Source organism: Zea mays, chromosome 6 (assembly GCF_902167145.1).
Source record: "Zea mays cultivar B73 chromosome 6, Zm-B73-REFERENCE-NAM-5.0, whole genome shotgun sequence".
NCBI lineage: Eukaryota > Viridiplantae > Streptophyta > Magnoliopsida > Poales > Poaceae > Zea > Zea mays.
This window is the reverse complement of record NC_050101.1, coordinates 82,177,608-82,248,690: the sequence shown is the minus strand read 5'-3', so window position 1 is coordinate 82,248,690 and position 71,083 is coordinate 82,177,608. Positions and strand designations below refer to the sequence as shown.

Here is a 71,083-nt window from a genome sequence, read left to right as displayed (position 1 = left end):
CCTGAGCAGTTATAGAGTTATTAAATCTAGGTCCTGAAATATATAGATCAGACCCTGCAATTTATCAAGTCTTAACCACAGTCCATATTTCATTTGGAACATATAAATAAATCTGAAAATTGAGTTTTTAATATAAAAATACTTCCAAAAAGCTTATTTAATTGATAACTTCTCTATTTAAACTCCGATTTGATCCGTTCAAGTTGCGTTAGATTCGTAATAATGTACCATATCACATACTTTTACCTACGCAGTGACAACATTAATTGTACCATATCATATACTTTTATAATTGGATAATTACTTAATCTATGCTTAGTAGATTAATCTCTATAATCAACCTATAACATAGTTTTACTTTTTAATCACATAGATCTTTCGAAACATATATCTTTTTAATCGTACCTTCGATTTTAGTGGCTCTTGAACCTACGATCTCGTAACAACGCGTATATCATTATTACGAAGTTTGTTCTCATGTTTGGTGTGATGTTAATTTTTGCCTATACCATGTCGTGAAAATCACTCAAGTCTTTATAGTGGGTTGTTACCCCATATATGTGTCGTGAGAAACCATCTAAGCCTAACACAACAAACAGAAAGCCGCATGCAGCGCTCTCACGTATCACCCCGCTAGCTAAAGAGTGACGAATGACCAGGCTCCTTTTCAACCCATATATTTTTAAGCATTTTGGCTAAGATACAGTGTAATACTCTCTCATTCTAAATTAATATTCACTCTAGCACTTGGTTTTTATGTCTCTATTTGAATATATGACGCTATATCTAAATATATATACAAAACACGTACATTGATTATTGATGATGAATCTATTTGTTTTTATATGTCATCGGTAAGCCAATTTTTACATAACCAAGAGATTATTTTACAATAGAAAAAAGTACGGTATGTGTAAACTTAGGGTGTGTTTGGTTTGGCTTTTGGGTTTGGTTTTTGCCCTAAAAGCCAAAAGACAATTCAAAGGGTTGGAACTAGAAAGTACTTCCTCCGTTCATAAATGTATGACACTGTTGACTTTTTAAAATTTGACCACTCGTTTTATTAAAAAAATAATGAGTTATCATTTATTTGTGATTTATTTTATTACTTAGGTAGTTTGTGCTTGAATTAAAATTTTACATTTATGAATAAATATTTTGAATAAGACAAGTGATTAAAGTTTTCGAAAAAATTTAATGGTGTCATATATTTGTGAACGTAGGTAGTAGCTTGTTTAAAAATCGATTTTCTTACAGTGTAAAACTGAAATCACTTTTGAGCCTGCTTTTAGTGATTTTCGGATGGAACTGTGAAAATATAAATGGAAGAACTTTTAGCGGCTTTTAGTGGTTTCCACCAAATAATTTTTAGCACTTTAACAACTCAAAGACCACAACAGTTCTTTTTATAGCCACAGTCTAACTAAAGATACTCTTAGTTGCTAGAATTGAAAAACTAGTACTAAACATAAAAGTTAGATACATTGTGACATCATAAACAGCAAATCAAATAGTTCTCTTATACTTCTCTACTACCTATTAAGACTCTAAGGGGTAGGCTGCCCCATTCCTGGTTCTGCCATTCCCATTCCGATATCCTGGTCGTGGCATTTCTCATTCCCACCCACACACTGTTATCTGACAGGTGTTATTCCCATCCACACACTATTTTCTGATAGGTGGTCGTCCAACACCCATAACATTTCCCATTCCCACCTTCTCCATTCCCATTCCCACACCTGTGCACCAACGCCAAAAAAGCTAGCTGTGTGGGGTGACAGCCATGACCAACTAAGACTACACAAGTTGTTCCACACTGGAACTTATAAACAGGTGTGTGCACAATTTAGTGGTCGATGTGGTACTAAGTTTAGCTTCTAAATACGAAGTACACGCGTGCTGGGAGTCCCATCTGCTTTTTGTGGCCCAGACCTAGGCCCACTATCGGAGCAACTGCTCTCCCCACGAAATCCTCCCCCGAGTCAGCGGACTCCCCCTCCTCCACCCCCGCGCTCCACTTACGTGACTCACGCGCGACACGCGAGCAGGAGGTTGAGACGAAGACCCGCCGCCACCAGGGATGGCCCAAGCGCCGCCGTGACCTAGGGAGCGAGGACGCCACCGGGGATGGCCCAAGCGCCGCCGCGACCTAGGGAGCGAGGATGAGGAGCTCGAGGAGGTGCGCCGCATGCGGAGGATTCCTGCAAGGAGGAGAACATGGAGGTGGTGCCCGTAGTAGTAGGGGAACCGGTCAAGAGCACTGGCGAGGGGAAGAAATAGAAGAAGCATTATGCTTCCTTGGAGTACCACGTCAATAGCTTGGAGCTGGTAAGCATCCTTCTCCGTTCCCTCCCCTCCCTGCTCTGTTTATCTAACTTCTCTCGTTAAGAGATCCACACTTTGCTTTCTTGGGATTTTTTGGGGTTTCGGGAGGCACAGGTGAGCCCATGGCTTGTTCCTCTGGCCCTTCCCTCCCCTCCCCTCCCTGCTCCCCCGACTCTGCGCGGATCTGGTACTATCTAGCCCATAGAGCCGTGCTGGACAACACAGCCACGACCACAAGGCATCGCTGTGGAGCAGTCGGAGCCATTTGTGATGCTCCCTCCCGGTAAGAGATCCACACTTTTGCTCATCCAGTGATGAGATAAGCAAGTACAAGTACTGAGTTACCTACTGTTCTCTCCAAAATGAGGGCCCCAAAATGATGAGGAAAAATGTCTCCAATTCACAGAAACTACCAATCCAGATAAGCCCTCTACTCCATAGTGCTCCAAACAATCGGCCTCTGATAATGGAGTTTAGCGTGCTTGAGTTTGACGACTTAGGTGTAAGGATGCATTTTCAGCTATATTGTGTATGCAATAACTTAAGACTACATTGTATTATTATAAGTGCAGTTCTGTTTATCTAACTTCTCGGTCTTATAGTGTCATAAAGTGTTGATTAACTGAGGATAAATTATTCTCTTAGGCTCAGAGTGAAAATAAGGTTTCTGAATTAGTTGTTTTCAATATCAAAAGCTAAGATAACTCAAAACATACCTGATGATTATAGAAATGAAGAACCCGTACAGCAAACCAACTAGCATCTATATTATAAAAATATTTCCTGATTTAGTTGTTGATATTTATTATGCCTCATAAATATTAAATTTATTTTTATAGATATTTGATAAGTTTGATGTCATCATAATATCCTATTCTCCGAAGTGTGTGCCACTCAAATTGAGTATTGTTGTTTGAGACCTTTGGTACATATTTATTTTATAAAAATGAGAGCAAAATTGTGTACCTGATGTTATATGCAGCTATGTTTAATATAGTCCTAATATCTTCAGCTCGGCAACATGGCTATGATCAAGGTCTGGCACATTGTCAGCTCCTTCAAGGTCCTATACAATATAGTCCTGACAACATTGAAATATTAAATGTCAAGTAGCCTATTTAATGCAGGTTTTATGGGCTAAGTGAGATAAAGAAAAATGATGAAGGTAAGTTCTCTCTGTAACGAGTTCAATCCGTGCATTCACAATTGAGCCAAGTATGTCCAGTTAGCCTTCTTATCTGCTTGTTGTGCACTACAATCTGTTATGTTCTGTGAACTCGATGTTATCTGGTCATCTGATGCTACCTATCCTGGTTATTTTGGAAGTGCATAGGAGTTTTTCTCTCGAGTTTGGTATGGAGCCATGGATAGAGAATTCTCAAATAATTTTGAGCTATTGCTTGACCGTTTTTCAGCACTATGCAACTGATTTGAGAATTTTTGGTCTGTTTGCTCAAAATATTTAGCTTATGTATGATGTGTTGCCTCTTTCTTTTCCTACAAAACATCTACGAGGAATTTGTTGAATGTTCTTGATTTCCTCAAGAAGTCCAACGCAAGTGAGCTTATCTCCGGGATTGAGGATAGAGTGAATCTGTACAACAAGTTCCATGGTGCCATCGAGGCAGCTCACCCTGGCATGATCAAGCAGCTTGAGCTTGAGGCAGAAAGTGTTGTTCCGGGATTTTGTTATCGATGCCAAGAGTGGAGAAATCAAATTCTCAATCTGAGTTTCACAACAGCTAGGTCTGTAATTTTCATGTTTGGTTGGATCCAGTTTTCTTGATAGTTAGGCAGTGTTGTATGTTCATTTTTCCTTGAGCAGTCAGCAGTCGTAGTGGACAATGATGATGAGCACAGACTATTTAATGCAGATTTGGCATCTTATTGTCTGAACCAATCCAAAATGAAATGATATATCAGATTTAAAACGAATCCACAACAAAAAATTGCACAAACATTACAGTTAGATAACCACAATCCTCAATCAACAAATAGACGTAGCATTCAGAAACAACACTGGAAAGACATTATTCAGCAAGAAGGGCTTCTCGTGAGCTGTACTCTTTTCTCTCAAATTATATATACTCCATGCATCCCAGTCCAGCACGTATGTTTATTTAGAACATTGGCTGTTATTTTCAGTCTCATTATTATTTGTTAAGCTATTCCTATTTCCTGGGATCTGAGAAATTGATTCATGATGCAAATAGGATCCTTTTCAAATAGTTAATGTTTGTTGCTATTTTGTTTTGGATAGTCTAGAATTATTTCTTGAAGCTGTTCTCCATTTGCGGTTACTCCTCCAATATGTTTGTTTGTTTTTTCATTCACATGGCTAATAATTACAGTTACTTGTTTGTCTATAATAACTATATTCATAATTCCTTACAAGATTTCCCCTGTATCAAATTTAAGCATGTTTGATTACAATGACTACCACAGGTACTGGACTAGAGTCTACCCATATTGGGCTTTCTTGTTTTATGTGAATGAGCTTTTCGTGCTCTATTCCTTGCAAGAACCATAGATTGTATACTTCAGATTGCCGTCAAGAAGCTCAACCCGGAGAGCGTCCAGGGCCTATAGGAGTGGCAGGTGCGTGGCAGGATCGCTTCTTCCTTTCGTTTTGTTTTGATGAAATCGCGTCTTAATAATTAAACCCAGTAGCAGACCACTGAATCTCCTTTTTTCTTGCTTGTTAGTTTGACTTGAGATTAGAAAAGGGCCTAATGTTTCCAGCACCAAACAAAATTAGCAATGAACATACAACATTTTGGTGGATAAGTTCTTAGGTAAGGAGAAAGCAGATGCTGATGGTCCGAGAGATGCTAAACTGGCCTTCTGCCAATAGCTATTCAGCAGGCATCGATCTAATAATTCTATTGCATGTTTGCATAGGATATCGAAAGGACAAGTATCTTGAAAACTATGACATAAACCGTTGTGTTAGCTACTCATAGGAGTACATTTTTGGCTTCTAGGTTGTTTGAACTATTTTGTTTTTTGAACAGGATAACATGGAGAACTTCAACCCTTTCAGTGAGAATGGAGAGCAGGGTACAGGGTAAGTACAACTTCATTTAAGTATTTGCAGTTCTCTCCCCTCGACTTCTCGCTTTGTCGTCGTCTCTATGAGTGCTTTCGCGAGGGGAGGCGGCGATATATATCACTGAGTACGAGGGGAGGGGTGGGACGTCATGGTGTGTGGGTTTGGCCGTGAATGTTCTAGGAGTTGATGAAGATGTTAGTTCTCACCACTGAATTGTTTGGCCAAGGTTGTTTATTCTTTTGTCTCACGTGTTTGGCCCGTGCTCGCAGGTCACCATAGAATGTTCTGGGCTCTTCAGTACTCCTGTACTAACAGAGGTAATCCAATTGCACCGGTTATTAAATTAGTTGGTAAGCGATTAGGTTATAATAAATAACTAGCCAACATGTTCACAATATCATCATTTGACATAGATGGTTCTAATTATAGAAGCACGAGTCATATAAGTCCGGATTATATACAAAATACAAGAAATATTGCCCTAATACATTTTGGACTATATTTTAATCGATTGACATGAGTTAAATCAGTGGTGGTGGTAGAAATAATAGTGTCTGGACCTTGAATTTCTGAACCGGTTCATTCTGAAAAAGATATAGTTGTCCCCTCATGAAAAGATATGGTTTTCCTGTTTTTATATGCACAAGTTGTTTGTATTTGGATAACCTTTGATCCTAGCTGATACACGTCCTAATCTGGTGGGTGTTTCAGTTGTTTGAAATGATAAAGAAAGTTAAAGTACATTCAACGTGAATCCTTCCATGCGATGTTAACTTAGATGACATAATTTCAGGTACGCATTGGTGCCAGCTTCACTATACCTTGGTTTTATTGCATTGATCATTTGGGTTGGGCAGGTATTGTTGTTGATTGGATTCTCTAGGGAATGTTCTATTAACTGTTTCTTTACACCTCAGGCACATATACTCATTGCAAGGTACATACCTAACAGCTGCCCTGCCCTTAGTGACGCAAGAGAAAATGATTGCTTGAGGGTCCAACTTTAGGGAGCTTCAATGTGAGTTTTGTGGAATGTTCACTAGCACACAGGTATAATTTTCCCGAGAGCTTCTCTTAATTGAAAATGTTGAGAGTGAAATTTAGGTCTATTTAATTTCATACAATAGATCGTTTTGAGAGAAAAACAAGTACAATTATCCTTAGAATATCAAATCGGTGACTTATTTTTTATATGCAGGGTTCTGAGATAGTATGTTATTTGCTTCAAAGTTTTGTTGCTGATTAGACATATGGAGCTTCTTCTTTGGACGTGATAGAGTGTATTTTGTAGTCACTCTATGCTTACAACTGTCTTCGGTCCATCACATTGAATTGCCGTTCAAGATTCTGCCAGGATAAACTGTGGCCCTGCATTTTTTAACTATAATAATAATGTTGGTAGGGATACCAATGGTGCTCCTCTGTTAATGGTGTTTTTGCCATATTGTCATATTGGAGGAAGGGCTTATTGTCATATTGAAGGAAGGGCTTGAAGCTCAATAGAAGTGATAATAGATTCTGCAAATGCTCCTCAATAGGTTCCAGTTAGTCATCTGGTATTCATAGTTCATGGCATTAGACAGAGGCTGGAGAAATCTAATCTTGTTGATGTTGTCAATTTTCCATCGTGTAACCGTGTTAAAGGGCATATTATCAGGCGGGGTCGAGATCAGCATTGTCTCCACTGTCATATCGTCGAGCAAAGACTGGTCCAGGAGCGCAGAAACATGCTTCAAGAAAAAGGTTTATGGCTAGCAACATCTTGTTCGATTACTTCCTGTGATGTTTTAATCCATAAAATACAAATAGGGGTTACACTGTTCAGTTTGGTTACTTCGATTTTGGGACTGCTTGCGGACTTCTGTAGTGTTTATTCTTGTTCGATTACTTCGATTCTAGGGCTGTGATTTTAGTTCGATTACTTTGATTCTGGGACTACCAAAATACAGATAGGGGTTACACTGTTTACTTCGATTCTAGGACTGCCAAATGTCTCTACTGTTTGAAGGCGGTGTTTATTCTTGTTTATTATTTACTAGATGTCTCTGTATGCTTGATTATGCAAGTAGATTATTCAAGTAGTACATACATTTTTTTAGTTGTATTTATTCTTGTTTCTATTCGGTGCTTCATTCAAGTCTGCAACTTTCTAATGTCTCTGTGTGCTTGATAGCAGATTATTCTATATTCTTGCGCAAGAATCTTTTTGGACGCACAAGTAGTTCTATAGAGTTTACTACATCCTTTGATGTTTTAATCCATGAAATACAGACATGTATCTATTTGTTTTGGACTGCGTTCCGGAGAAAGAAATGTAGTTTGGTTATGTGGTTTTACAGACCTGTATCTATTTGTGTAATGCATTTGCCTGTATATCTGCAGCTTATGTCCATAATTCTTCAAGTCTGCATATGACTGCATCATTCTTCAGCCTTCTAGACTCCTTCCACTTTTGCCCCCTCGGATTCAAGTCTGCATACCCATCCATCTTTTTCTCTTTCTTCAACCATATAGGTACAACGATAATTCATCTGCCTGCTACTAAGACATATCTGCTCTTTTCATTGTTCTGAGTTGGGTAACCATTTCTGCTCGATTAACAAGTATTCAGTACACACCAGTTTTTTAATCTTTATAAGATAAGAAGCAAAGTCAACAAACCATGGAGCATGTAGTATTTAATATGTTTTAAGTGTTCCTGGGATTAGAATCATTTCTTATGTGAGTGATCTACTTCTGCAGGACTCCCAGACTTAGGTAACACAACCTCTTCTCTTCTTTCAACATGTTGTCATGTGGTGCTCGAGTTATGGTACAACTGGAGTTGGGTGAAAGCGACATGGAGCCTTGAAGTGGTAGGTACCAGCTTTCACATGTCCTCCGGGTCTGAAGTTTCTTGTGTTTGTCTAAACTTACGCTGTGCTTAGGAGAGTTGAGCTCATGAAGCAGGACAAGAGAGCCAAGGTGTTGCGCCTTCATGGCTTCTGCACGAGCGAGAGTTTTTTGAAGAGTAGATCAACAACTGGCACTCTTCCACTCGTTATGGATATGTGTATTGCGATGAGGCCTCATGAGCTATTTGAAAACATTTATGTATAGTTGTATACTAATTTATGTTTTATAGTTGAGGCTATCTAATATATTGAAATGGCTGAATGCTTTGGAATCTGGATTAAGTTCTGCACTTTCCTAATGTTTTTAGCCTTTTCCTTGTGATTGTTGCAAGGGTTCTGGAGCCTTTTCAAGTTTCACTAAACGTTTTTTGTACTGAATGTAGAAAAATTGCAGGAAAGAGAAATAATCCACAATATTTTTTTTAAAATGAAATGGTGGACATTTCACTGTGCTATTTTCATCCACAGTATCATGCCAACTATTGTATGTGCATAGATGAATAAGGAATGTTTCTAATTCTAAACCTGTAACACTTAACAGGGTTAAACCAACAGATATCTAAATGGATTTTGAGTGTTTCAGCCATCGTATTTTATTCATGCCTAAGACTTGAGAAGATTTCAGAGTTATTATGTGTAAGCAATAAAATTAGCATAATGCCTATAGGGGGTCAACCAAAAAGATACTGTAGACTGATTTTTTTGCTTATTTTTATTTGGATCCTAATTGTTATTGTGTGTTAAGAGTGCTTCTTGGGCAAAGATATTTTTTAAGGCTGAACAGTTCAAATGGTCCAGTTCTTATTGTATCTTCTCGTTGACAGGTATGAGAATCCAATCTTATGATGACCAGTTACTTCATTTAGCTGCTGACTTAGCTCAGAGGTTGTTGCCCGCATTTGACACTCCTACAGGTTCATCACCTTTTCTATTATTATAATCTTCCTGGAATGACTTGGTTATATCTTGCATCAGAAATTTGATTCCATTTTTTCATTTTTTTTTGTTGTAAATGGACCATTTCCATTGGTCAGGAATTGTCACTTGGCGATACACATGGAATTACAAACACACAACTGCATTTGATGCTTTACTATAATAAAAACATAAATATAACAAACACATTGTTTAGTGACGGAAAAAACTTCATGAATCATGAATCCTGATAGTCATATTAACTTGCCTCTCCAAGTTTGCAGACTGAAACTGGATGTCATATAGATGTAGTTATATGTGGTTGTTTCATATTTTCAGTAGTTAATCTTATTTTTACTACACTATTTCAATGAATGTAATTGTTGGAGACAAGATTTATCTAAGAAATGTGGTTTGCAAAATGCAAACTGTGGAAATCATCATTTCAATTGAAACCTGTTTGCACCTGAACCATTTTGGTACTCTTTACTAACACAATCTGGGACATAAATCTGTTCTGAATGTTGTTCAATATCATGCATGAAGTAATTTGCTAAATTAGACCACTGTTCCAACCAACTACATATGGAAATTCTTCATGATACAGACATTTTGCAGGTCAGGCCAGGCCAGGCCGAAAAAAGCCTGATAGTTTGTGACCCTAAAATTCGTGCCCAACTGTCCATTAATGTCTCTGGGCAGAGTTAGCGTGGTGTTTTTGTGCTAGGTCTGGATGGCCCGACTGCCATATAAAAGTGCTAGCTTGTTTATTAACTTTGAAGCGTCACCTCGCCTTATGTTTTATCCCCTAAAATATAAACAGGGGGTCCGCCGCCTTACCGCCTTAATAACTATGTTCTGCACACACTGAAATATACTACACTTGTCCTACAGTGTTGGTTATGTCTTTGACAATAATTTGCCATCCCTCAAACACCATTTATTCTGCTTACAAGTTAACAGTACTATTCCTGGTCTAGTTCAGGAGGTCTCTGACAATAATTGTGTCTATCGGAACGAGGTGCACCACACTGCTGGGGAGCGAACCCAGGTCTTGCAGGATGTAGCTTCTGATCCAACTCTTCCCAGAACCAAGACTGTCCGCTGCAATCTCTGTGGGCATGGAGAGGCTGTTTTCTTCCAGGTATTTTTCTTGTTTTGCCTTATCGCATTTTCATGTGATATTGTTATGCAATCTAAATAACTTGTTAAAAATAAATATGCCAAAATTCTGCACCTTGTTAATGTTAACGTTGGATCTTGCTTCCCTTTTTATTTTTGGCGTTGTCTATCCTAAATGTTGAGGCCGTCATGTATATCACTGACATGGGCATGTCCTCATTCACAAGTCAGGAGTCAGATCCCAAGAAAACGTGGCTTTGTATTATTGTTTGGTGCCAGAATATGGGTTCTCTTTTGTGCAGTAAATACTACTACCAAATGCCATTTGGAGATGCAGAGCGTATCGCTCATGTCTCTTTCTGTATTGTTCAAAATTACCGTGTTTACCGTTTCTACATCAAAGTGATATTTGTATTTCAGTAGTTGCAATTGATGGTACTGAACCTGCTTAAATGTTTTGAGACAAACTTAAGCCCAGCGCTTCTTTTTATCATTTGCAGGCCGCAGCAAGAGGGGAGGAGGGGATGACCCTGTGTCTTTGTGTGCTGTAGCCCTGATTGTGGTCATCGGTGGAGTGAATGATGCGATGAAATCTTTGCTCTAATAGTTGTTTCATCAGAGCATGAAACTTAACTTGTTTTGTAGTTTTCTTGGAACTATGTATTTCGAATCTGTCCTAAGATTAATGAGAGAATGTCTTTCCAATATTTTATTTAATTCTACGTATATAATTATAGAAATTGTTTCGGGCTGGCCCGGTTTTTGCACAGACCTGGTTTCCTCTGCCCATGCCTGGCCAACTTGAACAAAATACCATTTTACCTTTTTAACATCATGTTATGTTCTTAATTTATGCATAAGTTATTTTCCTCTCACCGCACTCACAAATCCAAACCAATTTTCTATTGGTCCATGACTGATTAAATTAATAGTAATTAATGGAAGGGACTTTGACCAGGCTTAGGTCATTTGCTTTGCTTGTCGGTGGAGATCAAGAAAGCAGAACCAAATAAATCCTCCAATCCACCAGACCACCCCCACCACCAGTGTATGGTAGAAATGCTAGGTCAACATATGATAGTGGCTCTAAGGACCACCCTTTAGCTGACAACTATGGTGCATTGGTATAATAGCTGGATATGAACATATGAGCTACATCGCTCATCAATGAAAGATGCAAAGCACTATATAGGTAAGATGGATTAGCAAATAATATTGTTTGACATTTAGGCTTTTATATTTTATATAATACACTATTAGGTGAGTGCCTGTGCGTTGCAGGCCTGTGTTTCTCTTTGATATCATTACGAACGCCTCGCGAATGTTGTCATCCATCTCATAATCGTATAACACATATGTATATATAAGTTATCGAGATATTATATGTTTCAGATGCAATGCACGGGTACTGACCTATCTTATATAATACACTAGGTGAGTGTCCGTGCGTCATAGGTCCAAGTTTCTCTTCGATGTCATCCCAGACAGCTCGCATATATGTCATCCTCTATCTCATAACTATATAACACATATGTGTATATATAAGTTATCGAGATATTATATGTTCCCGTTGCAACGCACGGGCACTGATCTAGGGGGTGTTTGGTTTGCCCCTGCTAAAATTTAGCCCCTATCACATCGAATGTTTGAACCTCCGTTCGGGGTATTAAATATAGTCGGATTATAAAACTAATTTCTCAGCCGAAGATTAAAAGACGAGACGAATCTAGTCCAGTTGGTTGGGTCTATATTTCATACTCCTATTTAAAAGTCAAACGCTTGATGTGACCCGGGCTAAACTTTAGCAGGAGCAACCAAACACCCCTAGTATGAATCGAAGGATTGACGAGGCCCTTCGATCAAGACGCAATCAACCAAGCCTTTCCCTTAATCTGTCCACCTCGACAGACACCTGGCCAACATCCCCTCCTGTTCTCGGGCGGTGGGCAAAGCTACAGCCACGTGCAAGGCACGCCGCGTAGGGGTTCTTCTTCCTCGGCTCCTCGCGCCGCACTACGCCGCATCGCGTCCTCGCTTGGTAGATATAGGGAAGGGATTCGGCGGGTGGTGGTGGCGGCGGCGGCGAGTGCGAACCAGTGGAGGAGGCACAAGACCCTCACGGGTTTTCTAGTAGTAGATACTAGATAGTGATAACCGATTTTCTCCTCTAGAATCCCACTCCCACTCGCGCACAATTACGCACTCAAAGCCCGGCCTCCCCCACCACTAGTCCACCACCGGGAAACTTTCCCCCGATCTGTCTTCTCGCCGTTCCGTCGGCATGCACGACATTGGCCTCTCCGCCCGCGCGGCCGGCGCGACGTCTTGCTCCTCCGCCGCCGCCGCCGCCGGGGACGGCGGCGACGAGTCCAAGACCCGGAAGGCGCACCCTAGCTTCGTCGTCTCCGCCTACACCCGCCTGCACTCCTCCCACCGCACCGTCGCCTCCCTGCTGCTCTTTCTCACCGTCGCCGTCGCTGCCTTCCTTGCGGGCCGCGCCCGCCCTAGCGTCGACTGCGCGCCGCCGCGCCTCGATGCGCGCTTCCTCGCCCTCCCCGACGCCGCCGCCGCCTCCGACTTTGGCTCCCTCGGCGTCCCCTGGTGTAAGCACTCGCGCCGCTGTTGCTTCCTTCATTCCTTTCGGGAGGGAGGGTTGCTTCGTTTCGAGAACTCTGTTTTTTTCTCCGTGCTATGCCAACCTAATCGATCCGTTTTGGGGATTGAGGAAAGAATAATCCTCACGTGCCAAGCCAATCAGCGTTCTCCAGTCTGAGTGTTTGATTATTCTGTTTCTTAGTGCTCTGCAATCTGCATAGGTAAATTTGCTTAGCCACTTCATATATTCATCTGAAATGCTGTCTGGTACTATCGTTTTAAACCTCACTCTTCACAATGGTTGATTTGTTAGTTTTATATATAATCTGCAAGGGCGGACTGGCTACATATAACCACTGATTTCTACTACCCAGTACATGGCATAAGTTGTTCAAAATTTTCTCCCTAACGTCAGTTTGTTGGCTGTAATGAACAGTTATTTATGTTAGTAAATTGTAGGTGCTGTGAATTCTGAAGTGAGTTTTTTCCCAATGATGCCACCCATAATTTCATTGGTGTCAGTTTATTCGATGCATTAGACTTACATTATATGGGATGCAGTATCTTATCTTTTTTCTCTGTCACAAAAGGCAGATCAAAAACAGGGAAGACTGTGGAATGGACGTCTAAAGACCTACTTAATGGATTGGAAGAATTTGTACCAATATATGAGACGCGCCCCATTAAGAATAACGTATATGGAATGGGCTTTGACCACAGTTTTGGGCTTTGGTTTATGGCTCGCTGGATTAAACCGGATTTGATGATTGAGAGTGGTGCTTTCAAGGGGCACTCTACTTGGGTTTTGCGGAAGGCCATGCCAAATACTAGGATTATATCACTCTCTCCTAGGCACCCTGAGAAATATCTTAAGAAAGGACCTGCATATGTTGATGGAAACTGCACTTACCTCGCTGGGAAGGATTTTGTTGATTTTGGAAGCATTGATTGGGGAAAGCTATTGAGAAATCATGGCATTTCTGATCCTGATAAGGTGCTTGTTTTCTTTGATGACCACCAAAGCGAGTTGAAAAGGTAAAATCTATTTACAGACCTTTTGTGCTTGATTTTATCTTGATCGTGCTAAACTGTAATTTTGATTCCATGTACGATGTTTTCTATTGTTTGCTTATCACTCTTTTTGTCATCAATCCTAAGATGAAAGTGACGAGAAATCAAGCAATTTTTTTGTCTTAATACTTTTTATTTTAAACATACTATGAATAGGTTAAAGCAAGCACTAAAGGCTGGATTCAGGCATCTCATATTTGAGGACAACTATGATACTGGTACAGGTGACCATTATTCCTTGAGGCAGATCTGTGATCAATCATACATCAGAGGTTTGTGGCTTGTCACCTTAGACTCTAAATGTCCATGGTACAACTGATCCCCTGTGCAACAGATCTGTGATCAGCCATACATCAGATCTTCATCTTCTTTCAATTGATGACAAGGAATGTATTTGTCAACATTGTACATAGAGTAACATACTTGTTTCCCCTTTGCTCACCTTATCTAAGATTCACAGATTACCTGTTATGGAGCAAAGGGTTTTTATTGATCTGTAATATTTGTTTGCCTGAAGATTCCTTGTGATAAAAGTATAGTATTATACTAAAAGAACATAGTGACGGTGCACCATAATTGCAAAAAATGTAATCACCATATTCTATTGCATCCAGGTGGTGGACATAGCTGCTTTTGGGAGAGTGATGAGGCAAGACTAAGATTCGAACGGAAGAAGTTCTGGGAGAAGGCTGTGGGGATAGCTGATCTATGCGGAAAGGATGATGCATGGTGGGGTGTTAAAGGTTACATGAGGGACAATTTCAACCATAGCAATATGGCCATCTCGTACAAAGAGCATTTTCAGAACAGCAGGCTCGTGGAATCTGTGTTGGATATGTATTGGGAGCTTCCTCCTGTTGCCGGCCCATCCTTAACACACCAAACAAGGTATGACCCAGCACGTACAGTTGACCCAATCATCGAAGATGGTCGCTACGGCTTGTTCCGAAAGACCGGTCTAGCGAGGTTGGATGCCTCGGTGTTCAATGGTTACACTCAGATGGCATATGTGCAGATATCAGGTTCAATGTTGAGCACGGACGATGTTTAAAGATTTTTTGTGGGTGAGCTTGTTTCGTTTTTGGCCAACTGTTGATAGGCTTTTTGTACAACACTGATGCGCTTCTATGCTTACTTAGTTTCTTTTAACCTTCCAGAAATTAATATTTACCAGACCACCTTCCAAATATTTATGAGGGTTGTGTTTCTTGGGTAAGGTCACTTTTCTGTGAAATTTGGTTCTGAATAATCACATGTACTTCTAGGGCCTGCGCTACATGCCTACATTACATTAGCCAACCAATGGCTTGTGTGCTCTTGTACGGATGTGTGTATTATATTCAGAAGTCACTAGTACCAACCTTGTACAATATCTACATAACCACTTTGCTTTTGATAATAGCAATCTAAAAAATAAAGAGAAGATCCATGCCCACCCCACTAGACGTCCACTGATAAGTGATAAGGTCTGGTGCATTAGATACAAAAATGGGTTGGCTTGAGGCAGCCCAAGTATATTGGATTTAAGAAGAATGGATTGGACTTGAGGTTTCTAAGAGTGTATTAGAAACAAGCACGGGTTGAGCTTGAGGCTTCAAGAGAGGTTGTCTGTGGTCTCGATACAAGGATTCCAATGAATTGGTGTATCTTGCAAACGTGGCTGAGAATAAGATGATGGCATTGGATGCTGACAACAATCACAGGAGTATCCAACACTCCACGGTGGAAGTTCTACCTGTTTGGAAACAACCTAGTTTTTAAGAAACCAGTTTTTATTTTTTAGTTAAGAAAGACCAGCTTTTTGATTTTTAAGAAACTGTAAATACAATTAATATAAACTGAGATATAAATCGGTATGTTTGGAAGAATAAACAGGCCCTAAATTGACTGTACACCATGGACGTTCATATTTAGCCCTCAAGATACCACGTGGGTAATAATGCTTCAATTATTGCACGCCATTGGATGCTGACAACTACTGTCCAAACTTCAGAGGGCTTGTTTGGTTTGAAAGGAATTGAGCCTCAATGCTTCTCCAATCCCCTTCTCTAACCAAACAAGGCGTGAAGGTGGAAGTTCTACACGCTATGCTTAAGTTAGCGGTACACCTCCATGGACGTCCATGGAATACCTGAATCATTGTTCGATGAGGACAACACTCTTTAATGCACAAGGGCCAATTATTAGAGCATAAGCATCGCAATTAAATCTTCAGTTGAGCTCAGTCCTATGAACAACTTTTTTTATGAATGTGAGAATAGATCTCGTTCCTATGTATTACTTTTTTTTATTGAATATGATAACGTATTTCGTTCGTTCCTATGTACAACTTTTTTTATGAATGCTAGAATAGACCGTTCTAATAATGTTATTATTCTTAAGGATAGAACAGGTATTTCAAAAAAAAGGCACCGAGTCAGAGAAGACCATCATTAGCGTTATTTTATCTGCCTTCTATCAGGATTCGTAGCCTACCAGGCTTCAGTAATGGTTGCCCTTTATTGCATTTATAGAGCGCACTACATGAACAGGGCATAACGAGGGATGTCGGTGGATAAGATACATAATGGTACAGAAAGTCATATCCATATCCACTAAAGAAAAAATATCTTATACCCATACCCACTACCTAACAAAAATACACTATACTCGTATAGTCGTATCCACCATGGGTAGCGAATATCCATGGGGTACTCATAGCCACTAACATTACAATATATATAATCATTTTAATCACAAAAGTAAGTACTAAATACAAAATGTTGAAATCTCATACATCATCAAGATATTGAAAGATGCTAAAATATATTATCTTTGTGCTAATATGACAAATTCATCTAATCTAGCATAATTTTAATATAAGGTCTTTTAATATAAGGTCGACAACATTCAACATTAAATAGCAACATCACACGTGGCCATGTATGAGATAGAACAAGCTCTTTAATCTGGACCCACATATTATATGTTAGCGAGTTTCCCATCAGTAAGCGGGTATAGAGTAAGGGAGAACATATCCACGCCTACCATCCCCGATGGGTATAACATATAACAAAATAAAATACACATAGGTCTCAAAATTCGTCATACCTATGTCCTAATAGAGTTTTTACCCATCGGTTATTGGATACCATTGATATCCCTAGACACAACTCGAAAGTGTAAGAATGTGAAGGGCTTGTATTGCATAAGGGAGGGTTACAATATATAGAGACACAAGACCCTAACCCTAATGGGTCGATATCCCAACAGTTGTGTCGGTCCACACACAGAGAACACACACTATCTAATATCCCTCCGCAGTCGCAGTAGGGGCATCGCACACTATGAGACTGGAGTAGAAGGCGAGAAGGTAGGAGCCGATGGGTTGAAATCCTCCCGCAGTCGCAACGTCGCGAGGGTCGAATGTTCAGCTGGAGTAGAGACTGGTGTGTACTACAAGAAGAAGATAGCTCCTGGATGCCAAGGTAGCCCAAGCCGAGGTGGTCGTGGTCGGAAGACACACAACAATAGCTTGTTCTTCAGGAGGGTCAACGTTCGAGTGTCAACGGTCGACAGGGTGACACAAAAGAGACAGCAGCAGCCTCGAGGGCCTTTTGGCTTCTTTCTGTGTCTGGTCGTCGAGGAGCCTCACCAGGGAGGCCGGCAGCAGCGCACGCGTCTGTGCTAGTCATGATGGTCGTGCTCGCGATATAATAGGAGTATCGATAGATCTGGTTAGGAAAGCCACAACAGTGACGGATCAAGCCATGAAGACGTCGAAGCTAAAGGGACGACGAATCTAGCCGAGAAGGTCACGACAGCGGTGGATCCGACCGGGAAAGCTGCAGCAGCGATAGAAAGACCTGTGGCGGCGACGAAGAAGGGATGGGTGGAGGGGCGGGTCCAGTCAGGCAGGGGTCTGCTTCGGGCCTTGCAAGGAGGGTTGACACCTGAAAGGGAATTAGGCTTACACCTAGTTCCTATATAATTTTGGTGGTTGAATTGCCCAACACAAATAATTGGACTAACTAGTTTGCCCAAGTGTATAGATTATACAGGTGTAAAAGGTTCACACTCAGCCAATAAAATGACCAAGTGTTGGGTTCAACAAAAGAGCGAAGGGCCAACCGAAGGCACCTCTGGTCTGGCACACCGGACTGTCCGGTGCACCACCGGACATGTCCGGTGCACCAGGGGACTCCAACTTAAACTCGCCACCTTCGGGAAATTCAGAGGCACTCGCGCTATAATTCACCGGACTGTCCGGTGTACACCGGACAGTGTCCGGTGCGCCAAGGAGGAGCGGCCTCAGGAACTCACCGGCTTCGGGAATCTCCAACGGCTCGTCCGCTATAATTCACCGGACATGTCCGGTGTGCACCGGACTGTCCGGTGCAACTCCGGAGCAACGGCTATTCGGCGCCAACGGCTACCTGCGACGCATTTAATGCGCGCTCTACGCGCACAGAAGGCAGGCGCGCCCATACTGGCGCACCGGACAATGAACAGGAGCTGTCCGGTGCGCCACCGGACATCCAGGCGGGCCCACAAGTCAGAAGCTCCAACGGTCAGAATCCAACGGCAGTGATGACGTGGCGGGGGCACCGGACATGTCCGGTGTGCACCGGACTGTCCGGTGCGCCATCGAACAGACAGCCTCCCAACGGCCACTTTTGGTGGTTGGGGCTATAAATACCCCAACCACCCCACCATTCATTGCATCCAAGTTTTTTCCACTTCCCAACTACTACAAGAGCTCTAGCATTCAATTCTAGACACACCAAAGAGATCAAATCCTCTCCAAATTCCACACAACGCCATAGTGACTAGAGAGAGTGATTTGCTTGTGTTCTTTCGAGCTCTTGCGCTTGGATTGCTTTCTTCTTTCTTGATTCTTTCATTGCGATCAAACTCACTTGTAATTGAGGCAAGAGACACCAAACTTGTGGTGGTCCTTGTGGGAACTTTGTGTTCCAAGTGATTGAGAAGAGAAAGCTCACTCGATCCGTGGGATCGTTTGAGAGAGGGAAGGGTTGAAAGAGACCCGGCCTTTGTGGCTTCCTCAACGGGGAGTAGGTTTGCAAGAACCGAACCTCGGTAAAACAAATCTGCGTGTCACATTCTTCATTTGCTTGCGATTTGTTTTCCACCCTCTCTCGCGGACTCGTTTCTTTACTACTAACGCTAACCCGGCTTGTAGTTGTGTTTATATTTGTAAATTTCAGTTTCACCCTATTCACCCCCCTCTAGGCGACTATCAATTGGTATCAGAGGCAGGTGCTTCATTAGAGCCTAACCGCTCGAAGTGATGTCGGGAGATCACGCCAAGAAGGAGATGGAGACCGGCGAAAAGCCCACTACAAGCCACGGGAGCACTTCATCGGAAGAGTCCCGCACCAAGAGGAGGGAGAAGAAGAAGAGCTCCTCCAACAAAGGGAAGGAGAGGAAATCTTCTTCTCACCACAAAGAGAAGAAGGAAAAATCTTCTTCCCACAAGCCGCATCGGAGTGGGGACAAGCAAAAGAGGATGAGGAAAGTGGTCTACTACGAGACCGACACTTCATCAACATCGACCTCCGGCTCCGATGCGCCCTCTGTAACTTCTAAACGCCAAGAGCGTAAGAAGTTTAGTAAGATCCCCCTACACTACCCTCGCATTTCTAAACATGCACCTTTACTTTCCGTCCCATTAGGCAAACCACCAACTTTTGATGGTGAAGATTATGCTAGGTGGAGTGATTTAATGCGATTTCATCTAACCTCACTCCACAAAAGTATATGGGATGTTGTTGAGTTTGGTGCACAGGTACCGTCTGTAGGGGATAAAGATTATGATGAGGATGAGGTGGCCCAAATCGAGCACTTCAACTCTCAAGCGACAACAATACTCCTCGCCTCTTTAAGTAGAGAGGAGTATAACAAAGTTCAAGGGTTGAAGAGCGCCAAGGAGGTTTGGGATGTGCTCAAAACCGTGCACGAAGGAGATGAGCTCACCAAGATCACCAAGCGGGAAACGATCGAGGGGGAGCTCGGTCGGTTCCGACTTCGCAAAGGGGAGGAGCCACAACACATGTACAACCGGCTCAAGACTTTGGTGAACCAAGTGCGCAACCTCGGGAGCACGAAGTGGGACGACCACGAAATGGTTAAGGTTATTCTAAGATCTCTCATTTTCCTTAACCCCACTCAAGTTCAATTAATTCGTGGTAATCCTAGATATACTAAAATGACCCCCGAGGAAGTTATCGGGAATTTTGTAAGTTTTGAGTGCATGATCGAAGGCTCGAGGAAGATCAACGAGCTTGACGATCCCTCCACATCCGAGGCTCAACCCGTCGCATTCAAGGCGACGGAGGAAAAGAAGGAGGAGTCTACACCAAGTCGACAACCAATAGACGCCTCCAAGCTCGACAATGAGGAAATGGCGCTCGTCATCAAGAGCTTCCGCCAAATCCTCAAACAAAGGAGAGGGAAAGACTACAAGTCCCGCTCCAAGAAGGTTTGCTACAAGTGTGGTAAGCCCGGTCACTTTATTGCTAAATGTCCATTATCAAGTGATAGTGACAGGGGCGATGACAAGAAGGGGAGAAGAAAGGAGAAAAAGAGGTACTACAAGAAGAAGGGCGGCGATGCCCATGTTTGTCGGGAGTGGGACTCCGACGAAAGCTCAAGCGACTCCTCCGACGACGAGGACGCCGCCAACATCGCCGTCACCAAGGGACTCCTCTTCCCAAACGTCGGCCACAAGTGCTTCATGGCAAAGGACGGCAAAAAGAAGGTTAAATCTAAATCCTCCACTAGATATGAATCCTCTAGTGATGATAATGCTAGTGATGAGGAAGATAATTTGTGTAACCTTTTTGCCAACCTCAACATGCAACAAAAAGAGAAACTTAATGAATTGATTAGTGCCATCCATGAAAAGGATGATCTCTTGGACACCCAAGAGGACTTCCTTATTAAAGAAAATAAGAAGCATGTTAAGGTTAAAAATGCTTATGCTCTAGAAATTGAGAAATGTGAAAAATTATCTAGTGAGTTAAGCACTTGCCGTGAGATGATTGACAACCTTAGGAATGAAAATGCTAGTTTAAATGCTAAGGTTGATTCACATGTTTGTAATGTTTCAATTTCCAATCCTAGAGATAATAATGATGATTTGCTTGCTAGGATTGGAGAATTAAACATTTCTCTTGCTAGTCTTAGATTAGAAAATGAAAATTTGATTGCTAAGGCTAAAGATTTTGATGTTTGCAAAGTTACAATTTCCGATCTTAGAGATAAAAATGATATTCTACATGCTAAGATTGTTGAACTTAATTCATGCAAACCCTCTACATCTAGTGTTGAACATGTTTCCATTTGTACTAGATGTAGAGATGTTAACATTGATGCTATTCATGATCATATGGCTTTAATTAAACAACAAAATGATCATATAGCTAAATTAGATGCTAAAATTGCCGAGCATAACTTAGAGAATGAAAAATTTAAATTTGCTAGAAGTATGCTCTATAGTGGGAGACGCCCTGGCATCAAGGATGGCATTGGCTTCCAAAGGGGAGACAATGTCAAACTTAATGTCCCTCCTAAGAAATTGTCTATCTTTGTTAAGGGCAAGGCTCTCATGCCTCAAGATAACGAGGGTTACATTTTGTACCCTGTCGGTTATCCTGAGAGCAAAATTAGGAAAATTCATTCTAGGAAGTCTCACTCTGGCCCTGTTGGGGACTTGTTCTCAAATGCTATGAATTAAGAACAAGGCAACATAAAGTGTTAAATGTTAATGCCCTTCGTCCATGAAACATTATTCCTTTCAGGATAATGAGCCTTGGACGAAGGTAAATGAGAATATAATTACGAAGCTCAAGTCTTCGTAATAAAATTTCAATAGATATTATAAGATAACATATATAAAGAGTATAAAAAGAGTAAATAAATCATAGACGAATTATATGTATTCACTTGACGTATTAAATCATTGAATACAATAATACCTCTGCCTTGGCAAAGGTTGGTTTCCGAAAGATGCGATTGCAATTATCAGAATGCGTGAACAGTAAAGGAATACTGTTCACTATTTATAGGCACAGGACGCAGCCTGTGAGGAATTACAAGTATGCCCCTTATAAAAGCTTACAACATTGACTCAGACCTTTATGGACTAAAAGGTCATTCTATCTTTAAGTCGATTTGTAATACCGAAGCTTCACGAAGAGGAACCTTCGGCCATCTTATACAAACAGCTTCAGCCGAAGACCGCTTCTTCCTATAAGACCTTCGGCGACGAAGCATAGGCCCAACAGTAGCCCCTTTCGCGGTGCTAGATCGTTTTTCGTAACGAGCTTGATCCGTGAAAAAAGTCTCTTAAGCTTCGGGGAGCCGAAGGTCCAAAAAACACCTTCCCTGAGCTCGTTATCGAGAAACGGTTCAATTTCCCAGCGCGTAGCGGTCCCACCTTGCAGAGTTACTGTTTGGTCTCTGCGGTCCACCGCACAGCGAGTGCAAGCGGGTGTCCGCCTGGTGTAAAAATCCTGGCGCTTCGCCTTCTTACCTGCAGTACTATATAAACAGACGAGTAGGTGTGAAGTTACCACAGCATTCATTGCTATTTTGCACTGTTCTGCTGCCAAAATTTTTAACCATCGCCGAAGCTTGTCTGTCAGAATCAAACGAAGCTCCAGTTTGAAGCCTGCTTCGTCAGAAAAAACTTCGGAAGAAGAAAGTATTAAATTTCCACACATACATAATTAAATGGCCAGAGTGCGTTCTACCGCCAGGGTTGAGCGTGAGGGGGGCGAAACTGAAGCTTCGGAGACTGTTCCTATCTCCGAAGCCATGCAACGATCCGGGCTGGTGACTTTGGAAAAGATCCCTAGTGATGATGCAGAACAAGCAGAACAAGCAATTGCTGAAGCAGAAGAAGAAGATATTGAGGAAACTGATCCCGAAGATGATTATCGCATTGCCATGCCAAGCAAACCCAGCCACCTGGACTTCGGGAAATCTACTGTTTCGAAGGCTGATCTCTCCAAAATGGTAAAGTCGGGCTTTTTTACTGAAAATCAGAAGAAGCTATTACGCTTCGGGGGAGAAGAGACTACCCCAAAGCCGGAGAAGGATGAAATTGTTATTTTCAAGAGCTTCCTAAAGGCTGGATTAAGATTCTCCCTACATGGGATTATTGCAGAGGTACTGAAGAGGTTCGGTATCTATTTTCACCAGCTGACCCCTAACGCTATCGTTAGGCTTAGTGTTTATATCTGGGCACTCCGAAGCCAAGCGGTGGAGCCGTTTGCGGACAGCTTTTGCCGAGTACACGAGCTGCATTATCAGACGAAGGCTAGAAAGGATGGATTACATGACAATTTTGGTTGTTATAATTTTGCTTATCGGAAAACTACGAAGTTTCCTGTGATCAGCTACCGAAGCAAATGGGCAGCAGGCTGGAAATCGGAGTGGTTCTATGTCAAGGTTGATGATGATAAGGAAAAGCTTGTGCAAAGTCCACTTGAACTAATCTTCGGAGAAACCCGCCCCCACTGCAACATGACACCAGAGGGTCCAACTCAAAAAGCAATGTATGAATTCAGAATAATTGCAGAGCATATTAGTACAAGGGACCTGGTTCAGGAGTTTTTGGCTTTCAAGGTTTTTCCTAGTGTGAAAGAGTGGGAAATGCCGAAGCTGAAGGGGGAGAAGAAAGAAGATGAACTTGTGCGTTTACCTTACTATTTCAAGTTTAAGAAATACTTTAAAACACCTTGCCAAGAGTGGCTGGATACAATTGAAGTGATGTGCAATGAAATACTTGGCAATTATTCCAAGAAAGAAGATCAGTTGATGACCGCAGCCTTCGGCACCCGTCCGAAGCGTAGACTAAACCGAGTGCTGGACGCCCTGGGTTTTGAATACCCTGATTACGAAAATCTGAACAAAGGTACCGGAGGCCAAAAAAGGAAAAGGATAACTGAAGCCTTAAATGAAGATGAAAAAGAACTACCAAAGAAGAAAATTCCGAAGAGGAAGAAAGCGTCTTCTCTGAAGCGTAAAATATCCGACGAAGAAGAAACCCCCGCATCACCCTCTGCCGCTGACGTTGAGGAAATTCTGAAGGTAATGACTGAATCCTTACCTGCGAAGCTAAGTCCCCTGGGGCCCCAACTGACAAAGTTTTTTCAGAAGGACAAGGAGCCCGAAAAATCGAAGAAAACAATCAAAACAAAGAGACAAAGAATTATCACTGTGACAGAGGTAATTGACAAGACACCGCCAAGAGCTTCAGCTCAAAAAAACACCAGCGTCTGCTGAAGGGACAGATATTGAAATTACACCTTCGGAGGTCGCGGCTGCCGAAGCTGCCGAAGCTGAAAATTTGAACCTGGAGAGCACAATCAAAAATATTGACAGAATACTGCTAGATATGGCTGCGGAAGAAGCTACCACCGCCGCCGAAGAGGCCGTGACCGCAGCGTCGGGGAAAGGGAAGGAAATTGCTGATGAAGCTTCAGAAAACGAAGCTTTCATGTTCCAGAATTTAGTTGGAGAAAATCTGTCAAAAGCTGAAATAGAAGAGCTTAGAGAGTATGCAAAATCCTGCGGATACAAACCTGGAGCACTCCTCTTCGGAGGCATTGATGATGAAAAATTAGATTGTATTCGAGATCAAACTGGAGCCAAAGTTATCGGTACTCTGTCAAAGAGAATCGGTTTTCCGAAGCTAGAAACAGACATCAGCCGCTACCGACGACAACATATCGTTGGTAGTTTATTTTATTCCAATTTCAAGGTGAACTACTTTTCCCTTAACTTCTATTGTTTCTAATAATGAAAACATGTCTGACGAAGGTTGTTTTTACGCAGAGTATGCTGTTGAGCAAAGCCTTGACAATGCAGCAAGATTTTGAAGATAGGAAGCACAAAGTTATAATTGAAAATTTGGAAAGCAGAATAAAGGAGCAATCAGATGCTATCGAGAAAAAGAACTTTGAGCTCCAGGCAACCGAAGGTTTATTGGCGGAAGCTGAAGCAAAAATAACAGAACTGAACACGAAGCTTCTCCGCCAATCTGAGCAGTTCGAACGAGAAAAGCAAGATCTTAATGCAAAGCTTGAAGCCGAAGCTCAACAAAATTCAGATTTGAGAAAACTATTGACGAGCCTTCAAGAAAAATGTTTGGAATTTAGCAACAAATGCATTCAACGATTAAGAAAAATTTTCCACTCAGTTGGAGCCAGCAGTGAAAAATTCACCCCCTCAGCTGAAGATCTACCGAAGACCTTCGAACATATTGAGGGTGAGATTGACGAGCTCGACGAAGTTATAGCTGGGCACGGTGACTTCTGTGCCTGGGTGGCTTCTCGGGGCACTGCTGCAGCTTTCCTAAAAGCTGGCTGCGATCATGGAAAGATTGTCAATAGGCCAAATTTCACTTTATCACCATCAATCCTCGATGACATTCCTGATCTTGCCCGAAGTATCTCTAACATATTTGTAAAAATGATATGGACAAAAGGTGGGCGAGAAAAGGCTGGAGACGAAGCTCGGAGTCATCTTGAACCAGTAAGAAATTATACCTTGCGCTTACCTCTTCCTTCAAGCTCGGTTTTGACTTACAACAACCTTATTCATGTAGGATGACGAAGCCGAAGCTGATGATTAGAAAATGACGCCGAAGCTGAAGCTCCTTGGAGATTAAATAGTAGACTGTAGGCAGTACTTGAGAAACTTTTGAGATAACTTTTGTAAATGTAACTGAAACTTGTCATTCTGTTCATACCTTGTAATATATCCTTATCCTTCCATTGATGTATGAGAAGTGCTTTGATGTGGACGAAATTTTCTTTTTTGAGCCGAAGGCGAAAAAAAACACCTTCCCTTCTTTTCGTTCGCAACGAAGCATAGAAAACAACATTTCCCTTCTTCCCGAAGCTCTTCTTTTGTACACGAAGCTCTTTCTTTTTGCCAAAGCAAGCATTTATGCCATGATGATGATTATCCTACAAATGCTTGGATGAATGTTTTATGAATGCAAATGCTATGATGTAATGTGATGTGCAAATGAATGTTCAAGCGCGTATCTGAAGCCATACTCATAGCCATTATTTCCTTAAAAACAATCACACCTCAGCTCTGCATTCCCTTAGGAACGACTTTGGAGCTTCCTCGCCTTTACTTTTGGCGGAATCAGCGTTGACTTTTCGCTGTAAGCTCTGCATTCCCTTAGGAACGACTTTGGAGCTTCTTCGCCTTTACTTTTGGCGGAATCAGCGTTGACTTTTCGCTGTAAGCTCTGCATTCCCTTAGGAACGACTTTGGAGCTTCTTCGCCTTTACTTTTCGGCACTCGATGGTGCGTTCTCAGCTTTTACATTTACATTCCTTGGGGGATTCTACTCTTATAGAACTAAAAAAGGAAATTACATGTGATGGCCCCATTAAAAACCTTTCTCCCCCTTCAGAAAGGAAAAGGGTGCCATGAAAGAAAAATAAAAAATGTGAAAAATTACATCGAGTTATACATAATATCGTCGAAGCTCATCCGCATTCCAAGATCTAGGAATATCATTGCCGTCCATATCCTTCAATCTGTATGAACCGGGTCTTGACGAAGATGCTACTAAGAAAGGTCCATCCCATTTCAACTGCAACTTGCCCACTGTGTCTGGGTTGGCCACTCTCCGAAGCACCAAGTGTCCTGGCTCAATATTCTTTAGCCGAACCTTTCTATCTCGCCATTTGATTGTTTCGGCTTGATATTTATTGATGTTCTCCACGGCTTGCAGCCTGATCCCTTCTAAGGCATCTTTTTCCACAGAATAAGCAGCTTCGGAACCTGTTTCTGCCGAAGCTACTATTCTTATTGATCCGGTTTTAGCTTCCTCTGGAGTTATTGTTTCGTCACCGAATAATAACTTGAATGGAGTGAAGCCTGTAGACCTTGATGTCGTTGTATTGTGGCTCCACACCACTTTGGTTAACTGATCTGGCCACTTTCCCCTGGGTTGATTGAAGATTAACTTCATTATTCCTGTCATTATAATGCCATTGGCTCTTTCAACGAGTCCATTTGATTCCGGATGTCTGACTGATGCAAAATGGATCTTCGTACCAATTTGATCACAGAAATCCCTAAAAGCTTCGGAGTCAAACTGTGTTCCATTATCCACAGTAATAGCCTTTGGTACCCCGAAACGACAAACAATATTCTGCCAGAAAAACTTTTGGACGGTGGCCGAAGTTATTGTGGCTAAAGGCTTTGCCTCAATCCATTTTGAAAAATATTCCACCGCCACTACAACATATCTCAGGTTCCCTTGGGCCGGTGGTAACGGACCTAACAAGTCAAGGCCCCACCTTTGCAATGGCCAAATGGGTTGTATGAGCTGTGTTAAGGACGAAGGTTGTTTTTGATCTCTTGCACATTTCTGACAACCTTCGCACTTTTGGACTAATTCCGCCGCATCCGAAGCTGCCTTCGGCCAATAAAATCCTTGGCGGAAAAATTTTCCAAGTAACGGCCTAGATCCAATGTGAGATCCACACAGGCCTGCATGTATTTCTTTCATCAACTCTATACCTTCGGTTCTGGATAAACACTTGAGTAGCGGAGCACAAACTCCATGCTTATACAACTCCCCTTCTATCATGACATATGGACGAGCTCTTGCCTCTATCCTCCTGTTATAAGCTTCGTCATCTGAAAGGAATTTACCCTGAAGGTAAGATATGATCTCAGTTCTCCAATCTTCGCTATAAACAGGAGATATACTGAGGACTGCTCTTTCAAGAAGTTCCACCGAAGGTGCTTTTATTGTTTCGAAGAACACATCCGAAGGTAAGGGCAGCCCCTGTGCTGCTGACTTAGCTAGCAAATCAGCATGCTCATTTTGTCCTCGAGGGATATTTTTGACAGAAAATCCTTCGAAGGAAACTTCAACTCGTCGAACCATATCCAGATATTTTTCAAGCTTCGGATCTTTAGCCTTGCAACTCTTGTCAATATGACCCAAAACAACTTGGGAATCAGTTTTAAGAATGGCCCTTCTGATCCCCATTGCTTTTAGCTTCCGAAGACCCAGAAGCAGGGCTTCGTACTCGGCAATGTTGTTTGTGCAACTAAAATCAAGTTTTGCCGCATAGCAAGTTTTTACTTTGGAAGGTGAAACCAACACAGCAGCCGCTCCTGCTCCGAAGGTTTCCCAAGACCCATCGCAAAACACTGTCCATGCTTCGGCATCTTTATTTGTTTCTTCCTCCTGAGCCCCTGGCGTCCAGTCAGCAATGAAGTCTGCTAACGCCTGGGACTGAATCGAAGATCTATGAACATATTCAATACAAAATTCATTGAGCTCTGCAGCCCATTTTCCAATCCTTCCAGTAGCTTCTCGGTTCCTCATAATATCCTTCAGAGGTTGTGAAGAAGGAACAATTATGTTGTAAGCTTGAAAATAGTGCCGAAGCTTCCTGGAGGCCATCAAGACAGCATACAGTACCTTCTCCAACTCTGTATAATTTTTCTTTGATAAACTAAGGACCTCGGATACAAAATATATTGGGGCCTGCCTCTTGACTTGACCATCAAGCTTCTCCTGGACAAGCGCTGCACTTACCGCTGAGTGCGAAGCTGCCACATATAATAACAAAGGAGCCTCTAGCGTCGGTGGAGTTAATGTTGTTAGATCTATCAAATATTGTTTCAGCTCTTCAAAGGCCTTCTGCTGGATTGGTCCCCATTGAAAGACTTCGGCTGACTTCAGCACTTCGAAGAATGGTAAGTTTCTCTCTGCTGATCTGGATATGAATCTATTAAGAGATGCCAACCTTCCTGTCAATCTTTGAGCCCCCTTCTTTGTAGTTGGTGGCTCCATCCGAAGTATAGCTTCAATTTTACTTGGATTAGCTTCAATTCCCTTTGTTGAAACCAAGCATCCAAGAAATTTACCCTTCTTTACTCCGAAGATGCATTTTTCTGGATTCAACTTTAAACCAGCTTGCCTGAAACTGGCAAAGGTCTCCTGCAGATCAGCAATATGATTCTCCTGTTTCGTGCTTTTTACAATGATGTCATCAACATAAGTTAGCACATTTCTGCCTATCTGAGACTGGAGAACCTTCGCAGTCATTCTGCTGAAACTTCCTCCAGCGTTTTTTAGCCCCTCAGGCATCCGAAGATAGCAATATGTGCCACTTGGGGTTATGAAGCTAGTCTTCGGCTCATCTTCCTTCTTCATCCAGATTTGATGGTAACCTGAATAACAGTCTAACAGACTCATGAGCTCTGAAGAAGCTGCTGCATCAACTAAAGAGTCTATCCTTGGCAATGGGAATTCATCCTTCGGACAAGCCTTGTTAAGATCTGTAAAATCGATACACATTCGCCACTTGCCATTGGCCTTTTTTACCATAACAGTGTTAGCTAGCCATTCTGGGTACTTTACTTCTCTGATAACTCCTGCACTGAGGAGTCTTTTGACTTCGTTACGAGCACCTTCGGCCTTATCATCTGACATTTTCCGAAGCCTCTGCTTTCTGGGTCTGAAGGATGGATCGACATTGAGCGAGTGTTCAATAACATCCCTGTTAACTCCACAGAGATCATTGGCTGACCATGCAAAAACATCTTTGTTGTTGAATAAAAACCTTATCAAGGTTTTCTCCTGCTCTTCGGATAATTGAGAGCCTAACAGCACCTTCTGCTCTGCTATGTCTTCACATAAGAGCATAGGCTTCGGCTGATCTGCTGAAGCTGCTTTCTCCCTTCTGAATTTGTACTGTTCACAAGCTTCAGCTCCATCTATGTTATGGATTGCTTTTGAGTCAGTCCAATTGCCTTCGGCCCTTCTGGCAGCTTCCTGACTTCCATGAATAGCGATGGGTCCTTGATCCGAAGGTATCTTCATGCAAAGATAGGCAGGATGAAGAATTGCTTCGAAAGCATTGAGTGTGCCACGACCAATAATTGCATTGTAAGGGTATTCCATGTCAACAATGTCAAACACAACTTGCTCAGTTCTAGTGTTGTTGATGAACCCGAAGGTTACTGACATGGTGATCTTGCCCAGTGCCACAATCTGTCTTCCTCCGAAGCCACAAAGAGGATGTGTAGCATCATGAATCTTATCTTCTGGCTCTTGCATTTGTCTGAAGGCCTTAGCAAATATGATATCAGCTGCACTGCCTGTGTCAACCAAGACATTGTGGACCAGAAATCCTTTGATAACACAAGAGATAACCATGACATCGTTGTGTGGGTAATCCTTGAGCTGAAGGTCCTCTTGGGAGAAGGTAATAGGAATGTGAGACCATCTTGACTTGATGAAGGGTCCTTGCACCCCAACATGCTGTACCCTTCTCTGTGCTTCCTTCTTCTGTTTCTTGTTGGCTGGCTCTGAGGACGAACCACCTGTGATCGGGAGCACCAGCTTCGGGTCCGAAGCAGCTCCAGCTTGATTGTTGAACGAAGCCATCAGCTCAAAAAGTGGAAGTGAGTTTACCGGAGGTGGGCGCCAATGTTGGGGACTTGTTCTCAAATGCTATGAATTAAGAACAAGGCAACATAAAGTGTTAAATGTTAATGCCCTTCGTCCATGAAACATTATTCCTTTCAGGATAATGAGCCTTGGACGAAGGTAAATGAGAATATAATTACGAAGCTCAAGTCTTCGTAATAAAATTTCAATAGATATTATAAGATAACATATATAAAGAGTATAAAAAGAGTAAATAAATCATAGACGAATTATATGTATTCACTTGACGTATTAAATCATTGAATACAATAATACCTCTGCCTTGGCAAAGGTTGGTTTCCGAAAGATGCGATTGCAATTATCAGAATGCGTGAACAGTAAATGAATATTGTTCACTATTTATAGGCACAGGACGCAGCCTGTGAGGAATTACAAGTATGCCCCTTATAAAAGCTTACAACATTGACTTAGACCTTTATGGACTAAAAGGTCATTCTATCTTTAAGTCGGTTTGTAATACCGAAGCTTCACGAAGAGGAACCTTCGGCCATCTTATACAAACAGCTTCAGCCGAAGACCGCTTCTTCCTATAAGACCTTCAGCGACGAAGCATAGGCCCAACAGGCCCCAATCATGCTTTTATGTATAAGGGTGAGACATCTAGTTCTAGGCAACCAACCCGTGCTAAGTTGCCTAAGAAAATTCCTATTGCATCAAATGAACATAGTCTTTCATTTAAAACTTTTGATGCATCTTATGTTTTAACTAACAAATCCGGCAAAGTAGTTGCCAAATATGTTGGGGGCAAGCACAAGGGGTCAAAGACTTGTGTTTGGGTACCCAAAGTTCTTGTGTCTAATGCCAAAGGACCCAAAACCATTTGGGTACCTAAAGTCAAGAACTAAAATTGTTTTGTAGGTTTATGCATCCGGGGGCTCAAGTTGGATCATCGACAGCGGGTGCACAAACCACATGACCGGGGAGAAGAAAATGTTCTCCTCCTACGAGAAAAACCAAGATTCCCAACGAGCTATCACATTCGGGGATGGAAATCAAGGTTTGGTCAAAGGTCTTGGTAAAATCGCTATATCTCCTGACCATTCTATTTCCAATGTTTTTCTTGTAGATTCTTTAGATTACAATTTGCTTTCCGTTTCACAATTATGTCAAATGGGCTACAACTGTCTTTTCACTAATGTAGGTGTCACTGTCTTTAGAAGAAGTGATGATTCAATAGCATTTAAGGGAGTATTAGAGGGTCAGCTATACTTGGTAGATTTTGATAGAGCTGAACTCGACACTTGCTTAATTGCTAAGACTAACATGGGCTGGCTCTGGCATCGCCGACTAGCACATGTTGGGATGAAGAATCTTCACAAGCTTCTAAAGGGAGAACACATTTTAGGATTAACAAATGTTCATTTTGAGAAAGACAGGATTTGTAGCGCATGCCAGGCAGGAAAGCAAGTTGGAACCCATCATCCACACAAGAACATCATGACGACCAACAGGCCACTAGAGCTCCTACACATGGATCTATTCGGCCCGATTGCTTACATAAGCATCGGCGGGAGTAAGTACTGTCTAGTTATTGTGGATGACTATTCTCGCTTCACTTGGGTATTCTTTTTACAGGAAAAATCTCAACCCCAAGAGACCTTAAGGGGATTCTTGAGACGAGCTCAAAATGAGTTCGGATTAAGGATCAAGAAAATAAGAAGCGACAACGGGACGGAGTTCAAGAACTCTCAAATCGAAGGCTTTCTTGAGGAGGAGGGCATCAAGCATGAGTTCTCTTCTCCCTACACGCCACAACAAAATGGTGTAGTGGAGAGGAAGAATCGAACTCTATTGGATATGGCAAGAACCATGCTTGATGAGTACAAGACTTCGGATCGGTTTTGGGCCGAGGCGGTCAACACCGCTTGCTACGCCATCAACCGGTTGTATCTACACCGAATCCTCAAGAAGACATCATACGAACTCCTTACCGGTAAAAAGCCCAATATTTCATATTTTAGAGTTTTTGGTAGCAAATGCTTTATTCTTGTTAAAAGAGGTAGAAAATCTAAATTTGCTCCTAAAACTGTAGAAGGCTTTTTACTTGGTTATGATTCAAACACAAGGGCATATAGAGTCTTTAACAAGTCCACTAGACAAGTTGAAGTTTCTTGTGACGTTGTGTTTGATGAGACTAACGGCTCTCAAGTAGAGCAAGTTGATCTTGATGAGATAGGTATTGAAGAGGCTCCATGCATTGCGCTAAGGAACATGTCCATTGGGGATGTGTGTCCTAAGGAATCCAAAGAGCCTCCAAATGCACAAGATCAACCATCCTCCTCCATGCAAGCATCTCCACCAACTCAAAATGAGGAAGAGGCTCAAGTTGATGAAGAAGAAGATCAATCAAATGAGCCACCTCAAGATGACGGCATAGATCAAGGGGGAGATGCAAATGATCAAGACAAGGAGGATGAAGAACAAAGACCGCCACACCCAAGAGTCCACCAAGCAATTCAACGAGATCACCCCGTCGACACCATCCTCGGCGATATTCATAAAGGGGTAACCACTAGATCTCGTGTTGCACATTTTTGTGAACATTACTCGTTTGTTTCCTCTATTGAACCACACAGGGTAGAGGAAGCACTACAAGATTCGGATTGGGTGGTGGCAATGCAAGAGGAGCTCAACAACTTCACTAGGAATGAGGTATGACATTTAGTTCCACGTCCTAATCAAAATGTTGTAGGAACCAAATGGGTCTTCCGCAACAAGCAAGATGAGCATGGTGTGGTGACAAGGAACAAAGCTCGACTTGTGGCCAAAGGATACTCTCAAGTCGAAGGTTTGGATTTCGGTGAAACCTATGCACCCGTAGCTAGGCTTGAGTCAATTCGTATATTATTGGCCTATGCTACTTACCATGGCTTTAAGCTTTATCAAATGGACGTGAAAAGTGCCTTCCTCAATGGACCAATCAAGGAAGAGGTCTATGTTGAGCAACCTCCCGGCTTTGAAGACAGTGAGTACCCTAACCATGTCTATAAGCTCTCTAAGGCGCTTTATGGGCTCAAGCAAGCCCCAAGAGCATGGTATGAATGCCTTAGAGATTTCCTTATTGCAAATGGCTTCAAAGTCGGAAAGGCCGATCCTACGCTCTTTACTAAAACTCTTGAAAATGACTTGTTTGTATGCCAAATTTATGTTGATGATATTATATTTGGGTCTACTAACGAGTCTACATGTGAAGAGTTTAGTAGGATCATGACACAAAAGTTCGAGATGTCTATGATGGGGGAGTTGAAGTATTTCTTAGGATTTCAAGTGAAACAACTCCAAGAGGGCACCTTCATTAGCCAAACGAAGTACACTCAAGACATTCTAAACAAGTTTGGGATGAAAGATGCCAAACCCATCAAGACACCCATGGGAACTAATGGGCATCTCGACCTCGACACGGGAGGTAAGTCCGTGGATCAAAAGGTATACCGGTCGATGATAGGTTCTTTACTCTATTTATGTGCATCTCGACCGGATATTATGCTTTCCGTATGCATGTGTGCAAAATTCCAAGCCGACCCTAAGGAAGCTCACCTTACGGCCGTGAAACGAATCTTGAGATATTTGGCTTATACTCCTAAGTTTGGGCTTTGGTATCCTAGGGGATCCACGTTTGATTTGATTGGTTATTCGGATGCCGATTGGGCGGGGTGCAAAATCAATAGGAAGAGCACATCGGGGACTTGCCAGTTCTTGGGAAGATCCTTGGTGTCTTGGGCTTCAAAGAAGCAAAATTCGGTTGCTCTTTCCACCGCCGAAGCCGAGTACATTGCCGCAGGTCATTGTTGCGCGCAATTGCTTTGGATGAGGCAAACCCTGCGGGACTACGGTTACAAATTAACCAAGGTCCCTTTGCTATGTGATAATGAGAGTGCAATCAAAATGGCCGACAATCCCGTCGAGCATAGCCGCACTAAACACATAGCCATCCGGTATCATTTTCTTAGGGATCACCAACAAAAGGGAGATATCGAGATTTCTTACATTAATACTAAAGATCAATTAGCCGATATCTTTACCAAGCCTCTTGATGAACAATCTTTTACCAAACTTAGGCATGAGCTCAATATTCTTGATTCTCGCAATTTCTTTTGCTAACTTGCACACATAGCTCATTTTGAATACCTTTGATCATATCCCTTCATATGCTATGACTAATGTGTCTTCAAGTCTATTTCAAACCAAGTCATAGGCTTATTGAAAGGGAATTGGAGTCTTCGGCGAAGACAAAGGCTTCCACTCCGTAACTCATCTCTCGCCGACGCTCCAAGTCACTCTCCATTCTTGGGGAAGAAAAGGAATGAGCATCAAAGAAAAGGACTTCGTCTTTGGGGGAAGAGCCCAAAGCACAAAGACCGGACTTCGTCTTTGGTATAATCTTAACTCATTTACTTATGACCAAAGGGGAAGATAGCACTGAAAGGGCTCTAATGATTCCGTTTTTGGCGATTCATGCCAAAGGGGGAGAAAATATGAGCCCAAAGCAAAAGGACCGCACCACCACCACCAATTTCAATAAACTTAGTGTTGAATATTTTCAATTGGTATCCTATTGTGTTCAAAAGGGGGAGAAAAATAGTATTTCAAAAGTTTATATCAAAACCCTCTTGAACACTAAGAGGAGGATCTCTTTTAGGGGGAGTTTTGTTTAGTCAAAGGAAAAGCATTTGAAACAGGGGGAGAAAATTTCAAAATCTTGAAAATGCTTTGCAAACTCTTATTCATTTATCTTTGACTATTTGCAAAAGAACTTTGAAAAGAATTTACAAAAGAGTTTTGCAAAAACAAAACATGTGGTGCAAGCGTGGTCCAAAATGTTAAATAAGTAAGAAACAATCCATGCATATCTTGTAAGTATTTATATTGGCTCAATTCCAAGCAACCTTTACACTTACATTATGCAAACTAGTTCAATTATGCACTTCTCTATTTGCTTTGGTTTGTGTTGGCATCAATCACCAAAAAGGGGGAGATTGAAAGGGAATTAGGCTTACACCTAGTTCCTATATAATTTTGGTGGTTGAATTGCCCAACACAAATAATTGGACTAACTAGTTTGCCCAAGTGTATAGATTATACAGGTGTAAAAGGTTCACACTCAGCCAATAAAATGACCAAGTGTTGGGTTCAACAAAAGAGCGAAGGGCCAACCGAAGGCACCTCTGGTCTGGCACACCGTGCCACCGGACAGTGTCCGGTGCACCACCGGACATGTCCGGTGCACCAGGGGACTCCAACTTAAACTCGCCACCTTCGGGAAATTCAGAGGCACTCGCGCTATAATTCACCGGACTGTCCGGTGTACACCGGACAGTGTCCGGTGCGCCAAGGAGGAGCGGCCTCAGGAACTCACCGGCTTCGGGAATCTCCAACGGCTCGTCCGCTATAATTCACCGGACATGTCCGGTATGCACCGGACTGTCCGGTGCAACTCCGGAGCAACGGCTATTCGGCGCCAACGGCTACCTGCGACGCATTTAATGCGCGCTCTGCGCGCACAGAAGGCAGGCGCGCCCATACTGGCGCACCGGACAATGAACAGGAGCTGTCCGGTGCGCCACCGGACATCCAGGCGGGCCCACAAGTCAGAAGCTCCAACGGTCAGAATCCAACGGCAGTGATGACGTGGCAGGGGCACCGGACATGTCCGGTGTGCACCGGACTGTCCGGTGCGCCATCGAACAGACAGCCTCCCAACGGCCACTTTTGGTGGTTGGGGCTATAAATACCCCAACCACCCCACCATTCATTGCATCCAAGTTTTTTTCCACTTCCCAACTACTACAAGAGCTCTAGCATTCAATTCTAGACACACCAAAGAGATCAAATCCTCTCCAAATTCCACACAACGCCATAGTGACTAGAGAGAGTGATTTGCTTGTGTTCTTTTGAGCTCTTGCGCTTGGATTGCTTTCTTCTTTCTTGATTCTTTCATTGCGATCAAACTCACTTGTAATTGAGGCAAGAGACACCAAACTTGTGGTGGTCCTTGTGGGAACTTTGTGTTCCAAGTGATTGAGAAGAGAAAGCTCACTCGATCCATGGGATCGTTTGAGAGAGGGAAGGGTTGAAAGAGACCCGACCTTTGTGGCTTCCTCAACGGGGAGTAGGTTTGCAAGAACCGAACCTCGGTAAAACAAATCCGCGTGTCACACTCTTCATTTGCTTGCGATTTGTTTTCCACCCTCTCTCGCGGACTCGTTTCTTTACTACTAACGCTAACCCGGCTTGTAGTTGTGTTTATATTTGTAAATTTCAGTTTCGCCCTATTCACCCCCCCTCTAGGCGACTATCAACACTGACGACGTGAGATCTTTGAAGGATAGAGAGGCGCTGCAAGGACAACTCAAGCGAGGCACACTAGTAGCCGGTGAGCCGGAACAAAAAACATAACGGGGGAGAGCACACTAGCAAGGGAGGTCATGGCGTGCACAGTAGGGGAGGGCGCGACTTGCACCGACGCACGCATGGCCACAACAGCGGTGAGGTGCGCGGCCATACCCATGGCAGTGGGGAGCGGGAGAGGGGGACCAGCCAGCTAGGGGCCTAGCTAGGGCATTAATGTTGTATTAATATTGTTTATCACTTGGTAACTCTGTTTAGGCATGAAACATAGATTAAAATTATCTATTTAATTTATTCCATACTAAACACTTAATAACTTCGGAAAATCAAAATTCTTTAACCGTAACTCCGAATTTAGTGATTCTCGAGCCTACGGTCTCGTTATGATGCGTAGAATAATATTATGCAGTATGTTTTCATGTTTGGTGTGATGTTAATTTCTCTTGTACCATGTTTGCTTGTATTGTTGCGAATAGACGGGCAAGTGACTAAGGACCCAGAGGCTCAGCAGGTGGAAAATATTGAGCATGAGCTCGTTGAAGTCAAGTTGTGCCCTTGATCACTTCTATTTACCCAAATGTTCCTGTTAATTATTATGATCTGCATAGGTTAATTTTGATGTGACCTAATAGGTCACCTCAGTTTAGGTATCTTTATACCTAGTTTACCACTGAATTTTTAGTTAGTACCTGCTATTACTTTATTTGGTTTTGGGTGTTAAGATACACATTATTCATGATCATGTTTTTATTATCAATTTGTTATTTACTGTTCATGATAAGATCATTATGTTAATTGAAACATGGAGCGACCACCCGGGGAAACCGTGCTACCACAAGGTTGGTATGGGACGCCCTTGGCCGACTAATTAGGAAAGCTAGTGGAGGACTACCTTACCCGAAAGGGGCAATGGCAGTAGGGGAGTGGTCGGTATAGGGAGGTTCTCGGGTTAATTTTGCCGCGATGGCTTTTCAGACAGGGATTCCTATGCTGCGCTCCCTAAAAACTGTAGCGGGTAAAGGCCTCGCAGTGTTACCTTGCCTCGCTTCCTTGGTAGAGGTGTATGTGATTCATGACCCCTTGGCAGATATGTAACACGACTTGTGGGTAAAGATATGCAACCCCTGCAAAGTGTAAAACTGGTATATCAACTGTGCTCATGGTCATGAACGGCTCGGACCCTCACATGAGTAACTTATGTAATTAAATTTAACTGGTCATTTGCCTCGCATTGTGGTTTATTATTAATTTGATCTATTATTACTCTGGTTTGGTATATACTTATATCTAGTACGTGCTAATAAAATTTGACCAACTTATTAAAAGCAATTCCCAGCTTTAACCATTATTTGTTGATCATCTTACACTTCACATGAATTCACACATTTGGTAAGTTCATACACATTATTCTCCACAACTTGTTGAGCCATAATCTTTTGTGAGCTCAACCTTGCAATATATAAGCCTCCACAGGAGAATAGGTGGTCCAGGAGGAGGTCTACAATAAGGAGTATGATCTAGGTGGCGTCTCCCCGTCAGCTTTATAGCATAAAGAAATAATATTTAGTTCGCTTTATTATTATCATTTATTTTTATAAGATACTTACGCTATGTAATAATGATATTTGTGACTTTTATCTTATATAGTCTGTCATTATATGTGATATTTTTCTTTGTCGCACATATAAGACGCACCCGGTTTTATCCCTTAAATCTAGGTGTGACATATCTGCTAGAGCGGAAACATAAATTTAGACCAACAAGAAAAAAAGTGGGCATCAAATCAAAAATAGACCCCCTGATTTGGGTGGTCGATTGTAGATGCTCTAAGCTAACTACAAATCAATTTAAGATAGCCAATATAGACCTAGGACAAATAAAGCGCCATTATCTGCTGAGTGCAAAGATAATTACACAACCATATAATATCATCCGATTGCACGTAGCGAAAACCCCGAGATCACTAGGAGACAAGTTGCAAACCGATTTCCATCCACTAACGCAGCAGAGTGCTCCAGATCAATGGAAAATACTGCATCAACCAAGCACCAACATCAACAGGCAAAAATGGCCACCAGCCAATTTACTGCTGCTTGCACTACGCTGGTTGTTCGGCATTTCCCTGCAACACTTCCTGCGGCTCCTGTAACACACCATTAGTGAGATACATGCATTGATACCTAACCTGGAAAATAAGAAAATAGGTATATAGGGCCACTTCAGTTCAGCATGGAAATTTCAGATCATGTACCTTCTGTTTGTGACCGGATCCCAACTGTTGAGACAATTAGAAATGGGATGTATTAGCAAGAGGAAAGGTTCAATTCCCATATCTAAACATATTGCTGGTCAACTGCAAGCCTAACTTCCTTGCTGGCTTGCTTTCTCCCTCCTCATCCTCGTCCTCTTCTTCGTCGTCGTCATCCTTATCGTCGTCATCCTCATCATCACCCAAGTTAGCAAAATCCTCACCTTGAACAGCCTCACCAGTGAACCAGGAAACAGCATGAGGGATAATCTTATCCCTTATGGTGGTCCTGAAAACCAATTTCAGTAATATATCAGTACATGAGTGGTATAACACATGAAATCATGATAACTATAAGCAGGCGATGGATTCAGAATTGTTTGGAAAATGGAAACAAACTGCACTTACCCAATGTCATAATCATGCTCCATTTGACCCTGCAGCTCCTCAGCCTACAGAGAACATCAAATACAGTTCACTATGGAGCAATATGAAACATGATAACTCAAATAAAGTCAACAGCAGATCTTAGACATACAGTGTCTTCATCAATGTCCTCGTCATCTTCAGGGACCTGTGGGGGATCAAAAAAGTTGAAGAAACTCTCACAGTCCTCGGTTTTAGTAATAAGCTTCGTATTCTTTGATCCTTTCTTAGGTTTCTTTTTTAGAATCTTCTGTGTTAGGTTTTTCCCAGGATACCACTCAATTTCAGTTCTGCAAACACAATGTGCTAGTAAGCCATGCACAAACATGCAATGATACAGAACAAAGCAACAGAAACCTATAGAGAACAAAGTGAATACAAAACACCAACCCAATAGCTTTCTCCAAAATCAGGTCATCTTCATCAACCATGTGGTAAGTTTTTGTCAGGACTGAATTCTTGATAAATGGGTTTGTATCAAAGAAAAAATCAAGCTTGAAACCCTTAGGATCCTCGATTCTAGACCACTTGATATCTTTTAGATATTTCAATGCAGCTTCATCACGCTCTTGGATCTATAAGTTAAGCAGAAATATAGTCACCATCATGGAACAATGTATCAAAAGAAAACAACAAAGAAAGGAAGTTTCAATATTCACCTCCTCAGACAAAACTTCATTTGTTTTCATAGCAGTAAGCCAAAATTCTGGTACTCCTTTAGCTGAAAAATGGTTTAAATACAGATCAGGCATTCAGAATGGGAACCAAACAAGAGTTTAAGTTCAGGTTTATACCAACTGGTTCTTTTCCCTCAGCAGTATCATCACTGGTCTGTTCATCACTAACACCATCTACCTCCACTTCTCCATTTACAATTTCATACCTCTGACAAAAAATAAAAATAGGTGACACCAGCAATTTGCACATAAAGAATACATCATAAATTAGATGTTTTCAAACATTTAGATGAAATAGTATAAACAGAGAAAAACATTAAAACTAGTATACCTTTGTGTATAAAGGTTCATAAAGCTTCTGGTACTTTGCCTCAAGTGCTACCCGTTCTTCAAAAAACTTGGCCTCAATTTCATCGTGTTGGCTCTACATCATTATTACAGAGAAAAGGTTGCAGTTCCAACCATGATGGTTAAGTGCAGGCTAAGAAGGAGAATGAAAAGGGTTTGTGCCCCCAAAGTCCGCATCACTTCCGAGGGTAGGAAAAGAAACAAACAATAAACTTTATGCTTGGAGACCAAATAAAAGGAAAAGGCTCTGCAACTGACCTTTAACACAATTTAGCTGGGTTCTCACAATTAATTGTTAAAAGGGGACACGCAAAATGGTAGTTCACTGAAATGCTCACAACTTATAAAATCTGTCTCCTCAATTATGTGACAAAAATGGTAATAAAGGTCTGGCATGGGATATGAATCACTGACTCAGTGCACAAACAAATCCAAGGGGAAGATAAAAAATGCGAATGGTGTGCTTTCGGCCTTCCCTGATTGCAAGCCTATATAAAATACCAAGCCTCACCCCCAAGGTTGATATTAGACCTAGGTGTCTCCATGCATTGGTACAGCAATAAGCAATTAGAATGGCAGCCTACAACATAGCTTAAGTCACATGATGTTTTATGTGTATGTCCTCCTTGATTGTTTTTTTCTATAAACTACTGTGTATGTAGCATTCCTCTTTACTTGACACATCAACACTCAAATGTAAGAACGAACCTAACTGTGAGTGTTGCACTCTTACCCAAAATCTATGTCAGATTCCACGTGGTATTTGCCATGTCTAAAAAAAGCCAAATCAGACACCCAAACTCAAACTAGACAAAGACACCCGCACCCCTGTCCATGTAACAATGGTATTGTGTAATAGGTTATTAGGTTTCTTACAAAACCTGACCAGTGAAGACATTTTAGCATATGAAAAATCAAGGTAAATGCAACTCCAAAAAATGAACAGCTGAACATTTCTTTTACATAGTTATGACCGATGGGGGAATGTGTGGGACGCTATTAACAATCAACAATAGAAACAATACACCAGAGGCATTTTGGATCAATAGTTAACTGATTCAAATGAGATGATCCACTTACATATAATCTGATGTGTTTTATTCATAACCAATTGCACTAGACCAGCTAAAAGCTCTAACTATTGTAGTTATTAAACATGGATCACTTCATGAGATGTGCTCTCCCGACCCAGGAGTAAAGGCCAGTTTAGTTTTTATTCATCAATCAGAACAAAGTAGAAGAAGCAACTGGACACAGATGTCCTACAAGTTCACATAACAAATCCAAATGTTGTCTAATAACTACACCTATGGTCAACAGAAGGCAGTCTGGTCAATGCATCAAATCAACAAATTGTAGTCCTTCATAGACTCAAAGAACCAGGAAAACACTCAGGGTGCTCAGCAAAAATTACAACTAAGAAAATTGTGTATCATCAGTTCATGCTTATTAAAACGACGTTTAAACTATAAAACGCTGGAAGAAACCGAAACGGTGAAACGTTTTACGATTCTTCGTAAAACGTCGTTTAAACGTCACGTTTTGGCGTTTAAACGCTGTATAGCGTGAAACACCACGTTTCGAGCGTTTAACGGCCCAGCCCAATTTCCCGCCCAGGTTTAGGGTTTTCGCTCACCAGAGCCGTGCTCTAGACACTCCAGGAAGTCTAGGCCGCCGCTCCGCTCCAGGCCGTGACACTCTAGGCCACCGCTCTGCCCCAGGCCGCCGCTCTGCTCCAGGCGGCTCCAGGCCGCCGCTCCTCCCCCGTGCAGCCTCCTCCAGGCCGCCGCTCAGCCGCGCTCCAGAGTCCAGCCGCTCCCGCTGTCCGCCGGCCACTACAGAGACCGCCCTCTAGCTTTGCTTCACTGTTGAGTAATGGCAGAGATCGTCCTCTAGCTGTTCAGCCTGATTAATCCAACTTCAAGGCCCCTACTTTCCTAGGAGAGCTCATGGTACTCAAGTGCCAATTCTTGAGGATGATGAAGATGGTGTTGATGAGAGTGATGAAAATGAAGACGATGACAATTTTGTGCTTGACGACCTTGACATGGATGATGAAGAAGAAACAAACAACAGTGGTGGCCGTGGTGATGAGCAAGACAAGGATGATGTTGGTTTAGATGATTTGGATGATGGTTATTGAGTGTTTGAGTGACTCTTGTGTGCTTGTGGTTGTGGACATGGCATTCTACTTTAGTTGCTTTTGTGCTATTTTTGTGATTGTGGACTATTAGACATCTCATTCTACTTTGTTTGCAGTTGTCGACTTGCTATTAGTTGAACTTGTGTTATTGTGGCAATGTGGTTGTGGACATGTCATTTTGCACAATGTGAACTTATGTTGGTTGTTTGGTATTTGACTTGATATAATTGCCTGAAATTATGATATATTGAAATTTCCCTATGTTGTTTAAAACTACGTTTAAACTTTGTTTAAACCGTTTAAAAGTTAAAACTCACCCATGAGCGTTTCAAAGTTTCGTCGTTTTAATAACCTTGCATCAGTTCATTCTAAAAGTCAATCAGAGGAAATAATCAAAACCTGAAATGGCATACCACATTCAGACGATGTTCATACGTAGTTATGTCAGCTCAAAGAGTTCATATCAGATTCGTATAGAAGCAGAAAGCGATGAAGGGAACAATCTGGCCAACCTGGATCCCTCTCAAAAACTCAACACGCTTCCTAACATTGGGCGAAAGCGTCTCTAGCACATCGGCATGCTGGCCCGCCAGGCTCTGCAGCTTATCCTGCAACCGAATCCGACAACACATGAACATGCAAAGAAATTGCATAAGCCTATGACCCAAACCCCAAATCGGCGTACCTTAAGAGCATTGACGAGGCCGGCGCGGTCCTCGGCGCTAAGGGCTACAGGCAAACCACAAATACAACGCGGGTCGATTGGGAGCGAACTCAAGGGCGAGCGTGTGCGATGCGGTGTCGGCGGAGCGGAGCTTACCTGCAGCGGCCGCGGGGAGGGAGGCGTTGAGGTCGGAGATAACGTAGGGTTCGTTCTCGCCGTCCATAGTCGACTCTTCGATCAAGCCCGTCTCGCGCTCGATTCGGAATTGATCGCCGCGGCGTCGGAGAGGAGGAAGAGGGGACGGGGGAGCTGGGCAGCGGGAGAAGAGAGGGAAATGAGGTAAAAAACTAAAAACCCCATATGTCTCCCGGAGAAGAATGGGAGGCGGTTCGGGAAAGAGGCGCGTGTTTTTTCGTTTCAGACCTTGGATTCGGGAACTAGCAACGCGGCTGAAAAACAACTGTTTGGAAGAAGGAACGGCCCATATGCCTCAGGCCCTCAGCACAAGGCCCGTGTTCGTGTCCGCACCCTCGGCCGAACAGTTCCCCGAGTCCCCGACTGCTCTCTGTCTCTCTATTGGCGACGACTGGGCTACCGCCGCCACAGGCGCCCTACGCCAGGTGTCCAGGTCTCGGGCCCTTCTCCGGCACCGAGCACCCACCAGCGGTATGCCCGCCCCTTCTCCTCCCTTCCCGCCGTGCGGATCCGAGCACCTAAACCCTAACCTAAACTATTTGACTATTTGCAATCGGATCTAATATAGTTGCAAATGTATACATGCATTAATTATGCCTAGTAGCTTCGCTTTTTTCCTTTTACAAAAAATTATCGAGTGTACGCGTGTGCACACCATCCCCTTTGCTGGGTCCGCCCATGGCTGCAGGCAGATCAGCTTGCAGTTCTATACCCCTATACCATGGATTTTCCGTACTGTTATGATCTCAATTTGTGAGAGATGCCCTGGTACCCTAGGAAAAGAAGAATTTCGGGGAACAGGTAAGGTTGTGTGTTTGGCTAGTAATCCTGACACTGAGCAAAAACTGACTAACATTGTTTTCAGATTGTCCGACTAATCGCATTAGTCGGGCTGATCAGTACTCAGTGCTCGATAAGGGGGTTCGATTCGATCAGGTGATCTGATCGTCTATATCGTCCGACTAGTCGGCGATATGTAGCGATTAGTCGTCTGGTTAGTGATCAGCCGCGTTAATTACTCAGGTTCAGACTTCAGTTCAGAGTTTCAGACTTCAGTTGTATGATGATCTCATATAGGTGTTGCCTTCTTGGTCATGGTCTAGTAAGTTGTAGAATCGCAGTTTCATAGTTTCATATAGACTTGTTGCTGGAGATGTACTGCTGTTTTGGACTATTCAAGTATTCATACTGCTGTTTTGGATTATTTATACTGGTGCCTTGTCTATACTTAAGCTTGTCCTGAGCAAGTCTCTATACTATATAAGTATATATCTATATATAGTGTTATATATGTCCTGAAAATACATAGGACGACCAGGGGACGATTAGGGTCGATCAGGAGCGACTAATCGCCCTTATCGTCGCCTAATCGCGACTAATCGTCTTATCGCCCAGTGGCATTGATCACAAGCGATCTGAAAACGATGCTGACTAAGCCTTCTACCCTAGTCCAGTTAACTATGTACTCCCTCTGTTCCTTTTTAATCTTCGTTCTTCGTTCTCGCTCTATGAGAAGTCACAAATACTCAACTTCAGATGTATACTAATATTTAATTGACATAATTAGTAACATTAGATGGACCATTGAACCTATTTTCGTAATAAACTTATTTGGAGATACAGACGTTGCTAATATTTTCTACAAAACTAGTTAAGTTTGACCAGCATATTTCCAATAGCGACAGTCAGTTAAATAGGGACAGAGAGAGTACTGTATTTATCAATGGCTGCACGGTGCAATGTAAGTTTTATTTCCAAGTTTATGGCTAGTATCCTCTTCCACATTAGGTTTCCCCAGTGCATTTCATATTATTCGGGTCTATAACAACGCGTCAATGCGAGATAGAAAGGTAGGCCTTAGATCATGTATGCACAAATGGGAGTCAATTTTATTCTATTCAAGCAGTACCTTGGTTAGCCCGTAACTAGCATCTGTTTAACTCAGCTGTACGCAATCATGACAAGACCCTTGAGAGATTAGGTAGTTGTCTATGAAATAACAGAATGGCGTTTCTGAATGTTTGGATAAATGACACGGTAGCTAAAAGGTAATACAATGCTAGTGAAAGTAATGTAGACCCTGTAATCTTTACTGCTCTTTCATCTGTAAATTATCATTGAAATGCTGGGAAAAACATTTACATTTTGCTTCCTTGAATGCATTTGACAAGGGTGATGCTTGTGTTAAACTGTGCTGAAATTGGTCATGTATGTTATAACAACTTCAGGAATATACCATGGAGGTCAGGCCCATGGTAGCTCTGCGTGCCGCCCTAGTTGGTGGGGTAGCGGCATTTGCGAAGATCGGTGGGGCGATGAAAGCCGCAGGCGGTGTCAAGATTGGTGCAGCCGCTGCAGCCGTCACGGCTGCAACATCAGCTGCCATATCGGGAAAAGACGCAAAAGAAGACACTTCAAAGCCGGAAACGAAATGATATGACCCATGGATTGGTCGACAAGTATGAAATCGCCTCTCCAGAGGTTTAGAAGAGAGAGGGTGCCATAGTCAATAAGTTACAGGAGTAAATTTTGATGCTCCGTGTGTTTTTTATCTCGGGAATAAGAATGACAGTACAGTTTTCCCCAGAAGTATGATTTTGTGTTGTGCAACAGTTTCGGCTGTTGAATGCTTTTAGTCACACTGTCTGAATGGCTTGATTTCTGCTGTGCCACATTCTGGGGCGCGATGCATCTGTGATCTGTTGCCATATTCTGTTTGCACAGGGAGATCCTGAAGGCCTTGTGCAGTCTCATGCGTAAGGCAGTGCATCTAAGATCTGCTTGCCAAATTCTGTTTGCACAGGAAGATCCTGAAGGCCTTGTGCTGTTTCATGCGTAAGATCCTAGTGATCTACATCGGCATCTGTATATTTGAAGTATCTCAAACTGTAGAACGCTGTAAGTTTTACTACGCCGCTGGTTGTATCTCTCGGTTTTTTTCCTGGGCATGCTCCTTGTAATGATGAATTGATCAGACAGTGTTGTTCAAACATAAAAAAGTACAAACTCGAGCTATTCTTCCTTTTTTTTGGACTGGAAAAGTGACTTCCATTGGCCTCTCCCTCTCCCTTTATGCTAGTTGCTAGCCAAATCGCAAGCCAAAACATTATTATATAGAAAATCCAGAACTCTGCCAGAAGGAGCACTTTTTTTTAAGAGTGAACAGAAACAAGAGAATTAGTATGGGCCGATTCGTGGGCCTCGATCCATGTGACACGATTTATTTAGCCCACTGTCCAATTTCCGTTGCACAGTATCACGCTGTAGTTCCTTTTCGTTCCCCCGGCGGCCACCGTTCTATTCCTTCCCGCTGCTCCGCTCAACGAAAATGGCGCCTTCCCTCGAAGACCTCACCCGGGTACTCGCCGAGCTCGCTGCACGCCTCTCCCAACCTGCCACCGGCGGCGTTTCCTCCTCCTCCGGAGACTCCCTCTCAGCCACCATATTCTCCTCGCCCCCGCCCTCAACCCCAGTGCCGACGGCGGCGGCGCTTCATCTGGAACCAGGGTTCTGGACTCCGCGTTCTCCCTCATGTGCTTCGACTCGCTAGAGGAAGGGAGACTCCCACGTCGTATCTCCTATTGGATTGTTAGCGCTGTTGGCATTTTAGCTGAACCATCGCGCTGATGGAACTGCGTGTGGATGCAGGTGAATAGTGCCCGAGTCGACTGCCTTGTCCGCAGTTCCGCACCCTCGTCTCCGTGCTCTCGGCATCAGTCTCGTGCCGTGTGGTTCGGCCCAATGGCGACGCTGGTCAGGACATGCTCTGTGTCGGGAGCTCCGTCTCGCCCGTGCATTGCCGCGAGCTGCTCCGATCGATCGTGTATTCGTGTGCAGCCCTTGTGGAGAAATTGGGAGATTGTGAGATTTTTTTAACAGGGATCTCTTCCTACACATTGTAATTGCGCATGTCTAATGTCACACGAAGTGCCCATCAATGCTATGGTCAGATGATGTGACACTCATAATGTTTAGGAGTATTCGTGAGCAGTTTCACAGTTGGGAGTTCAGCTTATAAATGATGTGTTCTCCCTGTAGGTTGGTTATCTGTTTTTTTGTTAATGTTGACAAATTTTTATTTCTTTAATTTAGATGGAAGACATTCTTATGATATGTTGTATGCTGTTGCGAAAACCATCGTGCTATCCCCTAACTACCAGTGTCTTTTCCTTTTACCATATTATAAGGAAGAGGGAGAAATAGTATCTCGTATGGGAACCATTGCTGCGGAGTTAATAAACCATCCTTCCTATCATGTCCTTCCTAGTGACGATTCAAACCCACCAAGGTATAAGTATACTTGCAGCAATTACTTGTGGATCATCATGTGCTATTAATAAAGGGAAGATTTAAGGAAGTAAAAGATGTGTTGTTATTGTAGTTTCTGTGTTGTTATTAAATGTATACCATTTCTTTGCTGCAAATGTGTAATATGAATACGGAAACAGCCCCTCTGATTTCAAAGTAAGTCATTTAGGACATTGCCATGGTCTCTAATCTGATACTTTGACCAATGATTTCTGTGAAAATATGTTATTCCAGGAAAAAAAGAGTTACAAATTTTCAAAGGATTTATAACGAGGCTTGAGGAGTGTGGGAATAACAACTTTATGTTCTCAGTCTTAGTAGCTGTTTATATATTGGCGGCGATAATTTCAACAAGTTTGAGTGTTTTACCAGCACAAATTCACTTACATTTTGAATTTGAGGAGTGCTTGTAAAGTGCGAAGGGGGCTTTTGAAAGCTTGGAGTGCAATTTTGTGCTTACTGGATGATAATCTCTGTAGTTTTGTTGCTCACCAGGAAACCACTGACTGTACACTGTACTTTATTTTTATCTGTATAGTACACTGACAGGCAGTACCATCTTAATTATGCTTAAGTATATTTTTGTTGTTACTGCATGGACTTTTAAACACCTGCTTTCTATAATATACTGATTTAGTCATATCTCCTTTTTGTGGTAGGTTGCTTTTATGGCATCTTGATCCATCAATTATTAGGCTTGATCTCTCAGTGATGCTCAAGGAGGTAATTAAAAGGCCCTTGCTTTGCCTGAGAAAGGAATTATATAATAGGATGGAATGGCGTATCATCATAATTTGCCCGGTTTGCTCCCCAACTGTATTTATGGAGATGAGATCACTATTACACTTCTGGTTTCAAGGAACGTAAGTTCACACCTCAAACACTCATATGGAATGCCCTATACTATAGCTTGCACTGAGTTTGATCTGTCCTGATTTCGGTCAATGGGCTTGTACGTTAATCTTACAATGGAACTGCAGAGGAGCAAATGTTAAAAGTGGCTTGCCATATTATGGCAGTCCACCAAAAAGTTATTTTAGAAACTCCGACATGACTGTAGGCGAGGCAAAATTAGGAACACACAAACAGGCCGTGGGTTAAAGTTATCTTAGGAAAGCGGTTTGAAACAGATTTCATGATGAACAGTACAAAAACATCTTCGTAGAGCTTATTCCACATTTATCATTTAATGTTTAATTCCAATTGTGACCTTACATTTTTTTAAAGAAATAAAATTAACTGAATTTTTCTCTCGAAACGCGCATGAGAACTGTGCCCCTTTATATATTAAGAAGATAGAGAAAAAGTTCTAAAGAAGACCATACAACAGGAGGCCTCCTTACTGCATTGATTGAATATTTATTTATTTAGTTTTTGTAACCTTGCTTTCTGTAGCCCTAAGCGATATTTCATCAACAACACTATTATGGATGTTACATTTACACATCTCTATATATTGTCTGAATTAGTTATACATTGTGGGCTTGCTGTTTAAGGACTTCTTGTAAAAACTCTATTCATCCTTCATTTGTGCAGGGGTTTGAGTTGTGTGCTAGAACTTCACAATGCATTGGTATCATCGGCACTAGACATTCTTCTCAAGCCTATGCCATGAGGAATATCCATAGATTTGGGGCAGAGATTTCCCTTTTCACATGCTTACTTCCTAAGCCATCAAAGAAACTTGCTTGCAATACTAACTGGACCCTTATCTTGTAAAGCTTTTTTGGACCTAATTTCTTATATCAGTGCCTTGATTGATTTGGATAACACAAGAACTAGATGCTCTTCACAAAAAAACTTACAACTACAACCATTGAAGGGATTGGTAATGTGTTTTTAAATATGCAACACAACTAGATGTTTAGCATTTGTCTGACAGAAGTTAACTGCACCTGCTATAATTGTGCTTCTGCAGGTACATGATTATTAGTTTTCCTGTTTGGTTCAGTTTTGCAACTGCTTTACTTTTCTACAGAGAAGGCTCACACGATTCTTTATCAGAAACATTATCCAAAGAGCCAACTGCTGAATCAATAAGTGACGTCAGTCTTGTTCAGAGGGCAGCCTTTTACCTTTCTTGGGTGCTATGCCCTTCTAATGATGATCAATGCGAGATGCTATCAAACAATATATTGGAAATATCACATTCTTGGGCTAGGAACAACAAAAAGTGCCTGAGCTACCAAATTACTATGAACCATAGGAGGAAACTGCAAATACCCACAGCTGCGAAGTCAGAGAAATTTCATGTGCCAATAAACACTGTAAGCTCCCTTGTTAAAGAATTTGATGATAGCTGTGTGCCTGTGTAAAATGTTGTAGCACAACTGCCTTTCCTCAAGTGCAAGATGGAAAACTAGCGGATCTCCATCCTTCAAACTTTAACCTAATATTGCATCAGTGGATTCCTTTAGGAGTATTGCTTATATCACCTAGTTGTGCTAACGAGCAGAACTGTGACATCCTTCTGTGCTACACAAGCACTGGGGAAGATTCTGGTATCAAATGAAGCACAAATAAGAACAAAAGATTATTCCAGTAATGATGGTTTCTTAGGCAGCTGCATTGATAGCTGAGAGATGGGCTTTGATTGGAGCATATCTCATCTTTATCTGGCTTGACGTAGTTGAGGATATGTCCTCATTGATATTTGGTTGCGAAGATAGATGTCATCGTTCTGTCAGCCAACTCAGAAACAAGACTGCCCCATACCCTGCTCAAGTGTGTAAAATCATTATTTAAAGTGTTGGAACAGGCAAATCAAGATAGAGATTTTGTGATTGATCTTCATAGTAGGTTGTTGAACTGGAATCAGAATGGGCAAGGCGGTGAGATATTTAGGGATGTTATCCTTGAAATGAGCAAGAAGATTAATCTTTCTTTGTAGCAGTGACCAGGAATTTTACGCAGATCTTGAATATTTGAATTTCTAGGTTTGATTGCCAGCTTCCATTTTGATGGTAATGACAAAGGTTGTCTCCAGCAGCTATTCTATTACATCCCCTATTTCAAACTTCACTATATGAATAGAGTAATCTACAATGCAAATTTCCTATTTTTCACGATCTGATGTGTACTGCCTAATGTGGTTGAAGGAGGCAAAACTCTGAACTGTTGAGTTGGACCAGATCCATTGCAGACAACGATCATTTCCCTCCAGAGCAGTAAGTCGCATCCATTTAAAGAGTGCAATAAATCATGATCAGTTCAAAGATAATTTAATATAATATATGTCAGTTATAGATAACTTAAAGGTTATAGCTAACTTAAATTAATACACACACACACACAAATATGAGATATATAGCACGGGCATGTGAAGTAATAAAAGTTGACTTTACTTGCAAATGTAGCTACTGCTTTCAGTAAATCCTGCCAGGCTGGAGAATTTGTTCTGGGAAGGTAGAGGTTCCCCGCCGCCTACATCTTCAATGCGTTTCTCTTTCTTTGCCCTGGTTTCAGTAGCTGTTCACGTCTCCACAAATGCCGCGCACTGTGCCACTGCCGTCTGAGGAGCCATTAATAGTGGGCCAGCCATCAGCTTGAACCGACATATAATTGCATCCCTTTGCTCAAATAAAGTCATGAATGCTAGCTATATTGTTGGTGGTTGTTAGGACTAGGCTTATCACGTGCTAATGCTGTTCATGTGCTATAGCCTTCCCCACTTCTGAAGAACTGGTTTCTATTTTCAGGGTTCTAGGTTTGCACGGCTGGCTCCTAATCCAGACACCCAAGACCACCAGGTAACAGTGATGCTGGTGAGGTGCTTTCACTGCTTCGGCTGTACTTCGTTTATTCACTTCAAGGTCGACACGATTCCCTTGAAGAGGAAAGGAAACATCAAGTACGTGCATGATTGATCTGGTTTGCCTGGCCTGTATTCCAGGGTTCTCGTTTCTTCTCGGTACATGTTTCTGTTAACGAAACCTTAGCTGCGCATATATCAAGCGAATGGACTGCCGTCTTCTCTGAACACACTGCTAGTGCTAGTGCTAGTTTCTTCTCGATACATGGTTCTGGGAAATGAAGAAAGAATAGTCTACTCTGAACGCTGCACGTTCCCACTGCTAGTGCTAGTTGAGACGCCGGAGCACAAATGGACTGCCGTCTGCAGGTAACGTGTTATTTTCCTGTTGAGTTAATGCAGCCGAATGAAGTGTGTTTCCTTATAGGACATCAGCATTAATTTCAGCAGCTGAATTTGATATATACCTGTACTCTGTTGCCGCTTTGGTGTGTATAGTTTATCGTTGGCTGTTGTGTTTCAGTCCCTTTCTGTATGAACCCGTCGTCAAACACACAAAGTTGAAGATGCTGGTTGAACTTTGTTAGTTAGTATTAGTCAGTTATTATTGGATTCAGAATTTCAATGTATTATATTCTTAATACCCCCCATAACACTGCTGGGAGGATAGAGCCCCCGCATCTGTGAGGTACTATCAGTAAATTAATTCAAGTACGTATATAAGGGGTGTTTGGTTTCTAAGGTCTAACTTTTTAGTCCCTAAGAGCAACTCGAGTAGTTCTCTAAAAGACTCCCTAAATCAATAATTTAGCCAGCTAAAATAAAACTTCTCTTCAACAGTTCTCTCAATAAACTCCCTAAATTTAACTACTTTCCATCTAACCTGATTTGCTCCCTACATTTAGCAACCATTTACCAACTCCATAAACAAAAGACTGAATGTAATTTTTGTATTTGGATGCCTTTTTTCAACTATGCATTAAAGATATGTTAATAGAGCCCATATATCAGGGGTTGGTGATGCACAATTGCGGCAGCTAGTCAGCTAGAGATTAAACAATTGACAATACAGCAACTTCACGTGCACATGTCGGAAATATATGAATAAACAATTGCGGCACCAAATCAAAAGTCCAACACAATTTACCAAGTTAAATTCATCGTCCCTAACGGTCCCACTGGTGACATGACAAGTTTTGACATATTTAGAAAATAATGTATAAAGAACTATTAGAGAACATGAGTTTTTTGTTTCCTATATTATTTGAGAACTTGCTAAATCTAGGATTTATGTAGTATAATTATATATAACTATTGGAGTTGCTCTAAGTTAACAAATAAACAGGGAGTTTTAGTTTTTATATTTATCAATTTATGGACTAAAATGTAGGGACTAAAAACTAGTTCCTAGAAACCAAACACCTCATATTATGCATGATATATAGGAAAACGCACGTACGCATAGTATATGATCAACAATATTACAAGAATGGTAGGGAGATAGATGGTGCAATTTCACAGGCAATTCAAGGTGTACCGTTGTTTTCTTGGATGGAAACAGGAAACTGGTGAGCGGCTACAGATGGAACAGGAAACTGCTCCACAACATTACGAAAAGGGCAGGGCCGACGGTGCAATTTTTAATTTCACTGGCTATTCCAGACACTGTACGTAGTTCTGTTTCGATGGAGCAGGAAACATGTGAGCAGATCTGCAGATGTGTGTCGTCTCCTTTATTATTCCTACTAGCTAGGTGACCAGCTCGATGCCCGCGTCGACCGTGGACTCCGCGATGAAGACGTTGGCAGCCTCCGACGGGTGGACGGCGTCGAAGAACACGTAGCTGCTGGCGTTCCGGCACGTCCCGGCCGTCGTCGGGTTGCAGAGGTACACCCTCGTCTTGGCCGTCCCCGTCCGGCAGCACGTCCCTCTAGCGTCGGCGAAGCCTACACCACCATGCATGCATGCGTGTCAGTGTCATGATCTCGACCGCGCACGTACGGCACTGTTGAACACGCACGTACATACCGTAAGCCGCGGGGTCTTGTGCGAGTTTGCGGAGGGGCGTGTAGATGTCGAGGATGGCGAGCTTGAGGTCGGCGTGCCGCCGCTTGAGCGCCTTGACGGTGGCGTTCAGCTTGGCGTTGAAGGTCTCGGCGTCGCGGTTGAGCCTCGGCACGCACGCTCCCTTGCCGTCGCCGTACAGCCTGATGGACGCCGGCAGGCAGCCCAGCGGCGGCATGGACGTGACGCCGATCCGCCGCGCCCCCAGCCTGTACAGCTCCTGCAACCAACAACGTACTCATCCCAGATCGATTTAATGATGAATGAAGCAAAAGGATCTCGGATGGGTAGGTGAGTGTCGATCTGATGGATCAGGATGATGACGTATTAGTATTATACGTTGGCGAAGCCGGAGAAGATGCCGACGAGGAGGTCGGTGTACTGCTCGACGTCGTAGCGGTGGGACAGGGAGGCGTTGTGGTAGTAGTTCTGGAGGAAATCGCCGGTGCCCGTGCTGACGACGTAGAGCGCGTCGCCGAGGATGGCGCGAGCCCTGGCGCGCCCGGCCACCGCCGCCAGCTTCGACTGGTACTCCTTGTAGTACTTGAGCTGCTGGGTCAGCGTGATCGCGTCCTGCACGTACGCGTGCGCAAGGGCATATTATATATAGCAGTTAGCAGCTAGCTAGCCTCAACAAATTAAAGCAACAGCATCTGAACGATGATGTGGTACTTACATACATGGCCGCCGTGTCGTCGTAGTAGCTGGACGCCGCGGAGGCGAAGTTGGCGCCGGTGAGCAGGTTCTTCCCCGACGCCTGCGGGCTGAGGTACGGCGGCGCGTAGCTCTCGAAGCCGAGCGTTTCGGCTGCAACAATAAACAATGCACAGAACGAAGAACTCGTTCAATTCGTCACGCACCTGCAGCCGCCGCCATGCATAATGCATGCGTGGTGGTATAGCATGTATATATATATGGGAATGGCTAGCGACCGGTGATGTCGGTGACGATCTTGCCGTCGGAGAATCGGCCGGTGGCCTTGTGCCGCGCGAAGCCCTGCCCGTACGGCGCGTAGTCGGCCTTGAACACCGCGCCCGGCAGGTAGTTATTGTTGCCGACGTCGACGGTGGAGTCGCCGAACGAGATGACCGCCGGCACAATCGGCTGCGCCTGCGCCTGCGCGCCGCCGTTCATCGTCACAGTCACCGCCGACGCTACAAACAGGCACACGACGACCAGCTGCGACGACGCCATGCATGTGCTAGCTGCTCACAGTTGTTACTACGCTCGTCTCTTGCACGTACGTACCGGGCTGTGTGGCCGCTCGACGCATCGGTGACATACTTATATACGACCGTTGCACAGTGCGTGTACATGGTGGTGTGTACCACGCGTCAACGTCGATGGGAGCTCGCGGTTGGGTGTCATGTGTGTATGTGCGCGCGTGCGATTTAAGGCGGGGCAGGCCCAGGCCGGGGCACCGCCTCGCTCGTCGCCCAAGCTGTACCGACGTGACTCCTGATTACGCACCTCGTTAATGCATGGTTTCCTCGATCTTGTAGTGACGCCTGACACCACGTACGTAATATGGGCCAGGTTTTTTTTTTTGTCACCACCAGCGACTCAAACACAAGAGCCACGAGCGACTCAAACACAAGAGCCTAAAGCACGTGCTGACGCGAAATAATATGGATCAAATTAGTACGGTCCGAAAGCAGGTCTAAGCCGTACCTTAGATTTCGGCCCGTCGGGCCTAGCACGGCTTGTATGCATAGGTCGAGTTTGGGTCGGCACGGCTCAATTAAACTTATATTGTTTAATTTCTTTAATTTGGTAAGTTATAACTTTATATGGTTATAATATTTAAACTTTATGTTGTCAAATAGAACTCACATTGTTTAATATCTTTAGTTTAGTAAGCCATGTATATTATGTGGTTGTAATATTTAAATTTTGTGTGATTCAAATATATAGATCGAGCTATGGACACGGTCCAACAAAGACATGATCCTTGTGATTGGTAAGCTGCACACATCCATCTAGACCGAACGCATGCGTTGAATAAGAAGCAGTCACTGTTTGGTTAACTGCATATAGCGAGATGGAGGCTGCACCCACAGATGCAACGTAGACCAAAACATATTCCCTAGTTGCATGCGCGGATACGCTCGAACATTCCGTTTCTCGCTGCCCAGGCTCTCCAGAGCCAGGCGCCGCTGGGCCGCGTAACCAATCACTCGGGATGTGTTTTAGGGTCAAATTGGGTCACTGTTTCTACTATTTGAGCTAACACGACTTAAAAAAAAATTTAGACTTTCTCAGACGGCTTAGGTCTGTTTATCCCAAAGTATGATAGGCTTGGATTAGCTCGACCCGACCCAATTCCCAGCACTGACACGCAGCGGTTAACTAACGGATGATGACACGGGCATTAAATGATCAAAACGACAGCTTCGTGGCCACAATATATATCTACTTTAAAAGGTAATTTAGGGTGTGCCATGTTTTTGAAACTGCATTCTTCTTTCCGTGGGTAGTCTGTATGTTTTTATGAGGGCGCATCAGTTGACAGCAGCGTGAGACCCACAAATAGCGCGGCTCCATAATAGTCGGAGTGGAAGATGTATAGACCATGTAGACGACAACCGGATGGGAGAGAAATAAATCTACACACCATGAAACTAGTACTTTGTACGGACTAGAGTTCTGTAGACAATAAATAAGTTTATGTGACACACTAGAAATCAAACTAGGCAGCTTATACCACTACAATACGCACTGTGGGTGTGGATTGGTACGGTTTCTATATATTAATAAAATAAAAAAAAATATGTGAGTTCTATTGATTAGATGAGTGTAAATATGTAGCCAATAACTAAAGCTCGAACACTACACCGGTAAAATAAGATTTATACGGATGAAACTTGTCCGCACTTCCCTTGCTAATGACCGGAGTTCAGATTTAATTTCAGATTGTGATGAGATTTGGTTACGGTACCGGCCGGTGCGCGGTCGCCGATGCAAGCGTGCCTTCGACAAATAGTACTAGTACCTACAGCGACTTTGGGCGAGCGACCCCTGTCTTTCTTCTTAATAATAATCCAAGTTGGGTAGGAGTATACGTGTGTATTGGGTTTAAGGCAATATACAATGATGTTTAATGTAGGAGCTATTAAGGTGTCTAAAGGGACATTTGAAAAAAAAAATCGTGAAGTTGTCTCTCTGTGTCTCTGGCTCGTAAACCAAGTAACAATAGACAGTGGCGAAGCTAGAGTAAATTAGGGGAGGGTGCATATGCCTTGAGGGTGCATGGTAACAATTTATAGGTGGTACATTAATGGTGAAAATTTGATCCAAATCACTAGATTTCTAAATTTTCGTGGGTGCATGTGCACCCCCTAATTTCTATGTAGCTCCGCCCCTGACAATAGACACTTTATTTCTCACTGTAAGAATTTGTCGTCTGTTATATCGATCTGATATTGTACAAGTACGTTTACTTTTTATATTTATTAATATACTATATTTATAGACACTCAATTATATAATAGAGTCTCTAAACTGTCTCTCCGCTATACTTATAGTCCAATGGCCACAACACCCCTCAGTTGACTGCAACACTGTTGCATGCATCCATTCACTGTACATCACTACTAAACAAAATCAGCTCATGATCCTTGGTTACCTGCATCTATCCATGTTCATGATGGCTCTGATAGGTTTGCAGGCATCCAATAACGCTCTATACGCATTCATGTCCTGGAGGCTGCAGCATGCCACCACCCACACCCAACGAAGCACTAGTTTGTCTACTTGACCCGCCATCGTGTACATGCACTAGTCGACACAGGGGGCGGTAAATTTCTGAAAAGAACAAGGCAATGCCAAGCATACAGCCGCGGACTACACGTCATAAATCAGAGCTAGAAACTTCCAAACACCAATGCCAGGGATGTACAGACCAAAACAATAATTCCTCGTTTGGATCATTAGAATTGAATTCCATTCAAATAATATTAATTTAGACATATATCAATTAAGCTAATTTGATTTTATGCAAAATATATTTATATACTATTATTAGCAAGATATCAGAAGTATTTATGTGCTACAATTTTACTATAGAGGAGTGAAACAAATTCTACTAATGTATAAAATAATTTCTCATACTCCACCACATGAATTTGAGATAAGCTCATATCTGAACTTTGGAAAGTGATAGAATGTTAAATTTCAAACTAAATAAGTTACTTTATTGAGTGAATTCTAATTCCTTTAAAATCCAGGGGTCCAAACGCCCCGTAAAAGAAAACCAACAACAACCGTGTGTCAATACATGCATTCTGTGAGACGAATTTCTCCTTGGTAAAGCATCACCGCGCAATAAGTAAACCTATTGAAAATAAACTCGGTGCAATAATGAACTAGCATAAGAATATACAATAGATAGATAAATGCTTTTGTGAATTTAAGGGTGTGTACTATCAATCCCAAAACAACAACAAGCTAAGCTGGGTGATTATTAAGGTCTTGTTTGGGACCCCTAAAACTAACATTTAGCTACTAAAATTTAGTTGCTGGGTTGCAAACACCCTTCGCTAGTACTATTTGTGCCACGCTGGTAAAAGTTGGAAAGAAGTCTCACCTTCCGTCGGTAAAACTATTTGTGCCATGCCGACAGCTCCTGATTACTTTTGGGTCTTCTCTCCTCGTCACAGAAACCCCACCCAAATTACACGCCTCCAATTTCACCGCATGCCTCCTCCAACAAATCACTGGCCACCCTGCCCACCGCCCCTGCCTCCAAATCACGCCGCCCCGGCCTCCAAATCAGGGGCGGAGCCAAGACCGGCCCAGCAACAGGCCAGCAAGTGCTCCCAAACTCCTCGACGCCGCCACGCCCACACCGATGTCACGGACAACTCCCCCTCCTCGAGGCTCGAGGCCCACCCCGCTCTCGGGCAACCTGCCCTGCACGACAACGATCCCCACACGGACGTGGCCAGCCCCCGACGCCGCCACACGACCCACTAGCGTGCTGCGAGCGCTCTGGCTCTGTCGCTCTACCCCACGTGGATGCCGGACACGACCAGACCAGTAGCGCTACCTCCTCTCAACCTGTTGGTTCAGGATCTGCCTCGATCTGCCTTTTTCCTTTTACCTAATTGTCTTGGAGCATGTATTGAACGTCCCCCCCCCCCCTCTTCTAGTTATGTAGTAATTACTCTAATATCTTGCTGATCTGCTAGCATACGAATAGCAAGTCGCGCTCCGATATGCCTACGTCAACTACAGCAACTTCGGCGGCAGTGAAAACTCTACCGATGTACTCGATCTGTCGGTTAGGGATTTGGTGTTGCGGATGTTGTTGACCCCTTGCAAGAAGCCGTCGGATCTGGCGGTTTTTACTGTTTAGACGTTGGTTGTCTCGGTAATGCTATCAACCCCTTGCACGTCCCTCTTCTTCCTCCTTCGACCCGAGCACAATGGTTCTTTCTTGATTTACTGTGGCGCGTCCTACACGTCGGGCACGACATGTCCCTCCCCTGGAGCTGATGCTTGTCCCCAAGCTGTCACTGATGGATACTTGGACTAGAGCACATACAAGTCTTACCAGGTGGCCGATAGCTTGCTCCAATTAACCAAGACTTGTGGAATAGCCTTGGAGCTTTTTTTTCACTAAGCGACGATCGAGAGTTGTCTCAGGTTGCAGATCATGTGTGCTGAAATCGTGGAGAATCTAGAAGTCTGAAAACACAGGGGTGTAGTTAGGATGAAATGGCTTCAACTGGCTGACGTGAAACATGGATGGACCATAGAGCCCTCCGACAACTTGAGGCGATACGCAGCAGACCCAATTTTTTGCAACATTTTGAACAGTCCGGAGTCAGCCGGAGTCAGCCAATTCTTCCATTTCTTTGGTGAATCATGGACAACACAACGAAGGTACATTTCAAGACATTGGTTGACTCGCTCCGATTGTCCATCGATTTGCGGATGGTAAGCCGTGGTCCGCAGCAAGCATGTTCCAAACAAAGAGAACAACTCCTTCCAAAAAACACTGGTGAAGATACGGTCCCGATCAGACACAATAGTCTTAGGGAAGCCATGGAGTTTGATTACCTGATGTAGAACTGCACGAACTACAGTTTGAGCAGTGAAGGGATGCTTGAGAGGTATGAAGTGGGCATATTTCGTATACCTATCAACCACGACCAGGATGGAGTTGTATCACTCTAACGACGGCAACACTTCGATAAAATCCATGGTTAAGTCCTGCCAGGGTCCAGATGGAATAGGTAAAGGTTGCAAGAGGCCAGCTGAATGAGAGGGCATCAGCAACCACGTTGTCTTTCCCTTTTTATAGATTACTTTGAATTGAAGTCCCATGAGCTGAGTCATTGCTTTATGCTGCATTTCCGAATGTAGATTTTGCTCGGTCAAGTATGACAGACTGTGGTGGTCAGTCCTAATAATAAACTCTTGTCGCTGCAAATAGGGCCTCCAACGCTCAACTGCCATAATTAGTGCCAAAAATTCTTTTTCATAGATGGAGAGTTTCTGGTAAGATGGCCCTAAGGCTTTACGGAGAAATGTGATCGGTTGGTCCTTCAGATGGACTCCTTCTGCAGCAGGACTGCTCCAATGCCCACTTCACTTGCGCCAGTCTCGACTATGAATTCCTGCTCAAAGTCAGGAATAGCCAAAACAGGAGCCTGCACCATAGCAGATTTGAGCTTCTCAAAAGCCAAGGTTGCTAAGTGTGACCCGACAAACTGCTTTTTCCTGAGTAAGTTGGTGAGAGCCTCGCAATGATGCCATAATGTTTGATGAACTTCCTGTAGTATCTGATGAGACCCAGTAAGCCCCGAAGTTCAGTGATTGTAGAGGGCACTGGCCAGTTGAGCATAGCTTGTGTCTTGGAGGGATCAGTGGCGACACCGTGGCTAGAAATGATGTCGCCCAAGTAATTCAATGATGTTTGTCCAAAGGAACATTTGCTCAACTTCATGTAAAGTTTATGAGCTCAGAGTTGCAAAAATACTTGGTGGAGATGAGTGATATTTTGTGCCATGGATGAACTATAAATAAGAGTATCATTAAGAAAAACCAACACAATTTTCCTGAGAATGGTTTCAAGGATGGCATTCATGAAACAGTGGAAAGTTGTTGGGGGCATTGGTCAATCCGAAAGGCATCACCCAGAACTGGAAGTGACCATGGTGAGTCTTAAAAGCAGTTTTGTGCTCATCTGTTGGATGCATTCGAACTTGGTGGTATCCGGATCTCTTGTCTAGCTTAGTGAATTACTGTGCCTGCAAGTTCGTCAAGAATCTCATCGATAACATGAATAGGGAATCTGTTTTTTTCACTATAAGAGCATTCAGTTTTCTGTAATCGGCACAGAAATGCCATGTGCCATCTTTCTTTTGGACCAAGAGCACTAGGGAAGCAAAAGGACTAGTGCTATGAACAATCAACCCTGCCTGCAGAAGATCTCATACATGTTTCTCTATCTCGTCTTTGTGGAGTGGAGAGTATCTATATCTATATGGTCTCGAGTTAACAGGAGAGGCATTGGGAAGTAAGGGAATGTGATGGTCATGAAGTCTAGAGGGTGATAAAATCTTGGGCTCCTAAAAAACATCAGCAAACTAGTCTAATACCTACTGTATGGCTACTGGAATAGATGTAGCAGGTGTCTCTGACAACACCTCAACTACAACCAATGCCCCAATGTCATTACCAGCAGCCCATTTGAGCAATTTGAGAGAATGATGGCTTCTAGAACAGGATGAGAAGTAAGAACACCCTATAGATGCAAAGACTGTCCTTTGTACTAAAAATCCAATGTTCCTTGTTCCTAGTGACAAGTCATAGGACTGAGAGGAGCAAGCCAATCTGTTAGTGTCTGGACCCGAGGACCTAACGACTAGTGAAATAATGTTGTGTGTCCCTAACTCAGATGGGTGATGAAGATGACACAAGTCTTTATCCTGGTTCAGGCAAGAGAAGGCTCTACTTCCAGCAGAGGGGGATGAGACTTATATTACTTGCACCTAAGTGCTTGTAGTAGGGAATACAAGCTGAGTGGGAGAGGGAAGGATCCCAAGTCCATGGAGTTGATTGAGGCAAGTGCCAATACTGTGAGGAGAAGAAAACCGTGAAGTGTTCACCTGCCTGCTTGAATCCATAGACTGTCCTATTTATAGCCTCAAGGGGGGCTGCCTAGAGTACTGGAGTTGGCTGAGTATTGTGAGGAGGCGTCGCCGTGCCCCTGTAGATGGTATGGTCTGGAGTATGATCTTGTACTTATTGTTGACTTGTGCCCGCTTGATTTCTGCTGAGAGCCAAGGCCAGGGCCGAAGGCTCAGTCACGTACCCAAGCCCCCCTGGCGAGGGGGTTGCTCATACCATAGTGGTTGACATAGTACTAAGTATGGGAAAAAGCTCCTAAGTAGTGTGTCATCTCTGCAGTATCCGATGACGTCGGGCACCTTTCTATTGTGGATATCAAGGTCAGGGCCAGGCTTAGGTGAGGTGGAAGTCCGCACGAGGTCTCGACCGAGCTTGTTCTGGGATTCGATGACGTGCGTGCCATAGTCGAAGCTGTGGCCTCCTGCGGGATTCGTGGGGAACAGGAAGCCGAGGACGGGCTTGGGCGAGGTGGAGTTTGTACCGAGGCCGAGTTTTACTTTGGGCGAGGCGGAGTTTGCGCCCGAAGGCTTGCCTGTACTCTTGTCGTATTGTACGTCCCATCGGGAGTTGGCAGACGGCATGCGGGAACAGTGGTCGCATGCGTAACCATAGTTGGTGAAGCTTGATAGGACCACGGTCTTGTTGCTCCTGTACACCTGCAACCCTGCATGGGGTAGGTATACACATTGAATGCTGCTATCCCCGTCAGACTTCGGCTGAGACTCGCCGTGGGTTTGTCTTGCTTAGTCGAGGCGGGCTCGGGCGAGGCGGAGACCTCCATTCTGGGGAGAGGGGACCTCGGCCGGGACGAGGATTCTCCCGAGAACACACCCTGTCCGAGGGAAGGCTCGGGCGAGGCGGAGTTTGGTGACCCCTGAGGGGGGCCTCGGGCGAAGCGCGACTTATGATCCTTCGTCTTCGGGGAACATGCTTTTACGGTGGCCTATGGGTCAAGCGTGTTTTAGGGGTGTAATCTAGGTACCCCTAATTACTATACCCGACACAATCATATCCCAAAATAGCATCAAAGGTCCCAAATCCAGAACCATCATATCACTATGGAAAGTGTGACCCTGAATCCACCATTCAAACTGAGAAACTTTCTAATTAGTAACCAAGGTTTCTCCATTTGCTACCTTGACTTGGATTGGAGGCATAGCAACATATGGAATGCCACGAGTATGCAGGAAAGTAGAACTGACAAAGCTATGTGAGCTTTCACTATCAACCAATATAAGCATCACCTTGTTATGCACCAATGCTCTCAATTTGAGGGTGTTACCTTTTGCAGTTCCATCTATAGCATTCAAGGATAAGTGGCAAAATTCAGTGGTCAGTGCATCTTCCATATCCAACTAATGAAGAATTTCATCTGTGAGAGGAGCATCCAAATCATTCACTACCATAGCGTTCAATTGAGCTTTAGGTATCTTGGTACATTTGGCTAAATGGGTAGGATTAAATGGTTCAATACAATAAAAACACAGGTCATGAGCTCTACAATAATCCCTCTTCTGTCTTTCCTTGCTCAGAGGAGAAGATGATGGTGGAACTGCCTTTTGTTCAGACCGAGCATAACTGCCCACATTAGTGCGAGGAACCAATGTCTGCTTACCCAATCTGAATTTGGTTTTCTCCAAAAAGGCTTCCTGAATCTGAGCAATTCTAAATGCTTGTTGCATGGTTTGAGGCATATGAGGCTGCACAACAGCTGCAATGTCAAGTTTCAGGCTTCTAGTGAATTGAGTAATAAAAAACAAACAATCAAAACCATTGTTATGCATCTCAATCAGAAACTGCTGAGATTCAAATTCTAAGGCAAATTCGTCAACTGAACCAGTTTGCTTCATTTCCAACAGTGTACTCATTGCTTGTTCATAATCATATCCCCAGAACTTAGCCTCTAGTGCTTGCATAAACTGATCCCAAGTGTAAAAACCTCCATGACGACGTTGCACTAGCTTCCATCCAACGTCCTGCATTTTATTTCATGTGCATAGTTGCTGTTGTAACCCAAAGATACTTTGGAGCATTATAAAAATGAAACAAGTCCTCACCACTTATGGCGCCAAACTCGTGGATCACTACAAGTAAAATCATGAAAAAAAAAACTTCAGCATAGACCCCCAATATGCCTGCTGTTCTTCAACAAAAAAAAAACTCTGGGTTGTGGTTGTGGCCCCTCTCCAAAACCTCCAGGACAACCATGGACTGGGCGGGTAGCAGTTGGCTCTGCGAGAAGGCATCCACAGCTTTCCCTGTAGCTGCAATTTGTTGCGCAAGAAGTGACTGATCTTTCAGAACTTGTTCCATATGGCCTTGACGCCGATCTCCTGATTCATCTTCATCTGCTTTTGGACACATGTGACGTCACCAATTCGGGTAAACAATAAATCAATACTCTCGTTGATGTGCGTCCAGTGCTCCTCACTCTACTGCCCAGCGGCAGCCATGGTGTCCAAGACAAAGCGTGTCTGGATAGATGGCGTAGGGTGTGTTTGGTGGGATGGGAGGGGACAACCATATTTTCTATAGCGTTTGGATGAGAGTTATGCAAGGACGAGCTAAATATCAGACTAGTTTTTAGTGATGGCGTGATACAAAAAATCTCGCCTCATCCCACTTTGAATTCAAACCAAACATATCATTAGGCGGCGCCCGCAAATCAGACCAAGTTAGCGAGGAATTATGGAAATCGATCGACGTCGCCGGTGCAGCGCGGCAAACATCGAGATCTCAATAAACCGACGCCTAGTTTGGTGACGATCGACAGATTATGTGGAGCACTCATGCAGTGCCAAGGAACGACTGACCTTTAATACCAACTTTTATGACCCTTGGCCGCTGGAATTGCTGGCGGCATGAGGAGACAACGTGGGGAGGAAGAAGGTAGGCGACCGGGAGAAAGATTCTTTGGTATGTGTTTTCTGTATTTTCTTTTCTGAATGTTTCTTTCCCTCGGGTACATCATCCAGCTCTCATTGACCGAAAGGGCCCGCAGACGGTGCCCGATTACTGTGGTGCGTCCGACACACCGGGCGCGACATCGTCCATCAGCAGCACGCCTCTGTCGTCGTCACCAGCACCGTTGGGCTGTTGAGCCTGAACATGAAGCCTCGGTGCACGCCCATTCGCCTGGAACTGCAGCAGCAATGGCGCCCAGGTCAGACGGTATGTGGATTTTTCTAATCTCAGTAGTTTCATCTATTTAGAAATTTATCAAAAAAATACAAAATTGTGAAGCAACTTTATGTGCTGTATTTTTACAGAAAAAATGGGAATAATGCTGTTGAGATCGGCCCATTGCCATTGTGCGAAGGATTGTATGAAGAAACTCTAGCGAAATCATATTACAGAGCAAAAAAAAACCATGAAGGAAATGCCGAAACTCTCTATCGCAGGTAGCTCCTTAACTCATGATATTTATCTATTTCTCTTCTAGAACAGATTAGACTATTAACTTGTGTTGTCCAAATGCATGTAGCTACAAGCGGAGAAAAAGACCTCAAAGGTACACAAACGATTATGTTGAGTCCGTATCAGATATTTACTGTGATGATGATATTGTGGGTGAACCATTCTATGATGAAGATTATCTTAGAAGAAAATGGTACAAGACAAGCCTTTCTAAACATGATGAGTTTCTGAAAAGGTACACAATGACACTACCGGAAACAGCTGCTTTACCGAGTGTCTGAAGCACTCGGCAAAGCCTAGAAAACACTGGGCGAATGCTTTGCCGAGACACTCGGCAAAGAAGCCTCAGCGAACTGTACATCGACAACGGCTTCTTTGTCGATTTCTTTTTATCGGACACTCGGCAAAGAAAAAGTCGCCGTCACGACGCTAGGTAACAGCGACGGAGTCTGTGTCGAGCGCCCACCCAGTGATAATCGGTAAAGGCGACATCTTTGCCGAGTGCCTCCTACATTACTCGGCAAAGAAACTTTACCGGTGCCGAGGTGTGCCTTCTTTACCGAGTGCTATGGCCTTGACACTCGGCAAAGTACCTCTTTGTCGAGTGTTACACTCGGCAAAATGACCATAATACCCCTTTTTATTTGTTTTTGCTATTCCATCCAAACAAACAAAAGATATATCACATAATCATCACATATACATCACGGATATCACATAATCATCACATACATAATAGAGACCACATATTTCACAACAACCACAAATCTCACAATTTTTTCACAAACGTGTATATGTTCATACCAAGTTTCACCAATATAAGCATTACCAACTCTCAAACATAAGTTTTTCACAAACATAAGTTAAGGACAAGTTTCTCAAACAAGTCTCACAATCACCACTAGGAGAAGATCATCAGCGAGATGGGCGGCTGGACTGGTGCGGCGATGGGCTGGACGATCCATGAGGGTTGTTGGATGCCGCCGCAGATTGTCCCTGCACAGAGAACAGATTGCATGTGTTATACCAATGAATATATATCATGCAGGACTAGAATTTTGATACTGACAGGAGTATGGAACTGAGCAGGGTCAACTGGAGGGAACATCGGAGGTAGTGCAGTAAAACCATGTGCGGCACCAAGGCTCTACATATACTGGAACAACTCTGCCATCCTCTGTTGATCTCCCAAGCGGGCCTCCCGCTTCGCCTCCCACTCGCTATCATCCTCGCCTCCATCTCTTCTTCTAGCTAGGCCTGTAATATTTCAACCCAATGTTATAATAACTCAAAGAGAAGGTATATAACTCAAAGAATGACGAGTTATAGAAGCATTAACATGGAGTTGTTGTATGCGATGATGTGAGCTATCCTGCTGAGGTCGTATGGCTGGGCTCGAGCTCGTGCTCCTTGCTCGCACATGAGACGGAGTTCGAGTGGACGACGAGTCGATTGCCCTATCGGCTATCCAATATCGTCCATGCCTCTTGCCTCCTCCGACCCGCATGAGGACATCTCTGTCGATGTCCTCGGTGCTTGGATCGTAATCTGGCCCATGGACCTCCTGTGCCATGGCAGTGTACTCACTTAAGCGTAGGGTTGGAAAATAAGCTCGAGGCTCGCGAGCCGGCTCGAGCTCGGAGCGGCTCGCGAGCCTCAAGCGAGCCGAGCCTGCCTTTTGGGCTCGTTCCCCGTAGCGAGCCGAGCCGAGCCGGCTCGCGAGCTGTGTCAAATTACTTAATATGTATAATACTGATGGATATTGGCTAATTTTATAGGTTGTCAATTTGTTTCCTAGCGTTTTATGATAGATATATGACAATTAATAATTTAGATTCCTCATAATAATGAATTGTATCTATATATTTCATATTTATATACTAATAATTCACTATATAATGCAATTATATAATATCATGGTGTGGCTCACGAGCCGCCTTCGAGCCGAGCCGAGCCTGGTTCCTCAGCTCGTGAAATGGCCGAGCCGAGCCGAGCTCGGCTCGGCTCGTTTCCAGCCCTACTTAGGCGGCTGTAGACGGCAGGGTTGCTATACGCCTCAGGCCCGTCATCCGGGTTGTAGTTGACATCGGACGTCGTCTTGCCCTTGTGGGCCATAGCATAAGCCGAGAAGATGGAGCGAGGCTGGCCACCATGTGACACCGACTGCAAGAAAACCAACGAGATAGTTAAAAATAATATCTAATCCAGTGTTATATACCTAAATAAAAAAGAGGGCGTACCCATGCTTCTGCATATTTGCCAAGGTTGCGGCTGCCTTGGAGGTGGGAGGGACCTTGCATCATCAGACGTTGTTCTAGGCTAGCGTTGTGCGTCTCGTCCCACTCAGGCGAGCACCACCTATCCACCATCTGCTCCTAGCACTGAGGATGAGTGGTGCACCAATAAGGAATCATCTACAAAGTAAAACAAGTACACTGCATATCAGAAGAAAAAAATAAGCAAATTTTGTCACGAATATTAAATTGTTGTATTTACCTGCAAGTACTAGTCCCTAGTCAACGACATGGTTCAGATGTCCTGATTGGTCACCTTCTCCCCAAGGACGGAGCCGTGGTAGCTAACGATGGCCTGGATTCGCGCCTCGTAGTGCATGTCCACGACGAGCTTCTTACAACTTGTGGTGGCCTCCACATCCGCCTTGACCTCGTATCCAGCCTCGCATCTGAAGAAATCCTGCATACAAAGAAGATGTATCCATACATTATTTCAAGAATGTGCAACGAATGCGACATGTTTTACAACTTAGGAAGACTTACCCACATCTCTTGCTTCACCCACTCCTCCTTGTTGTTGAATTCCCTGTCGTCCCGATCTACTGCATCGGGGGTGACGACGTAGTGGACGAAGGTGTAGGCTGGGCCCATCACTCTGGCGTACTCAATCATTCCAGGGAAGTGTTCCCTGCACAGAAGCTGAGGATGCTATTGGGGTTGTGGCCGTGACCCCCTGCATTCTTCACAACCTTACAAGACCTATCCAAGTGATAAATAAAAATATTAGTTTATATTATGAATTTGAATACATAATATGAACAAGAAGCGAGAACGTCTAAAGCTACATGTCTCTCCCCATCCGATCGAATCAGCGGCCACCCGTCACGAAGTATGGGACGCTGAGGGAGACTCGCGAGACCTTGCAAGTTGACATTCCTCGAACCTGAGGCGCCAGAACCTGAAGCATCCTATTGAGTGGCGGCGTCATCCTACTGCACCACATCGACAGCGGCCTGCTGCTCCACCTGCTGCTGGACGTCGTCGTCTTGCTATGCCTCCTCTGCCATCCTACGGGTGTTCCTCCCCCTCCTCATCCTCATCCCACCGCCCACCATCTTTGTCCAACAATCTACAATTAAGAGTAAGCAAATAAGCACATATAAAAAAGATGTATTTAGAAACAGGTGCAAAATAAAAAATATAGCATTACATAGATTAAAAATAATCTTCATATGTGTTGGGGTTAGCCGAAAGAAATAGCTCAACTCTGTAAGCGCTAGCCAGACATGATCAGGGACATAGCCTCGAACCATCGCCGGAAGAATCCATTCAATCCATATGTGGAAGTCATGACTCTTTATCCCTAAGACTCGCAGAGTAGATAAGTTCACCCCCTACTCAGGTTAGTTGCATACCATTAGGGAACATCAACATCTTGATCCACTGAAGTACTTCCTTCCTCTGGGCCCTGATTAGGATGAAAACGGCCTTAGGCCTTCTCCTTGTCTTTCCACCACTAGGCAGCTTCATCTCTTGGTTTGGTCTATCATATAACGCTGCTAGATCCACTTTTGCCTTTACGTTATCCTTTGACTTATCAGGAATGTCCATAATTGTTGCCCAAAGTGCCTTGACAACATTCTTTTCAGTGTGCATCATGTCAATGTTGTGTGAAAGGAGCAAGTCGTCATAATAGGGTAGCCGAGTCAAGCTCGACTTATGTGTCCACATATGCTGCTCACCATATCCCACAAATCCACCTTCTGGATTAGCCACGAGCCCATCTATCTATTGATGAATTTCGACACTAGTCATCATTGCAGGTGGGCGGTCTGTCACTACGACATCTTTCATAATGTTCTTAATGTCTAGGTGGAATGGATGATCAGGAGGGAGAAATTGTCGATGTTTATTGAACGATGAATATTTGCCACCCTTCTTCAACCAAATGAACCTAAGAGCTTCCTTGCAAACTGGGTATGGGGACTTACTGTGAACACTCTAGGCGTAGAATAGCACATACGCCGGTAAGTCATGCATGGAGTACTGGTACCCAACATGCATTTTGAATTTTGTCTTCGTAGCTCGGTCATACGTCCATACCCCTTCCTCCCAAGCATTGAAGCGTCCCAATCCTCTGGGACTCAAATGTGATACAATTACTAGTCCCAGGAGGCTAGTAAACACATTTATACATCAGATGATTCCAGATCTGCTTAAACGAGACCAACCTATAAAGGTGGCGAACAACTTTAAGAGTTGGTCCACAACTCGGGACATATCATCAGAGTGGGGCTGAAGCAGCCCGATATACGCAGTGAAGCAAATCAGCGGTCCAACAGCCACAGGCAAGGTTGGGAACAGTCGTAACTCTTACCCGATCTCCTTTTTCTGAAAAACAACAAATAAGCAAGGGTGAGTACAAACGTACTCAGCAGCCCACCTTCACCCACGGAATGGGGAAATCAGATATAATGCATGGAATATGTGGAGCTCAGGATATTTTGCAGAAACAACAATATTTTATGCAGAGTTATTTTGAAAATTTTTTTGTATTTTTGCAAAGCGCATCCTCTCCAAAAGGAGCAGGAAGTTTTTCAGTATTATAACAAAATCCCCTGGACTAGACCATCCAGGTACCTCAGCAGTTCCCACTGGTTTTCATTTTCAAAAACAGCTACTGGACTTCCCATCCACCATAGCTCACGGCTCAACCGCTGAACCTTTTAAAAACCACTTTTTCTCAAAACCATCTCTTTTTTTTGGAAAACAAAACATTAATTGTCATACCATACCAGACTCGTCCATTCCTGTGGACACAGACTATTCGAATAGGTTTTCAAACTCTGCACAGAGGTGTACACTTTACCCACTAGTCCGGCTCTGCGATCTCATGATCAATGAGATCCGAATCCGAATCTCTTTCTTTCCTTGCACGTCCTAACCTTAACGGTTATCCGGAAGGAGTCAGGCCACCGCCATGTCCAAACCGGACAAAACTTTCCCCCCTCCTTATCCTCCCGGTGCTCCCCAGCCTTCATAACCCTGGGGTCGGACCGCACGAGTTCAGATTGAGTGACTGCCCACACAGTCTCGAGTGGTTGTACTATTAAAGAGTACAGGTAGTGAAGATGACAAACCGGTCCTTATATGAGGGGACAATCCTTCTGCTCACGCCTAAACCAGCTGAGCCAACACCTTAGGCCCTCCCCTAAACCAGGGAGTCCCTGATTATCCCACTCACAAGGTGATAAGGGTGAAAACCCTTCATCACACACATTTTGAAAAGCATTTTCTTTTGAAAACTCACACCTGTTCTCAAATTATTTAGAACATATATATCAGGGATTGATTGCGGCAAGCGGCTGGGTGGCCATAATAACTTGTCTCAAAATCATATCATGCATAAAATAACAGGCTGAGGGTTGTGGTTGAAAAATCATAGGTAATTTATGCATCAAAGGGATCCAGTGAGCTTGCCGTGCTTATTCGGCGAAGGGGGAAGGGGAGCTCGTGGAACTGGCTTCTGGCTTCACCGCCTGGCGTAGACTTGCAGATCTGGCCTCCACGAGACGACACGAACGCTCCGATAACTATGCAACATGAACAAGCAAACATACAAACAAGCAAGTAT

At 43.3% G+C, this 71,083-nt stretch overlaps 4 protein-coding genes and 2 long non-coding RNA genes across 9 annotated transcripts; 4 read left to right on the top strand and 2 right to left on the bottom strand.

Annotated features, from left to right (window-relative positions):
- The first annotated feature begins 10,195 nt into the window (after positions 1-10,195).
- On the top strand, positions 10,196-11,015 carry LOC118472196 (uncharacterized). Its single transcript, XR_004850196.1, has 2 exons — positions 10,196-10,330; positions 10,809-11,015. It is a non-coding gene; the product is annotated as an uncharacterized lncRNA (long non-coding RNA).
- Positions 11,016-12,244: 1,229 nt separating this feature from the next.
- On the top strand, positions 12,245-15,121 carry LOC100216797 (uncharacterized). The gene is made up of 4 exons (NM_001143196.1): positions 12,245-12,911; positions 13,494-13,938; positions 14,131-14,246; positions 14,589-15,121. Exons 1-4 carry the CDS (start codon positions 12,590-12,592, stop codon positions 15,023-15,025), a joined length of 1,320 nt encoding a protein of 439 aa, NP_001136668.1. The 5' UTR covers positions 12,245-12,589; the 3' UTR covers positions 15,026-15,121.
- Positions 15,122-38,585: 23,464 nt separating this feature from the next.
- On the bottom strand, positions 38,586-44,738 carry LOC100501318 (Nucleosome assembly protein 1-1). 2 transcript variants are annotated; one of them, XM_035959811.1, is made up of 12 exons: positions 43,765-44,738; positions 43,498-43,650; positions 43,363-43,406; positions 43,190-43,285; positions 40,518-40,610; positions 40,304-40,394; positions 40,169-40,230; positions 39,900-40,084; positions 39,622-39,799; positions 39,492-39,535; positions 39,087-39,372; positions 38,586-38,978 (listed from the first exon to the last, which is right to left on the bottom strand). In XM_035959811.1, the coding sequence occupies exons 2-11, from the start codon at positions 43,562-43,564 to the stop codon at positions 39,156-39,158; spliced, it is 1,077 nt and encodes a 358-aa protein (XP_035815704.1). In that variant the 5' UTR covers positions 43,565-43,650; positions 43,765-44,738; the 3' UTR covers positions 38,586-38,978; positions 39,087-39,155. The 2 variants fall into 2 exon arrangements, with proteins under 2 accessions (XP_035815704.1, NP_001349524.1); NM_001362595.1 differs by lacking the exon at positions 43,765-44,738 and having other exon boundaries at positions 43,498-43,667.
- On the top strand, positions 43,842-46,191 carry LOC100304003 (uncharacterized). Its single transcript, NM_001328097.1, has 2 exons — positions 43,842-44,007; positions 45,765-46,191. The coding sequence occupies exon 2, from the start codon at positions 45,774-45,776 to the stop codon at positions 45,969-45,971; it is 198 nt and encodes a 65-aa protein (NP_001315026.1). The 5' UTR covers positions 43,842-44,007; positions 45,765-45,773; the 3' UTR covers positions 45,972-46,191.
- A 611-nt stretch (positions 46,192-46,802) lies between these two features.
- LOC103629481 (uncharacterized) lies at positions 46,803-52,264 on the top strand. Of its 3 annotated transcripts, none has more exons than XR_002262693.1 (5): positions 46,803-47,574; positions 47,724-47,824; positions 48,504-48,707; positions 49,381-51,011; positions 51,543-52,264. It is a non-coding gene; the product is annotated as an uncharacterized lncRNA (long non-coding RNA). The 3 variants fall into 3 exon arrangements; XR_554412.2 differs by having other exon boundaries at positions 46,803-47,824; positions 49,381-49,672; positions 49,763-51,011; XR_002262692.1 differs by having other exon boundaries at positions 46,803-47,824.
- Positions 52,265-53,001: 737 nt separating this feature from the next.
- LOC100272736 (GDSL esterase/lipase APG) lies at positions 53,002-54,904 on the bottom strand. Its single transcript, NM_001147189.1, has 5 exons — positions 54,592-54,904; positions 54,336-54,466; positions 53,999-54,232; positions 53,624-53,879; positions 53,002-53,541 (listed from the first exon to the last, which is right to left on the bottom strand). The coding sequence occupies exons 1-5, from the start codon at positions 54,851-54,853 to the stop codon at positions 53,345-53,347; spliced, it is 1,080 nt and encodes a 359-aa protein (NP_001140661.1). The 5' UTR covers positions 54,854-54,904; the 3' UTR covers positions 53,002-53,344.
- Between the last annotated feature and the right edge of the window lie 16,179 nt (positions 54,905-71,083).

Excerpts from the sequence above, each read along its gene's own strand:
- LOC100216797 (NM_001143196.1), top strand. The coding sequence starts at position 12,590 with ATGCACGACATTGGCCTCTCCGCCCGCGCGGCCGGCGCGACGTCTTGC. Across the intron at positions 12,912-13,493 it reads CTCCCTCGGCGTCCCCTGGT|GCAGATCAAAAACAGGGAAG; the intron begins GTAAGCACTCGC and ends CTGTCACAAAAG. Across the intron at positions 13,939-14,130 it reads CACCAAAGCGAGTTGAAAAG|GTTAAAGCAAGCACTAAAGG; the intron begins GTAAAATCTATT and ends TACTATGAATAG.
- LOC100501318 (XM_035959811.1), bottom strand. The coding sequence starts at position 43,564 with ATGGACGGCGAGAACGAACCCTACGTTATCTCCGACCTCAACGCCTCC. Across the intron at positions 40,085-40,168 it reads ATGAAGTTTTGTCTGAGGAG|ATCCAAGAGCGTGATGAAGC; the intron begins GTGAATATTGAA and ends CTTAACTTATAG. Across the intron at positions 39,800-39,899 it reads ATTTTGGAGAAAGCTATTGG|AACTGAAATTGAGTGGTATC; the intron begins GTTGGTGTTTTG and ends TTGTGTTTGCAG.
- LOC100304003 (NM_001328097.1), top strand. The coding sequence starts at position 45,774 with ATGGAGGTCAGGCCCATGGTAGCTCTGCGTGCCGCCCTAGTTGGTGGG.
- LOC100272736 (NM_001147189.1), bottom strand. The coding sequence starts at position 54,853 with ATGGCGTCGTCGCAGCTGGTCGTCGTGTGCCTGTTTGTAGCGTCGGCG. Across the intron at positions 54,233-54,335 it reads ACGACACGGCGGCCATGTAT|GACGCGATCACGCTGACCCA; the intron begins GTAAGTACCACA and ends GCGTACGTGCAG. Across the intron at positions 53,880-53,998 it reads TCTTCTCCGGCTTCGCCAAC|GAGCTGTACAGGCTGGGGGC; the intron begins GTATAATACTAA and ends TGTTGGTTGCAG.